The sequence below is a fragment of the Panulirus ornatus genome, chromosome 57, assembly GCF_036320965.1.
Source record: "Panulirus ornatus isolate Po-2019 chromosome 57, ASM3632096v1, whole genome shotgun sequence".
NCBI classification, from domain to species: Eukaryota; Metazoa; Arthropoda; class Malacostraca; order Decapoda; family Palinuridae; genus Panulirus; species Panulirus ornatus.
The window spans coordinates 29,392,541-29,445,616 of record NC_092280.1 but is presented as its reverse complement, the minus strand read 5'-3'; the positions used below and the strand labels follow the sequence as shown (position 1 = coordinate 29,445,616).

The following is a 53,076-nucleotide window of genomic DNA, read 5'->3' as shown; positions in this document are numbered from 1 at the left end:
GACGTTGGTGATGGGTAGCGTCTCCACAGGAACATCAAAATCAGACTTGACGACGGTGGAAGTAGTTCAGTAGTTTCGTGAAGGATGGGCGGTGCTGGTGTATCTATAAGGGCTTCCCTCGAGTGCCTTCCTTATATATATATATATATATATATATATATATATATATATATATATATATATATATATATATATATATATACACACACACACACTAGCCTGAGCCAGGTAGCCATTTTATCGACCAACCACCCTTCGGCTGCATAAACAGCTAGTTTGACTGTGGACCGTCTGACGTAACCAGGATTCGAACCTATGCGCTCGACGGTGGGCGGCCCTTGAATGCGTCATGGTCAGGGACGATAACCGTTACATCACAGTCGTTGTGGGTTGTGTACTGGGAAAGTTATGTTCCAAGTTGGGGGACTTGGCTGACTACAGTGGTGCTCCGCAGAGGAAGAGGATATGCTGAACATGCAGGAAACTCGATATCTTGATGGACAATGGAGATAATAGATGGTAAGGTGATGGCTGTCGTGGATCAGGGTCGACAGTGTTGGAATCCCCCTTGAAAAAGCACTTGTCATGCAGGGAGGTGTGTGTGTGTGTGTGTGTGTGTGTGTGTGTAATCAGATTTCACCCAAGAGATTAATAAAAAGAATATACTAAGAAGAATGAACATGTATATATTAAATGAAAAAAAGACGATTAAGTGAACTTCTAAGAGACTGTTTGAAAAAGAGAAAAATATCCCAAGCAACAGAAGGATTCACTGAATATATCGGAAGCAACAGCAGGACTGGCTGAAGACGCCTGTTATATATATGGCGGACGCGGAGTGGATCGACATGCGTTCCTTAGCATGCAAGGAACGGAGCCCAGTAAGGTGTTATGTCATCATGGGAGATGTATTGATTATATAGATGGGTTGGGTCGGGGGATGGCAGAGTTGGCCGGCCAGGTAACCAACTCTTCCAGACATGGAGACCTGAGAGTGAAGACCAGGGACTCTTGTTTACATATATGCTGGCCAGCAGGTAGGAACCAGGACGGAGGCTCGTCTGCATCATCATTATGGTGGTGGAGGGATGTTGGGGTACAGACGGTGGTGATGGGGGTTCAGATGGTGGTGATGGGGGTACAGATGGTGGTGATGGGGGTACAGATGGTGGTGATGGGGGTACAGATGGTGGTGATGGAGGTACAGATGGTGGTGATGGAGGGGGGGGGGGGGTAAAGATAGTAACAGTACTGGTAGGTTACAGACAGACAGACAGACGGCGATGTGTTATGGCGTGCGGGATGAGAGGAAGTGTTCTGAAGTGAGCACAAGATGTGTGATGAGGAAGCATGGGGTCCGGAGGGGACCGAGGTGTGGTGTCAGGAGAGAGAGAGAGAGAGAGAGAGAGAGAGAGAGAGAGAGAGAGAGAGAGAGAGAGAGAGAGAGAGTATGAAGGGAAGGCTACCAGAGAGAGAGGAATATCACGAACGAAAGGAAGTTGTCTGAGGAATATTGTCAGTCCGGAGACACACTTACCGAGTCATTGTGGGGTGGGAGGAGACAATGTTCCTTGGGTAGACCGCTGTGTCCTGTGCTCACCACACGACGTTCGTGGCCATCGTAGACATCTGGTGAGACTCCCGCTCAGTTCCTGCGATGACTTTCACGTAAATGAATATGCAAATTAAATCAGTTATATATATATATATATATATATATATATATATATATATATATATATATATATATATATATATATATCAATGACAAGAATGACATTAATTGAGTTGAGGTCCCGCCGTTTGTCGTGTCAAGAACGTGACGTCACCCATCTGAGGGCACTGATGCGTGACGTCATCAGCGTTCTGTACCTGGCCGGGACTATGTTCCATGCAATACAGTATTACCGTTACGAACATTCCACTCGACCACATCTTTACGACCCTTCCGTCTCTTTTTAAAAGCCACACCGTCATGCTCGAGGGCCGTACAGTTGTGCTCAACGACGGAAACGTCCAGCTTACGGGCCGTACCGGCGTGTAAAGGGATGGCACAGTCGTCGTTAAGGGTCATATCGTTGTCATTAAGGGTCATATCGTCGTGCTTAAGGGTCATATCGTCGTGCTTAAGGGTGGTACCGCCGGCGTGACGTAGGGATCTTTTATACCTTCGTTTGTCCTCTTGGTCAGAAACATTACTTTTCAACTGGCTAAACGTTACCAACTAGTTACATAATCGCATCGTCAATTTGAATAAATTCTTGATAATCATATTTGATATAATGAACTACGTAACTAGTTTAATTATCCTCTAAGTTCCTAAAGATATTTTCTAGCCCATTGTGTGTGATGCAAGAGGTCACAATGGCGCACGTAACCTAGTATATACTGATGACCACCAGGAAAATGAAACGCGATAAGTTCCCAAGTACACTTTCGTGTAATGATCACATCGTCAGGGGAGACACAAGAATGAGACTGAAGACGTAGAACAATCAGTTGATATACAAGGAAGAGACGTAGCTAAGACGCCATTGGTAAACAAGCGTTACCGGTAACGCTTGTTATGTAATTCAATAACTACTTTGTACTATATACATAAAGTGTTATCTAAGAGAGAGAGAGAGAGAGAGAGAGAGAGAGAGAGAGAGAGAGAGAGAGAGAGAGAGAGAGAGAGAGAGAGAATGAATAACAAAATATCATGAGGTAAGAACAGAATGCAGAAAAACATTACGAAAAACGTACTGAACACTGTAATCGGAGCCAAAAGATGATCAAGACAAGATCCACACATCGTAAACCTAAATCGTATCTCAGTTCGCTTTTTGCCATTTTGCATGGAACCCAATAATTAAATGTCGTATTTCCTTCTGTAGCACAGACGATAATCTTTCTTACCATTTTATTCTAGATATACCTTTTATTGTTTGGAACTTCATTTTTCACTTAATATCGAATGTGAAGATATATAAAAAAATATCCAAGATTAAACATAATCATTGCCTACGGGGGCTTTAATTAAACACATGATTTAGATATATGTCGATAATCTACATTATGGAAATTGGTAAGGCAGTAAAATTATGGAGATCAGGAAGTTACAATGACTAATGATGCATCAAATCAGAAAAATATGGTATTAAAACTGATCTCAAATAATTAGGAGTGCTCAATGACTGGGGTTTGAATTCTAATTCCAAGGGGACACTCGACCCCTCCGGCTGGGGTCTGTGTTCTGAACCCGAGCAGATGTTGTGGGGAAGGAGATGTAACATGACCCCAGTGACCAGCATGTCTGACCTCTCCTGCCGTCTCTTTGTCTCGCCTTCCCTCCCAGGACCTCTGCCCTTGCCTACTCATCCTCTCACGCCACCCATCGCCTCCTGAATTTTAACCGTACCTGAGTGTTAACTGGGAGTTGATTTTATACATGAAAGAACTGCATTAAATTACTTGCTTAGTATTTGCTTTCACGTCGATGTAAAAGAGACTTAACTTGAAGTTAATGAGGTAAATATAAGTTTACAAGAACAAAGTCCTGTTTCCGTGTGAATGTTTTCTGTTTCAGTTGAAGTCTCTGATCTACCCCCTTTGACCAAGCCTCACTAATTAGCTTATTTCACCAGTTATCTGAAAAGAAAATATGTGATTTCTGCAAGGCAAATGATATTCATAGTCTAATGCAAGTGAAATAACCAAATTAGGAACATTTACACTGCTCCTCTACACCCCCTAGACGTTGGAAATTCAAACGGAGAACATGCCAGGGAAGTGGTCGAGGTTATCAATGCAAACGAGTTCTTAAGACGTTGAAAAAATAGCTTCACAAAGGACGGTCCCTCCTCCCGGCTCCTCGGAAACCTAAGCTGGCGAAATACACGAAAATTTGTCATATGAGACTATTATTTGGATTCTTTTGAGTCTGTGATCAAGTTCCACAAGGGGAAGTGATTATGGGTACATGCCACTGATGTGGGAAAGCAAATCGTCTCACAAATGAATGAAAAACACCTTCACGAAAACATAATCAAGAAATAACACAAATGTCAAAATAACAAAGCTGGTCCACATAATTTACATGTATGATAAATAGAAGTCGTTATAAAAAATCAAATATTGCACAGATCATCTACATGTATGATAAATAAAAGTATTTATGAAAAATCAAATATTGGTTTATCAAATTTCCAGTCGTATCACACTTGAAACCTACCCGATGCCTCGTCTAGAAGCTTCTCCCGCCAACCATAACACCATTCATCACATAAGTTTATACAAAAATCTTATGAAATACATACCTAGATCTACTATACCTATTTACTAAACTCAAGAAAGCAATTAAAAGAAAGCATTAGGCCGAATTGGAAATTTATATTTAACCAGCAACCGACTTAATGTAAGAAAAGATTGCAATTCTAACCAAAATATGAGGACTTACTCCTTACAAGAATGATACACTCACGTACTCTAATGAAGATATGTCTGTTAAAAGTATAAGGCAATGGGTGTAAATCAAAGAGTATTTACTGTGCGTAATAAAGGTATGAATGACCAGGTCGTGAAATATACATTTGATACAGAATGTAGCAGTTGTCTCACTATACTAGATTACAGAGGCAATTAAGCATGATGGTGTTTCCTGAATCATTTGTGATGCATATCTTTATAAGCTCTCATTAACACGCCTCCTTTCCGTTAGCGGCTTCTCCCCCCCCCCCCCTTCACTACCTGTTGCTCTCACTTGCTATTATTGTCCCTCCCACACTTTTACTCTACTTATCCCTTACATTTCTGAGTCTCACACATACTTTCTGCCATTCATTATGCCTCTTCCTTTCACAGTCTCCCTCCTGCCGCCTTTCTCGTAACCGCCTCTGTTCCATTAGTTACAGCTTTCCATTACTCTAAAAGCCATACTTCCTTCTTCTCCCTATAGTTACTTGCTTCTTCCTTTCACTCACCTTTACTCCATCTGATCTTCTATACCTTCCTTTCGTATGTATAGTTTTCTTCATCTCATCCAGTGCCTTTTCCCAACCGCGGTTTCGTCGCACTTTGTTGATAGGTTTTAATTCAAACGGAATACAATTCCTCACATGACTATACCTAAGTTTTTTTTCTTCAGATGAACATGAGTTGGGATGGGAAGGTTCAAATTGCCTTACATTACCTGATTTTATCAAATCTGGTATAATTTGCAATTTAAGCTGCCGAAAATTGGATCTTCAAAAGATTCATTTGACTGGAGGACCTGGGATGAACCCTAGGATCTTTTATACTCTTCTTTTGTTTCGTTAACTTTCTTCTCTTCACCATCCATCCAGAATCTTCAGCTCCCAAAACCACTCCATACTTTCAAGAATTAAGGAAATATGATCCTAGGTATACCCGCGCCACATGTACTTGGGAGGGTCGGTGGATTTCGTGCGTGTCGTGGGTAGACGGTGTCAGTCAGCTGTTAGAAATAAACAAACGCGTCCTTGACTGTAGTAATAACAAGGACTGAATTGTGAAAGTAATGGAGGCTCAGAAATATGCTGGCAGTATACAGCTTCCTGATACAGATGTGGTGTTCAGGAATATCAGAAATGCGAAGCGCTTTGCCATCGATATTGGTAAATGATACTGAAATGTAGTGTGTTTGTACATTATACCATTGCTGACTATTTCTTGTATCGTTAGGGCATCGTGGCAGACGTATGAATGCCTACGTAGTATCGAATAATTGAATCTTTCAAAAACCTCGTCACTGTAGAAAGTTGATATATGGGTAAAAATTCACTGTAGTTGAAATTAGGAGTGCGGTGTTGATCTTAGAAAATAAATCTGACTTTTTAGGAATTTTAGCCCTCTAGAGGAATCATTTCTAATGGATCTTTATTGCTTCCAATATTTCCATCATAGAATTTAACACTGGATTGTAGTGCTAGAAAATTTATAGAAGGTGTGGGATAAATTATTTGACTTAAACACAAGAGATAAAAGTGAAATTCATCTCTACAACAAAACTAGCTTTGGAAATTACATTTGTTTTTTTTATTACAGTGATTGCATACTTGATGAAACTGACGAGACCTATTAATTTTCAACTCTTGATATTGAATTACTGCTTGTGGGAAGAGCTACAAAGAGCAAGGAAAGTGTGGGCTTAGTGAATATGCAAGAAGATGAAACTTGTAGAAATCAGAAGATTCAATGAAAAATCACCTAATTCCAGCTGGTGTATGAAATTTATGTACATTATCACTGTTAAACAGATGACATATGTTCACACACACATAAAAGAATCAATTCCACATAATGATCAGCAGGACACTACATTAATTCTGGTATATTTCTGCTGAAAATCCTGTTAGGGTAAGAAAGATGAGGTTTTCCTAGATCACATTCATCTCCCCAAGTGAACATTTTCCACAAGTGCTCACTCTATCATTAAGTTAAAAGTAATTTCCTGAAGATAGTGTCACTGTGCAGCTTGACTTTTACTAACAGTTGATCTTTTAAACCATAGCTTATGATTTTGTTTTCATGGTCCAGGTCTCTAAAACCAAGGAAACAAAGATGTATAACTTTTTTTGGAAAAACTGAGTTTGATTTTGAAATTTAAAGAAATTAAACAATGAGAGCTAAAGAAATGTTAGTTTTAGGATTGTGAAGCAATATGACAGGATATTTTGCCAACATATTGGTATTAATGGGTCATATATGCCAAGATTATTTACATATTGTTATTTCTTCTTACTTCTCTTACAGGTGGTTCTTTGACTAAGATTGCCTATTATTCTACAGTGTCTCATCGGAAGGTGTTGTACAATGCAGAAAAAGACAGGACAGCTTCAGTGAGTATGAATCAGTCTTGAATATAGTGTATGCATCATATCATATGAACCCTTTTGTGGCAGTAGTGTTAACAGACAGAATAAACAATAAGAAAATCATCTATAGAGACCAATTATAATTATATTACAGTACTTTGTTATTGTAAGGACCATTTGTACAGTAACATGAATACTCTTATATTTTGATATAATTGATGATACATGATTAACTTTTACATCACTCTCTGGCTACCAACATTCTGGATTTCTTATTTTGCATGATCAAGGTATGTAGGTTTACAGATAATTAGGGATGTATTGTATAACCATTGGATTATCCAGTATAATATATATTTTTCTAACCAGGGTATTTTAAGTTATGGTACAACAGCATTAAGTTATGGTACAACAGCATGAAGGTCCTTTATCACAGAGGCATACTTAAGTTATAAATTCTTTGATCTTCAGGTGGATGGCAGTGACTACCAGTATGAGAGCTCTGAGACAGAACGTTTGCACTTTGTTAAATTTGAAACCAAGTACATTGAACACTGGTTAGATTTTATACAAAAGCACTTGGTCTTCAGTAAGGAGTCAATGGCTGGAAAAAGTATAAAAGCTACTGGTGGTGGAGCCTATAAGTATGCTGAATTGATACAGCAGAAACTAGGACTTACGTGAGTGTTATTTTTGGTAAAGATGAGAAAGTTAAATTCTAGTCTTCGCTAAGTTTTGATATCATTCTAAAATGTTTTTACAGTGTTTTTATACCTTACAGAATGCATGAATTCTTATTATTACTCAAATACAAACTTCTCTGCAGGGTGGAAAAGGAAGATGAGATTGGTAGTCTGATTAAGGGGTGCAACTTTTTGCTTCAAAACATCCCAGATGAACAGTTCTCCTACAGTCGCCATGAGGATCCTGCATACCGCTTTATAAACACTGAGCCAAATATTTTCCCATATCTTTTGGTCAACATAGGGTCTGGTGTTAGCATTATGAAGGTAAGATAGAAATGCTGTTATAGCTTGTAGATTTCCTTTTAGTCCAGTACCTAAATTCAGGAGTTCATGATGGCATTACAGTCAGTAACTTTGAAGAGAGAGAATTACTTTGAATCAGGGAAGTTACTTTGGATAGAGGGATGGAAGTTTTTGCAAGTGCAAGATTTAAGAATAATTTTCAGGATAGGATAATAGAAGTTCGTAATGGCTATAAATATTCCCCAACAGTTGAAAGAAGTAATGAATTACTTTGAATATACTTCAAAAAGTACATAATCAGAAAAAATCAATGCAAGTAAATGGAATACAGATAGTCAGACATTTGATAACACTGTTTTATTATTAGTTATAGATGCTTAATTACCTTTTCTTCATATAGTAAGAAAGTTAGACAGTGCATTTTAAAGTGGACATGTTGAATAGTTTTAGTTTTATAAGTGGTCAATAATTATTTACTAAACATCATATTTGAGGAAATATTATTCTCACTCTTGCTTCAAATGTGCATGCACTTAGCTTACAGCATAACACTTTGGCATGGTTTTCATCAGTGAAGTTTAAAATGTTTTACTAGACTGACACTTCACATTTTTTAAGTCTTTTTGCCTATTGGAGAGTTAGTTGAATTTGAGCACTCATGGTTAAATAGAGATGGTTGAATCGGTTTTTTCCACTACAGGTTGAGGCAGATGACAAATATGAACGAATTGGTGGTACCAGTATGGGTGGTGGAACATTTTGGGGTCTTGGATCATTACTGACTAAAGCTACAGGATTTGATGAACTTCTACAACTGGCTAGTGCAGGGGATCATCGTAATGTTGACTTGCTTGTGAAAGATATATATGGTGGGTATCTTGAAGTATTCTCCTCTTAAGCAATATAATTAGGTTTCTGAAATACTTAATAATCTTTCCACCAGCAGAGCCTTTTTAGCTTTGGTTAGTTAATAGCTGTACAGTTGAGTTTACAGACAAACATATGAGTTAGATTATGATGTTTCTCCTGCTGTTCTGTTTACATTGTATGTAAATCAAAAGAATTTAAAATCCATTCTGATGAAAACAAAATTGTAGGTGAAACTAAATTCCTTACTAGATTAGGAAAATCATGACAATTACAAAAATAAATTTTTGAAATTGGCAAGTTGGATGAAAAAACATTTTTTGGAATCAACTGTTCAAAAGTAAAAGCAAGTACACCTGCAGTGCCATGTTTTTTAGTGATTGATACTTGGATCAGATATTCTATGTATCATCTTCCCAATTTCTTAAGAGCATGCTTTTAGAATTTAGATTTTTTTTTTCCATAAGAGGGTAAACACGAAAGTAAGGCTGGACTTGTTTGCTTGAAAATAAATTTATGGAGGAAAAAAATAAAACTTTCTGGCTCTTGAAGATCCATGCAAGTTGTCATATTCTACTAAAGGCTTTATTGACTTCAGTGTAACAAGGGAAACACCTTGAAAACATGGGGGCCTGTTTGCTAGCATAATTAGTTGAGTTAGTTGCTTTGATTTTTATTGATTATTAAAGTTGTTGCTTAGGTCCCCATGACCAAGGCATTTTTGGTTAATGAGTTTTGTGTCGGTGAACCTTTGTTAACCTTTTTGGATGTATAAAGATAGGGGATGAGGCTTTCTGTTATACTCTAGATGAACAAGGCATGTACAACTAGCGGTTAGTTGTGTGTAAATGTTTTCAATAATTTTTGAATTGTTGCATTATTTTTGATCTCGTATAGTAACTTTACATACTTATACTTTCATTTATAGATGTTTGTTTTATGATATCATATATAACAAATGGTAAATCTTATACAAACATTACATTACAGCAAGTTCATTGAGATTCATTCTTCCAGTAGTGGGTAAACATTTACGATAATCATAGATTTGTGAGACTGTTTTTGGTGAGATTTTTTTTTACATGCATTTATTCATAGGTAAGTGCTCTTTCTCAATACATACTCTAAATAAACAAAAAAGTTTCTTGAGGTGCATACTACTGCAAGTTAAAAAGTTTCTTGAGATGCATAGTATTGCCAGGGTGTAGATGTTTACAGTAACTGTATATTATTGTGATACATTGTTGGTTTCATTTTTTATATGACTTTGCTTGTAAATGATATTGCTCTATAATATCAAATACGCTGAGCAGTAGATATTATAACAGCAATGTGGATTTGTTTATTTCTTTAATAGATGGTAATACAAATTTTATTTTCACACTTTTTAATAATACAAAATATGTTCCTATGTGGTATTGCCAAATATTGGTCAAGAAAAGTTTTGATATAATTTGAAACCATGAAATGAGCCTGTTGAACAAAAATTTAATTTTTAGTGAATCTGTAGGGCATTTAACATGTATTATATCAAGTGTAGATATGATGATCACACTAGTCCATGATGAAAGTTTAAAGGTGAAATTGCACTTCAGTAGGATTTCACATAATTTTGTTTACATGTAATTTTTCTTTACATGTGGCATGACGTGTTTCATGGAGACAGTCCACCTCATCAGTTACCAATATTTCATTAAGTTATTAACATCAAAATGGTGTATGCAACACAGTTTTTGGATAACTCATAAATGAGTCAGGCAAACAGCAGCAGAAGTGAGGCCAGGCAAACAGCCATGCTCTGATGATCACATTACACAGGGCTTAGAGGAATTAGAGCCTCATGTAATCCTATGGTAGAATTGATCTGATAAACACATCTTTTGTATCATTCCATGATTTCCCCTTCTTAAAGCATAAAGAGCTAGATTCATAATTGCATTGGTCAAGGAATGTGACATATAAATGATAATTTTCTTCTTCCTCATAACTGTTATGCTTTTATGTTTTGCCATATCTCCCATTATTTTTTGTTCTTTTTTTGTCCAGTTGAACACTGGCCAAAGCTTTTTCTCATTTTTGTAAACAGTAGATGGGAATGTGTAAGGTATGGTCTGATGACTTGTAAATCATTGCTGTTAACCAACCGACTGTTCTCATTGTAACATTTTGTTTAGACTGCCTTTTCAGGGATAGGTAAAGACTAGAGTTAGCCACATTGGTTAATGGGGACGAAAAGATGCTCATGTTCTTCATATTTTGTTATTTGAAGACATTACAGATAAACATGAACAGAAAACGGAAAATTCAATGAAACCGTATTCCTTTTCTTTTATAGGGGGTGACTACAGTGCCTTGGGTTTAAGTGGAGACATAATAGCCTCAAGTTTTGGCAAGGCTATGCATCACGGACATATGAAAAGTGATGACAGTCCCGGTATGTTTACTGGCATGCAGTATTTTTGCAGCAGAATCAGTGCATGTTAACTCATTTGGCCTCTCATGCACTCCACTCACTAGCATCTTACATTATTTTCCTCTTCTTCACATTTTGATCTTCTATATTACCTGTCACTTTATTCTTATAGTTCTCTTTGATATCTTTTCATTTTTCATTGTCTTAGAATCTGAATGTGTAACACCATCCTTATACCTATCCTCCAGTGCATGCTCTGATACTACATTTAATCTCCTCCTTTCAGGAGGAAAGTGGTGAATTATGTTCAGATTAGCTTTGATTAAGTATTCAGATAGACCAGCATAGATCAGTATTTTTGAATGGTATGGTAATTGGTAATAGTTTCCTGCTAGCATTAGTTCGTATATGCACATCTTCAGCACCTGCTGATTCTCAGGAATTGATTTATGTATGGCTTTTTATCAAATCACAGTATGCAACTGAGTAGCAATATCAAAAATAGATTTAGTGGCATCATTTGGTAAGTATTGTGAAGTCTTACAATAGAGAAAATTTGATAACAACTGCACATAAGTCTGATTGATATGATAAATGTATGATCTAAACCATGAGACAACAGAAAAAAATCCCACACTGCTTGTTCAGGACCAGTCATTTCTTAAGTACATTGTGATTTATAAATCATGCATGACACCATTGCATATTGTAGAATGGTCTGAACTTTTCCTCAGAACAAATTGTGTCCAAAATTGTATACAGACACTGAACAGAGGTAGACACTTTGACACTGTAGTAAGAGATGATTAAAGGTAAAGTGGGAAGAGGATGAGAGGGCTTTGGTTGTTTTAACTTTATTCATATCTGATATTTTATTTGATGCTCTCTTCAGTTTGTAATAAGCATTAATATGAAGTTAAAGATACAGACCAAGATTGAGTTGAACTAACTTTTGCTTCTTTTTTCGATTAGTAATTCTTTGGATTAGTTTTGTAAACTTTTCTGTTATTATTTATTCTACAGAAACTAATTCAAACAAAATTGTTCCTGATCAAAAAATGCTTAAAGTTATTGATTATTCAGTGTGGTACATTATATATTATTTGTCAAAGGAAAACTGTAGAACTTTAAAAAAAACACAGGGTCTCTGATTTCAGTAAAACATTCATAGAATGACAGTGTTTAAAGAAAGAAATGATTACTGGCTAAATTTTTTTAAGATGGAACTGACAAATGAAAGAGAGGCACCTTATGGCATTGCTGCTGAGGTAAGTAAATAGCTCGATGGTTTCTCAGCTTTGGCTTATACAAGGTGTTTCACATATGGGTTGATCCATCATACAAGACAGATAACTGGTGGAAGATATACTCTAAGGTGCTCCAATTCACATACAGGCGACTGGGCTGAACACATACAGACTCTTGCATCACATGGAGTAGAAGTGGGTACTAAGATGGACTGGATTCTCATGGAAGCAGGGTCCTCCACCCTTAGGAAGCTGCATGTAGACCCCACTCGACAACACAAGGGAACCCTTATGGCATCCTATTACCACTCTGCACATGCTTAATAAACCTGAATAACTAAATTCTAAGCAAGAAAATCACCCAGAGATTGGTCTTGAAATACAGCATGGTTGTTGCTGTTGAGTCTTATCTAGACACTATATCTCCACAGTCATCAGTACTTAAACTTTATTCTTAAACTCTTTCCATCCACCTATTAGGCCTTTCATTGCACATTCAGATAAATATGTTAAGTAATTTTTTCTTATTTAAAAATGCTCATATTTCCATGTATAAAAACTCCATAGTTACTTTCGTAGTCATGCCTCTTAGAATATCATAAGAGCTTCAATTTTCTTATACCTCATTTCTTGTACTTTTTCTGATTTCACATCCCTCTTTCAACAGATCTATGGTAAATCCCATTACAGACTTGTGTTTCATTTATTTTTAGTGAAGCATATATTATCTTTATTGCATGCTACCTAGGCCTTGTATTTTGTTGTTCTTAAAGCTCAGTAGTGTGTCTGCCTGTTAGCGTTCATTCCTCCATTTCTTTAAATGTTCCTTTAGAAAGCTGTACTTTCTGTATGAATAATGGATAGTCTGTTCATATGTTGTTACCATTATTTTCCAGAAACCCTGCTGCTTTCCCTTCATTGGTTTTTAGTTATCTCTCACTGACACAGTTGCTGACATTTACCACACCCACTCTGTTTTCATAAAGTAGTGGACCAACATTATTTGAAAACAACAGGCTAAAGAAAACAAGCATTAGACAGAATTGTTGATTAATATTGGGGATGGGAAGATTGCATGTGTTTCCCACAATCTTGGGTTTAGTTTTGTTTTGAATCATAAGTTTTACATTCAGTTCACTCAAGCTGAGAAGTACCCTTAATGCCACAGAAAATGTAATTTGAATGATCAGGTGTTCTGTTGTAAAATCATTGATTCTCTTTTCCCAGTTTAGAATTAAGTTTTGTTTTCTGAGGAGGATCTTAGTACCTCAGTTTGAATTCTTTTGATTGATACATTTAAGATGATGTTGGTTTACTACTCTATGGCTGTAACTGCTATTTGTTTAGGGACAACATCTTACATTCATAAATCATTTTATATATGTACACCACCTTTCTAATTCCCTTTCATGTTGTTTTTACTCTTTTACCAACCCTTATTATAAAGATTATCATTTCCAGTACTCTTCAGGACTTGGTACCAGGACTGATGATTTGCTGTGCATTTTTTGTATTATTCTCAGTATGTTACCTTTCTTAACATGGTGGTAATTAACTGAAATATTGTCTCTGATAAGTTAGGAGCAATTCTTAACTGTTTTTCATATTAATTTTTCTTAATGAAAGCATTTTCATAATTGTATTCTGAATAAATTTACCGTTATTATAACTGATTTGTTCAGATTTTTTGACTCATGTTCAGTATTCAGATGTATTTTACAGTAAATTTAGAGATTGAAATACTTAGATTACTCCATGGCTACTGACATATTTATTTTGGCACTTTCAGTAGTTTAGTGGACTTAAATTTAAGTTGTTAAATAGCATTAATTCTTAATTAGTGTTGGTAGTGAACTGGAGTGTAATGAGATAATGATTTTTGCATATCTTTGGATACAGATGATAAGTGCATGAAATGTCACCTGGCAAGGCACTCAAGAGGTATGAGGGAAGAGTCAAGTCAGGGGACCACAGTTCATAGAACAAGGTGTGGCTAAACAGTTTATAGGATGTTTTGAGAAGGGGAGGTGATGAACTTTATTACCTTATTTTTATTGGAAACAAATGCTATGTTTTCCATGAGATGTATTGAAAGACAAGGATGTGATGCAGAGATTATTAAGCAAGAAACTAATTTATGAATGAGGTGTTAAACTGAATCCTTGTGTTTTATTTATTTTCAAAAAATGTGTTGGTAAATGAGGAGAGACCAGAAATGGAATGAATGAGAATCTCGTATGAAACTTATTTCACTCATTTTGTATGAATTTGACACTTCAATTTACACAACTTAGAATTAAGAGTAATAGTAATAGATGGTAGTAGAGTAGTATAGGAACCAAAAGGACTTGATGTAGGATGAATTGAAGTGAGGAAGAGATTTGAAAATTATTCTAAAATGGTATGGATGTGTAGAACGAACAACAGATTATGGGGTTATTGAAGACAGTTTATGATGGCATAGCTAAAGGCTGCCGGGGAAAGAGTAGACCAAGCAGATGAATGTATTCAGTCACTGAATTGTTAAGAGTTGAGGTGTGATTGCTGATGATTTATAAGAGAGACAGTTTGTAATTCAAGTAGAATTTAAAGCCTCAGAGTCAGCTTTGTGTGTGAAGACGATGCACATAAAGCACAAATTTGCCTGGTATAGTGGTGAATTGCAAATAAATTTAGCTGGAGTTCAGAGTTTGGATGTATATAGCTTTCATTATAGTTCTGGTTATCTATTACTTTATACCCATTTTCTGATGGACCATGTCTCAGTAAAAGGAGGAATGCTTGGTAGAACTGTTTGTGGAGTAGGAAAACTTTTTTTCTGTACTTGAGATCAAATAGCAGACATTTTCCTGTGACTGGACTACGAAGGAGATTGCACAGACATTCATCAAATGGGAATTCTGACTGTCTAAATGATGGAAAACTGATTTAAAGTATATCCTTATGGTTGAGACATTCATTTCTTTGGCTAAGTATTGGTTAGCCCCACTCATTCTGATGATAGCTCACCTTGTTACAGTTAACAGACATGTCTTTTCAGCTAGACCTTTCTGTTCTCATTTTTCATTTTTCCACTTTTAAGTTATGGTGATTTATGTTGTTATGGTAATCATATGCAGAAAGATCTTGTTTGATTCTTCTTTGTTTTAACACAGAACTTAATTGTCACAGGTAGTAGGCATTCACTGACTAGTGATGGCAATGCGGTAGGCAAACATCGCAGAGGTTTTCAAATTCCTCCTCTTGGTTCTGGTTGATGTCTTTTCTTTTTGCCTCACATATGCTTGGGTTATTGGCATTCATTCCACAGACACATATTCTGTCCTGCTTCCACATAACACTTGACAACACTTAGCTACATAATTCTTTATATTTAACCTGAAATTTTTCAGAAGTGAGCAATTCACACTATCCCTGCCTGATGACAGAATCTTGTCTGAAGTAAAGTAGGCTCAAAAGATGGGGCAACTTGAGTGTAGAAGTTTCTCTCCACACTGTATGAATAGGCAATTGTGTATTTGGTGGTCTTCTCCAGTCAAAGTAGCCAGCTGCTGAGATGGACATCCTTACTACCCTAGCAGTGACCATCACTCTTCATCATCTGTATTTAGTTGGCCAGCTAATCACAGGCTTGATAAATTTTTGATTATCCAGCAATTTCTTTGGTATTAAATGGACACTGCATCCTTAGCTTCTCCATTATCTTATTCCATTTGTTCTCTACCCTATCGCTAGAAACATTTCTTCACATCATTGTCGCTGTTCTCTTAGTTTCTTGTTTGTTTGTTTTTAATTAGTTATTCAGTTTCTTGTTTGTTTGTATTTAATTAGTTATTCATCTTTTTAAAGAACCATAAATGTTAGCATTATCAGATTTGTTAAAAAATTTTGAGGTTTAATCACAGCCCTTTCAGACCTTCATTTCATTCTGTGTCAGTAAATGTATGGCTGCAACCTTCTCCATACAGTTTAGCTTTCTCACTGCTGGCATATCTTTTTTATGTACAGCACAGGTAGATGAGGCCCTAATCAAGGCAAGCAAGTATGAATATGTACCTGTGTATATATGTATATGTCTGTGTATGTGTATGTATATGTTGATATGTATTTGTATATGTATATATATGTTTATGTATGGGCATTTATGTATGTATACATACATATGAGAGGATGGGCCGTTTCTTGTTTGTTTCTGTTGCTACCTCGCTGGCGCGGGAATCAGCAATCTAGTATGATGAAATAGACATTCATTCACATTCATTCTTTAGCTGTCATGTGTAATGCACCAAAACCACAACTCCCTATTCACATCCAGGCCCCACAGGCCTTTCCATAGTTTACCCCAGGCATTTCACATGCCCTACTTCAGTCCATTGACAGCACATCAACCCCACTGTACCACATCATTCCAGTTCACTCTATTCCTTGCATGCCTCTCACCCTCTTGCATGTTCAGGCCACGATCACTGGAAATCTTTTTCACTCCATCCTTCCACCTCCAATTTGGTCTCCCACTTATTCTCTCCTTGTTCCATCCACCTCTGACACATATATCCTCTTTGTCAACCTTTCCTTGCTCATTCTCTCCATATGTCCAGTCCATTTCAACATGCCCTCTTTTGCTCTCTCAACCACATTCTTTACTTAATAAAACCACCTCACACCACATATTGCCTCAAACATTTCATTTCCAACAGATCCATCGTCCTCCATACAATCCTGTCTATAGCCCACACCTCGCAACCTTATAATATTGTTGGGACTACTATTCCTTCAAGCTTACCCATTTTACTCCCTCAGAAACGTTTTCTCTTTCCACACATTCTTCATTGCTCTCAGAACCTTCACCCCCTCCCCCACCATGACTCACTTCCGCTTCCATGGTTCCTCCAATTCTTCTATATGGCTAATCCTGGAACTTGTCTAGATTTCTTCATGTATTGTTACAGTCTCAGATACTTTGTATTACCTTGTATAGATTTATTATTATTTGCAAAAATATTCAGCTAAGATTTGTACCCTTCTGGCAAGCCATCTTCAAAGACTTAGTAGAGCTGTGTTTTCTGTAGCACACCACAGTATAGAAAAGACACCTCTGACTTCTATCATCTGTTTGTTTTGTTTCTGTTTAGGGATCTTTTGATCTGCCAGAGAAGCCCCATTCTAATACCTGCCTGGATTTTTTTTTTTTAGCCAAGCTTTTGTAGTTGACTGTCACATGCTCCCTTCTGCTGGCATGAATACCACAAAGTATAACTGATAGGAACTCAGAAGATTCACATTATAAGACCTTTTCATCTGAACTCATATTACCTCTCCATAACCTTCCTGACTTTCTTTTCAAATATTTTAGTTCATGTGTGTAAATTTGTGATGTGTGTATATTTTTGTCAAGGAAGTGAGTTTTCATGTGTATATGTGTGCGTTTCACATTTGCCAAAGCAATGGATGTTCTGATCATAAAAGTTAACCAGGCTCATATGCTGAGTTTTTGGTTGTTTGATGAAAATATGACCATTTTGTCAATTATTTTGATCTCCTGTTTATGGGGTATCTGTGCTGTCTAACTCTTGGATGGATCATAGGCACATGTTCATATGATTCATATATTTTTCAAGTACAGAAAGAAGTCCCTTGTATTCAAAACAGATTTCCTTCTTATTTGTGATACTTATCTGTTAGAGCAGGTAACTTTACTGCCTGATGATATGATTCAGCATTTAACTTTGTATGACATAGAATGCTGATCTTTTCTTCAACTTATAGTCCATTTGTCTGAATACAGTAAGCTGGATTAATTTGTTTGAAAATTGCTTTTGTCATTTAAAGCTTGATAGGCGTATAGGAGCACTCTGATATGATAAGAATTCAACAACAGGCTGCTGTGTTACCATATCATGATGTCTTTACAGCATTCTTTTGCCTTATTTTTCCTGCAGATGTTGGAAATGTATTGAAAAAAATACTAACTCCTGCATGAGAGCATGTGCCTAATACTGTTTTTTATTTCAACTTATGAACAATGATGCCATTTTATATATCCAGTGATACAATGTGGTTAACAGATATCATGCATTATATATAATTTGTTTGCATAATATGATCAGAAAAGTTTTGAAATTATGCCAAATCCTTTTCAGTGTTTCCTCTTCATGTCAGTTTATCGTTTGCTCTCCAAACCTGGTAATATTTTGATTGGATTTCCTATGTAATAATGATGCATATAGTCTGTTAACTGACACTGTACAGAGGGCTTGAACAACTTTTCCAAGCTTTCTAATCACATCACTAACTGAGTTGAGTTTTACAAGTTTTGGTTATTGCCTGTTTGACTGACAAAGAAGAATGAAAAGCGAATATTCTAGGGATGATTATTGTGAAAAATAACCAAAATAGTCTGATATTGTGAAATTATTTTAACTACAAAATTATAATTTAGATGATTTTGATTAAGGCAGCAGGTTGTAAAGAACACCTCTACTTCCCCCAAGGCAATAAAGCTTCACATTTTGTCTTCTGTGCTGTCTGTCCCGTTAGCATGAGATATCATATTGGACGTACATTCCCTGAGAATCTTCCTTCTAGGATCTTTTCCATCCTTATGTAAGGTGGGTTGGCAGCTGCCATATGCTTACCCTTTGCAAATGATAAAGTGGTACCTGCTGCAGTTGCTCTTCTAACAGACCTACCATTGGCCAGTCAGCAACCACCACCAGGCTGATGTCTCTGACCTTGCCTTTTACTGACAAGGTCACACATATTTCTTTGGTCATGAGTGACTGGACGTGTTGTCTGACTTCTTCTGTACAGCCAACTTTTCATGGATCAGTATCTGATTTTTTCATTTCAGTTATATTTCAAAATTTTCCTTTTTGTACTTATATATACATATCTCCTGTTGTAAGATTTATTCAGAGTCTAGCTGTTTCGGATGTTTTTTTCCTGTATTACCATCTCATGCTTTGACTGCAAGTCTATATATGCAGCAGGTGGTCTGAGTTGTCCTGAACACCTGTAGGAGCAGGAATACACTAGAGTTGACAGGCAGGAATATGTTAGAGCCTGCAGTGGGGCCACGTTTTTATGTGAATTTTTCAAATTTAAAAAGGATTTGGAAGAAGATATTGAATTTGGATGTCTTTTCTAAACACCATCTTAGAGAATGTCCACCCTACCTAGCAATTAAACATTTGTCCTCTTAGCTGAGACCCCAGATTACCTATTGGTGCTTCTAATAGTTCCAAGTTTTGAGATTTTTTTGATGCACATACTTAGCAGTCCATATTCAAGATGACCACATCTTAGAACTTTTGCCGTACAGTTAGTCATTGGTCATTCAGCCTGTTCTTAAAGATTCTAACTAGTACTCTTCAACATCCCATTTATGGAAGTTTTCACTGTCTATGGTTTCCAGACTTGGCAGTTCAGTGAGGTCCTTCACCTTGCATAGTCCTACAGTTTCAATTGATTTCAGCTTCAAGGTGGAATGAAACAGATGGGAGCTTCAGGTCCCTGACCCTTTAGTTCCAGCAAGATTCTTATGAGGTCAGGAATTCACTGAGACACTAAGTTAGGCATTTTTATCCTCCCAGAGCCAGGTTTCAGTCATGAACTTAGTTCAGTTGCTTTAGGGATTTTTATAGACCACTCCTATTTAAAGGACCTCCACCTCAATTCAGGATTCAGCATTTATAGTTTTCCCAAGTATTCTTAAGGCAAAGGCTTAGAGCTATCTTACATACAACTTTATCTGAGTGCATTCCAGTTTGGCATGAAATACATTTGTCTTCTTAAAGAATCATGTCTTGAAAGTGACTCTGGCATTCTGTTCATTAGCCCTTGCCACCATAGAACAAGACCAGTGATACAATTTCGTCTTGATTGCCCTTCAAGAAACCCTATATCGAATTTTTTTCTCTAACAAGTTTAATATGAAATTCACTTTTTGGGCCCCATACTGAAAAAACTGCTTGCATTTTTCCCCCATAACCCAAAAAGGTGCTTTATGTCCTAGACCTTTTACAAACCAGTATTCTTTACTGGGCGGTTATCTCCTCAGTGTCATACATGAACTCTCATCTTACAACCTTGGTCTCTGGAGGAGAGTTAGTGAATTTCCTGAGATACCTAAATGCTTGGGCATTGTTTTATGATCTTTTGTTGATTTAGATTAACTATTGCTCCACTTCAGATTAAGAATGAAATTATTAGAATTGATAGTTGTAGTTTTAAAATGATAGAGAAAATTAGCCAGGTCCCCTCACAATTGTGAAATGCAGTCATGAATCATCCCACTTTTTTGTGGATTACAAAAATAATTGTTTGGCTCAGCTGGGATGTTGAAATGGATCTTACACTACCTTTCGTTTAGTACCTTTCATGAGAGGAAATCTGTAAGGTGTTTGACAATATTCTTTTATCTTTGTCCGTACGTTGTGGATTTATCCTGTGGTGCTGAGGATTCTTCCCTTTGGAAAATTGATTCCCAGTTTTCTTCAGATTCATCAGTAAAGTTTTTGCCATTAAATCAATGTTATTTGATTTTTTTTAAGCCCTCCACCTTCATATGGGTATGTGAGAAGACAGACTGCATAGGAGAGAAATTTAGGGACTTGAAAGTTGAAAATCCTTTAATCTTTGAGGTAGTGTCCTGCAAGCAATTTTTTTCCTGATTTTATTACCTTACTCAACCTTTCCCTCCTTTTTTAAAAACTTTCTTTCATGAAACAGAATCAGTAGGTAGAAACAGTCATAAGAAACGTTAGGAAAGAGCCTTTGGAAACACTGTGCTAGAGTTACCCTTTGCCAGTGGCCTGTTAAGGGTGTGGCACTGAAGGCTAAGAAGCAGCACTGCAGTACACCATTTGTGGAAACTCTTTTGCCATGGCGACCCCTTTGAGGAAGTTTCCAAAAGGGATGGGCATCAGAGGTATCATTAGATAGATAGAATGTGTTTCCTTACCTGAGTTCACCAGTTATGGAGACTTGTGGCCACCCCTTGAGGGAGTTCCTGAAAGGAACAGGCATCAGAGATATCAGTAGATAGACCAAATGTTTTCTTTTACCATCTGTGGCCACCTTAGGTTGGTACCTGCAGTGTGCAAAATGTGTGATCTTGGAATGGTTAATACGAAGCAGTGTAGCGAGATATCAACCTGGTGGTGGTTGCTAATTGACTAAGAACAGGCCTTTTTGATGAACATTGTTACAGATACTATTGAGTTGTTCACAGAGGGTGAGCAAAGGGGTTTACCTCTTCTGTAAATATGAGGCTGGTCAGGGTAATAACTGCAATATTCCCAATGAATGTATCTTATGCTTGTGGGACACTGCATTGGAAAGAGGAGGGTTTTCAACACTCCGACTCTAAATTTCTGGGTACATCAGAGTATTATACACAAATTGCAAGATTCAAAAGCTGGCAATGCCGTATATTGTATTTTTTAGCCACATGTAAATCTTCAGAACTGTGGTCCATATTGTGAATTTTGGGAAAAGTAGTAACCCAGTGACACTGTAGGAAACAATACTTTGAGTTATGATTTGCTGCTAGGGTAAAAGATTATATCTCTAGATTTAATATCATCAGATGATTTACTTCTGTAGCTGTAACTTCATCAGATGATTTATATTTGTATCTGTAACATCATTGATGATTTATTTCTGTAGCTATAACATCGTAAGATGGTTTATACCCTTGGCTGTATCATCATCAGATGATTTATATCTGTAGCTGTAAAATCATAAGTTAGTTTGTACCTGCAGCTGTAACATCATTAGATTATTTATATCTGTAGATGTAATATTATCAGATGATTTATATCAGTAGCTGTAACATAATCAGATAGTTTATGTCTGTAGCTGTAATATCATCAGATGATATGTATCTTTTGGTGTAACATCATCATATGAATTATATCTGTAGATGTAACATCCTTAGATGATTTATAGTGCAGCTGTAGCATCATCATATGATTTTTATCTTTAGATATGACATCATTGGACGATTTATGTCTGCTGGTGTAACATCATTGTATGGTTTATATTTGTGGCTTCCAGCTTGAACATTTTTCCAAACAGTAAAGTGACTTATGTATCATTGTGTGCAGTTATGATATACTGTATTCTGTGATTTATTGTAGATACTGGGAAAGTATACGTTCATTTGATACTTGATTCAATAAATTTTTCAGGTTATATCACATTAATGGTGATCTCTGAAAATGCTTAAAATGTAATGGTAAGAATTATTATAGAAATTTAAAGAACTAACATTACATACAAGATGATAAATAAATAGTTTTTGTTAAACTGCTCATATAGTCATCTGATTGCCTGCATTCAGTTGATAGAAACCAAAGGAGATATCTTTATAAAGAAATGACTGTTCATTAACTTAATTTTACCTTATAATCCCTTTTATGGGGCTCCTGCTACTTTGAGACTATCCTTTAATCAGGAGCATGGGAATGCTGGACTCCTTTGAAGCAAGTCCCTTGATGTAACTACTCCTTTTAATCCATTGACAAGGAATCAGCTCCACTGATGGTGAATTTTCATTTGTGGTATAACCACATGCAGTTGAAGTCTGGTAACATTAGCCTTTTTGATATTATTATTATTGAGAAGCGCTTGGAAAGAGAGGTCCATGTCAATGAGGAAAAAGGTGAGTATGAATGACGGTATTGTATTCCTGACAGTGTTGTTTGAATATGAGGCATAAGCCAAAGATGAAAAATATGGTAAAGGTTGGATGTGTTGGAGAATGTTTGTGGTGTGAAGGGAGTTGATTGAGGAGAGATGTTAGAGTGAAAGGGAGGTCTGATAGTAAGGAGACTATGATTTAGGAAGTACAAGAGGGTTTAGATTTATAGAGAATACAGGTGAGGAGAGACTGATTAAGAAGCTAAATACATCAAAAGTTGAAGGGACAAGAAGAAGGGGTAGACCAAAGTAGAGATAGAAGGATGGAGTGAAAGATGCTTTGAGGGGTCAGAGCCTGAATATGCAAGTAGGTGTGAGGTGTGCATGAGATGGAATGAACTGGAGCAATGTGGTATTCATGGAGTGACACATTATCACAAGGCTGAGTGAAGACAGTCTGGGAAAGCACAGAGATGTGTGTGAGGCTTCACTGTGGATAAGGGGGCTGTCATATTGGTGCATTAATAGATAACTGCTAGAGAGTGCTTGTGAGTTAATAGGGCCCTTGCACATTTGTCCTTGGTGATACCTCACTGATGCAGGAAACAGCAAACAAGTATTAATACATATATATGTATGTAAGCTGATGTGCTGTCCATGGATTGAACCAGAGCATGTGAAGTGTCTGGGTATGAACCATGGAAAGTCTTGTGGGGCCTGGATTTGGAGAGAGAGCTGTGATTTTGGTGCATTGCACATGACAGCTGGAGACTGAGTGTGAACGAATGTGGTCTTTTTTGTCTTTTCCTAGTGCTTCCTCATGGGGGGGATGCTATTTCATGTGTGGCAGGGTGGCAACGGGATTGGATGAAGGCAGCAAGTATGAATATGTACATGTGTACATATATATATATATTTTTTTTTTTTTTTTTTTTTTATACTTTGTCGCTGTCTCCCGCGTTTGCGAGGTAGCGCAAGGAAACAGACGAAAGAAATGGCCCAACCCCCCCCCCCATACACATGTACATACACACGTCCACACACGCAAATATACATACCTACACAGCTTTCCATGGTTTACCCCAGACGCTTCACATGCCTTGCTTCAATCCACTGACAGCACGTCAACCCCTGTATACCACATGACTCCAATTCACTCTATTTCTTGCCCTCCTTTCACCCTCCTGCATGTTCAGGCCCCGATCACACAAAATCTTTTTCACTCCATCTTTCCACCTCCAATTTGGTCTCCCTCTTCTCCTCGTTCCCTCCACCTCCGACACATATATCCTCTTGGTCAATCTCTCCTCACTCATTCTCTCCATGTGCCCAAACCATTTCAAAACACCCTCTTCTGCTCTCTCAACCACGCTCATTTTATTTCCACACATCTCTCTTACCCTTACGTTACTTACTCGATCAAACCACCTCACACCACACATTGTCCTCAAACATCTCATTTCCAGCACATCCATCCTCCTGCGCACATCTCTATCCATAGCCCACGCCTCGCAACCATACAACATTGTTGGAACCACTATTCCCTCAAACATACCCATTTTTGCTTTCCGAGATAATGTTCTCGACTTCCACACATTTTTCAAGGCTCCCAAAATTTTCGCCCCCTCCCCCACCCTATGATCCACTTCCGCTTCCATGGTTCCATCCGCTGACAGATCCACTCCCAGATATCTAAAACACTTCACTTCCTCCAGTTTTTCTCCATTCAAACTCACCTCCCAATTGACTTGACCCTCACCCCTACTGTACCTAATATATATATATATATATATATATATATATATATATACACACACACACATGGTTGTTTAATTTGTTTATGGATGGGGTTGTTAGGGAGGTGAATGCAAGAGTTTTGGAGAGAGGGGCAAGTATGCAGTCTGTTGTGGATAAGAGAGCTTAGGAAGCAAGTCAGTTGTTCGCTGATGATACAGCGCTGGTGGCTGATTCGGGTGAGAAACTGCAGAAGCTGGTGACTGAGTTTGGTAAAGTGTGTGAAAGGAGAAAGCTGAGCGTAAATGTGATTTAAGAGCAAGGTTATTAGGTACAGAAGGGTTGAGGGACAAGTCAATTGAGAGGTAAGTTTAAATGGAGAAAAACTGGAGGAAGTGAAGTGTTTTAGATATCTGGGAGTGGATTTAGCAGCGGATGGAACCATGGAAGCGGAAGTGAGTCATGGGGTGGGGGAGGGGGCAAATGTTCTGGGAGCATTGAAGAATGTGTGGAAGGCAAAAACATTATCTCAGAAAGCAAAAATGGATATGTTTTAAGGAAAAGTGGTTCCAACAATGTTATATGGTTGCGAGGTGTGGGCTATAGATAGAGTTGTGTGGAGGAGGGTGGATGTGCTGGAAATGAGATGTTTGAGGACGATATGTGGTGTGAGGTGGTTTGATCGAGTAAGGAATGAAAGAGTGTTTTGAAATGGTTTGGTCACATGGAGAGAATGAGTGAGGAAAGATTGACAAAGAGGATATATGTGTCAGAGGTGGAGGGAATGAGGAGAAGTGGGAGACCAAATTGGAGGTGGAAAGATGGAGTGAAAAAGATTTTGAGCAATTGGGGCCTGAGCATGCAGGAGGGTGAAAGGCGTGCAAGGAATAGAGTGAATTGGAACAATGAAGTATACCAGGGTCGACGTTCTGTCAGTGGATTGAACCAGGGCATGTGAAGCGTCTGGAGTAAACATGGAAAGTTTTGTAGGGCCTGGATGTTGAAAGGGAGCTGTGGTGTCGGTGCATTATACATGACAGCTAGAGACTGAGTATGAACGAATGTGGCCTTTGTTGTCTTTTCCTAGCACTACCTCGCGCACATGTGGGGGGGTTGGTATTTCATGTGTGGTGGGGTGGCGACGGGAATGAATAAGGGCAGACTATGAATTATGTACATGTGTATATATGTATATGTCTGTGTGTATATATATATATATATATATATATATATATATGTATATGTTGAGATGTATAGGTATGTACATGTGCGTGTGTGGACGTGCATGTATATACATGTGTATGTGGGTGGGTTGGGCCATTCTTTCGTCTGTTTCCTTGCGCTACCTCGCTAATGCGGGAGACAGCGACAAAGTATAATAAAAAATAAAATAATATATATGAATTATGTACATGTGTATATATGTATATGTCTGTGTGTGTATATATATGTGTACATTGAGATGTATAGGTATGTATATTTGCGTGTGTGGACGTGTATGTATATACATGTGTATGGGGGTGGGTTGGGCCATTTCTTTCGTCTGTTTCCTTGCGCTACCTCGCAAACGTGGGAGACCGACAAAGTAAAATAAAAAATAATAAAAGTAATATATATATATATATATATATATATATATATATATATATATATATATATATATATATATATATATATATATGTATATATATATATATGAAATGTCTGTGTATGTATATGTATGAATACATTGAAATGTATAGGTATGTATATGTGCATATGTGGGCATTTATGTATATACATGTGTACGTGGGTGGTTGGACCATTCTTTCATGTTTCCTTGCTTTGCCTCACTGTCGCGGGAGACAGCGATTAAGTATGATAAAAAAGATATGTATGTAAGTGAAGATGTTGCTGGACTCCACCTACTCGAGTTTACACCATGAGTGAAAAGTCACCTGCATCACTGGGAGTACATTCTTGTCAAGTCATAGGACTCCTCTCTCCAAAAGAGTTTGCTTTTCCATGCTGCTGGAAGCAGAACAGTTTGGGTTGCAGGAGCCTTTAGAAAGGGGTCCTTGGTAGCACCAGGATTTGTTCACAGAATTTGTTCATGGGGTGATAAATAGTAGTGATAAGTGTAATGGGGGATGGGGTGAAAGAATACTTCCCACGCATTCCTCGCGTGTCGTAGAAGGCAACTAGAGGGGACGGGAGCGGGGCGCCAGAAATCCTCCCCTCCTTGCATTTTTTAACTTTCTAAAATGGGAAACAGAAGAAGGAGTCACGCAGGGAGTGCTCATCCTCCTCGAAGGCTCAGACTGGGGTGTCTAAATGTGTGTGGATGTAACCAAGATGTGAAAAAAGGAGAGATAGGTAGTATGTTTGAGGAAAGGAACCTGGATGTTTTGGCTCTGAGTGAAACGAAGCTCAAGGGTAAAGGGGAAGAGTGGTTTGGGAATGTCTTGGGAGTAAAGGCAGGGGTTAGTGAGAGGACAAGAGCAAGGGAAGGAGTAGCAGTACTCCTGAAACAGGAGTTGTGGGAGTATGTGATAGAATGTAAGAAAGTAAATTCTCGATTAATATGGGTAAAACTGAAAGTTGATGGAGAGAGATGGGTGATTATTGGTGCATATGCACCTGGGCATGAGAAGAAAGATCATGAGAGGCAAGTGTTTTGGGAGCAGCTAAATGAGTGTGTTAGTGGTTTTGATGCACGAGACCGGGTTATAGTGATGGGTGATTTGAATGCAAAGGTGAGTAATGTGGCAGTTGAGGGAATAATTGGTATACATGGGGTGTTCAGTGTTGTAAATGGAAATGGTGAAGAGCTTGTAGATTTATGTGCTGAAAAAGGACTGGTGATTGGGAATACCTGGTTTAAAAAGCGAGATATACATAAGTATACGTATGTAAGTGGGAGAGATGGCTAGAGAGCGTTATTGGATTATGTGTTAATTGACAGGCGCGCGAAAGAGAGACTTTTGGATGTTAATGTGCTGAGAGGTGCAACTGGAGGGATGTCTGATCATTATCTTGTGGAGGCTAAGGTGAAGATTTGTATGGGTTTTCAGAAAAGAAGAGTGAATGTTGGGGTGAAGAGGGTGGTGAGAGTAAGTGAGCTTGGGAAGGAGACTTGTGAGAGGAAGTACCAGGAGAGACTGAGTACAGAATGGAAAAAGGTGAGAACAATGGAAGTAAGGGGAGTGGGGGAGGAATGGGATGTATTTAGGGAATCAGTGGTGGATTGCGCAAAAGATGCTTGTGGCATGAGAAGAGAGGGAGGTGGGTTGATTAGAAAGGGTAGTGAGTGGTGGGATGAAGAAGTAAGATTATTAGTGAAAGAGAAGAGAGAGGCATTTGGATGATTTTTGCAGGGAAAAAATGCAATTGAGTGGGAGATGTATAAAAGAAAGAGACAGGAGGTCAAGAGAAAGGTGCAAGAGGTGAAAAAGAGGGCATATGAGAGTTGGGGTGAGAGAGTATCATTAAATTTTAGGGAGAATAAAAAGATGTTCTGGAATGAGGTAAATAAAGTGCGTAAGACAAGGGAGCAAATGGGAACTTCAGTGAAGGGCACAAATGGGGAGGTGATAACAAGTAGTGGTGATGTGAGAAGGAGATGGAGTGAGTATTTTGAAGGTTTGTTGAATGTGTTTGATGATAGAGTGGCAGATATAGGGTGTTTTGGTCGAGGTGATGTGCAAAATGAGAGGGTTAGGGAAAATGATTTGGTAAACAGAGAAGAGGTAGTAAAAGCTTTGAGGAAGATGAAAGCCGGCAAGGCAGCAGGTTTGGATGGTATTGCAGTGGAATTTATTAAAAAAGGGGGTGACTGTATTATTGACTGGTTGGTAAGGTTATTTAATGTATGTATGACTCATGGTGAGGTGCCTGAGGATTGGCGGAATGTGTTCATAGTGCCATTGTACAAAGGCAAAGGGGATAAGAGTGAGTGCTCAAATTACAGAGGTATAAGTTTGTTGAGTATTCCTGGTAAATTATATGGGAGGGTGTTGATTGAGAGGGTGAAGGCATGTACAGAGCATCAGATTGGGGAAGAGCAGTGTGGTTTCAGAAGTGGTAGAGGATGTGTGGATCAGGTGTTTGCTTTGAAGAATGTATGTGAGAAATACTTAGAAAAGCAAATGGATTTGTATGTAGCATTTATGGATCTGGAGAAGGCATATGATAGAGTTGATAGAGATGCTCTGTGGAAGGTATTAAGAATATATGGTGTGGGAGGCAAGTTGTTAGAAGCAGTGAAAAGTTTTTATCGAGGATGTAAGGCATGTGTACGTGTAGGAAGAGAGGAAAGTGATTGGTTCTCAGTGAATGTAGGTTTGTGGCAGGGGTGTGTGATGTCTCCATGGTTGTTTAATTTGTTTATGGATGGGGTTGTTAGGGAGGTAAATGCAAGAGTTTTGGAAAGAGGGGCAAGTATGAAGTCTGTTGGGGATGAGAGAGCTTGGGAAGTGAGTCAGTTGTTGTTCGATGATGATACAGGGCTGGTGGCTGATTCATGTGAGAAACTGCAGAAGCTGGTGACTGAGTTTGGTAAAGTGTGTGAAAGAAGAAAGTTAAGAGTAAATGTGAATAAGAGCAAGGTAATTAGGTACAGTAGGGTTGAGGGTCAAGTCAATTGGGAGGTGAGTTTGAATGGAGAAAAACTGGAGGAAGTGAAGTGTTTTAGATATCTGGGAGTGGATCTGGCAGCGGATGGAACCATGGAAGCGGAAGTGGATCATAGGGTGGGGGAGGGGGCGAAAATTCTGGGAGCCTTGAAGAATGTGTGGAAGGCAAAAACATTATCTCAGAAAGCAAAAATGGATATGTTTTAAGGAAAAGTGGTTCCAACAATGTTATATGGTTGCGAGGTGTGGGCTATAGATAGAGTTGTGTGGAGGAGGGTGGATGTGCTGGAAATGAGATGTTTGAGGACGATATGTGGTGTGAGGTGGTTTGATCGAGTAAGGAATGAAAGAGTGTTTTGAAATGGTTTGGTCACATGGAGAGAATGAGTGAGGAAAGATTGACAAAGAGGATATATGTGTCAGAGGTGGAGGGAATGAGGAGAAGTGGGAGACCAAATTGGAGGTGGAAAGATGGAGTGAAAAAGATTTTGAGCAATTGGGGCCTGAGCATGCAGGAGGGTGAAAGGCGTGCAAGGAATAGAGTGAATTGGAACAATGAAGTATACCAGGGTCGACGTTCTGTCAGTGGATTGAACCAGGGCATGTGAAGCGTCTGGAGTAAACATGGAAAGTTTTGTAGGGCCTGGATGTTGAAAGGGAGCTGTGGTGTCGGTGCATTATACATGACAGCTAGAGACTGAGTATGAACGAATGTGGCCTTTGTTGTCTTTTCCTAGCACTACCTCGCGCACATGTGGGGGGGTTGGTATTTCATGTGTGGTGGGGTGGCGACGGGAATGAATAAGGGCAGACTATGAATTATGTACATGTGTATATATGTATATGTCTGTGTGTATATATATATAATATATATATATATATATATGTATATGTTGAGATGTATAGGTATGTACATGTGCGTGTGTGGACGTGCATGTATATACATGTGTATGTGGGTGGGTTGGGCCATTCTTTCGTCTGTTTCCTTGCGCTACCTCGCTAATGCGGGAGACAGCGACAAAGTATAATAAAAAATAAAATAATATATATGAATTATGTACATGTGTATATATGTATATGTCTGTGTGTGTATATATATGTGTACATTGAGATGTATAGGTATGTATATTTGCGTGTGTGGACGTGTATGTATATACATGTGTATGGGGGTGGGTTGGGCCATTTCTTTCGTCTGTTTCCTTGCGCTACCTCGCAAACGTGGGAGACCGACAAAGTAAAATAAAAAATAATAAAAGTAATATATATATATATATATATATATATATATATATATATATATATATATTATATATATATATATATATATATATATATATATATATGAAATGTCTGTGTATGTATATGTATGAATACATTGAAATGTATAGGTATGTATATGTGCATATGTGGGCATTTATGTATATACATGTGTACGTGGGTGGTTGGACCATTCTTTCATGTTTCCTTGCTTTGCCTCACTGACACGGGAGACAGCGATTAAGTATGATAAAAAAGATATGTATGTAAGTGAAGATGTTGCTGGACTCCACCTACTCGAGTTTACACCATGAGTGAAAAGTCACCTGCATCACTGGGAGTACATTCTTGTCAAGTCATAGGACTCCTCTCTCCAAAAGAGTTTGCTTTTCCATGCTGCTGGAAGCAGAACAGTTTGGGTTGCAGGAGCCTTTAGAAAGGGGTCCTTGGTAGCACCAGGATTTGTTCACAGAATTTGTTCATGGGGTGATAAATAGTAGTGATAAGTGTAATGGGGGATGGGGTGAAAGAATACTTCCCACGCATTCCTCGCGTGTCGTAGAAGGCAACTAGAGGGGACGGGAGCGGGGCGCCAGAAATCCTCCCCTCCTTGCATTTTTTAACTTTCTAAAATGGGAAACAGAAGAAGGAGTCACGCAGGGAGTGCTCATCCTCCTCGAAGGCTCAGACTGGGGTGTCTAAATGTGTGTGGATATAACCAAGATGTGAAAAAAGGAGAGATAGGTAGTATGTTTGAGGAAAGGAACCTGGATGTTTTGGCTCTGAGTGAAACGAAGCTCAAGGGTAAAGGGGAAGAGTGGTTTGGGAATGTCTTGGGAGTAAAGTCAGGGGTTAGTGAGAGGACAAGAGCAAGGGAAGGAGTAGCAGTACTCCTGAAACAGGAGTTGTGGGAGTATGTGATAGAATGTAAGAAAGTAAATTCTCGATTAATATGGGTAAAACTGAAAGTTGATGGAGAGAGATGGGTGATTATTGGTGCATATGCACCTGGGCATGAGAAGAAAGATCATGAGAGGCAAGTGTTTTGGGAGCAGCTAAATGAGTGTGTTAGTGGTTTTGATGCACGAGACCGGGTTATAGTGATGGGTGATTTGAATGCAAAGGTGAGTAATGTGGCAGTTGAGGGAATAATTGGTATACATGGGGTGTTCAGTGTTGTAAATGGAAATGGTGAAGAGCTTGTAGATTTATGTGCTGAAAAAGGACTGGTGATTGGGAATACCTGGTTTAAAAAGCGAGATATACATAAGTATACGTATGTAAGTGGGAGAGATGGCTAGAGAGCGTTATTGGATTATGTGTTAATTGACAGGCGCGCGAAAGAGAGACTTTTGGATGTTAATGTGCTGAGAGGTGCAACTGGAGGGATGTCTGATCATTATCTTGTGGAGGCTAAGGTGAAGATTTGTATGGGTTTTCAGAAAAGAAGAGTGAATGTTGGGGTGAAGAGGGTGGTGAGAGTAAGTGAGCTTGGGAAGGAGACTTGTGAGAGGAAGTACCAGGAGAGACTGAGTACAGAATGGAAAAAGGTGAGAACAATGGAAGTAAGGGGAGTGGGGGAGGAATGGGATGTATTTAGGGAATCAGTGGTGGATTGCGCAAAAGATGCTTGTGGCATGAGAAGAGAGGGAGGTGGGTTGATTAGAAAGGGTAGTGAGTGGTGGGATGAAGAAGTAAGATTATTAGTGAAAGAGAAGAGAGAGGCATTTGGATGATTTTTGCAGGGAAAAAATGCAATTGAGTGGGAGATGTATAAAAGAAAGAGACAGGAGGTCAAGAGAAAGGTGCAAGAGGTGAAAAAGAGGGCATATGAGAGTTGGGGTGAGAGAGTATCATTAAATTTTAGGGAGAATAAAAAGATGTTCTGGAATGAGGTAAATAAAGTGCGTAAGACAAGGGAGCAAATGGGAACTTCAGTGAAGGGCACAAATGGGGAGGTGATAACAAGTAGTGGTGATGTGAGAAGGAGATGGAGTGAGTATTTTGAAGGTTTGTTGAATGTGTTTGATGATAGAGTGGCAGATATAGGGTGTTTTGGTCGAGGTGGTGTGCAAAATGAGAGGGTTAGGGAAAATGATTTGGTAAACAGAGAAGAGGTAGTAAAAGCTTTGAGGAAGATGAAAGCCGGCAAGGCAGCAGGTTTGGATGGTATTGCAGTGGAATTTATTAAAAAAGGGGGTGACTGTATTATTGACTGGTTGGTAAGGTTATTTAATGTATGTATGACTCATGGTGAGGTGCCTGAGGATTGGCGGAATGTGTTCATAGTGCCATTGTACAAAGGCAAAGGGGATAAGAGTGAGTGCTCAAATTACAGAGGTATAAGTTTGTTGAGTATTCCTGGTAAATTATATGGGAGGGTATTGATTGAGAGGGTGAAGGCATGTACAGAGCATCAGATTGGGGAAGAGCAGTGTGGTTTCAGAAGTGGTAGAGGATGTGTGGATCAGGTGTTTGCTTTGAAGAATGTATGTGAGAAATACTTAGAAAAGCAAATGGATTTGTATGTAGCATTTATGGATCTGGAGAAGGCATATGATAGAGTTGATAGAGATGCTCTGTGGAAGGTATTAAGAATATATGGTGTGGGAGGCAAGTTGTTAGAAGCAGTGAAAAGTTTTTATCGAGGATGTAAGGCATGTGTACGTGTAGGAAGAGAGGAAAGTGATTGGTTCTCAGTGAATGTAGGTTTGTGGCAGGGGTGTGTGATGTCTCCATGGTTGTTTAATTTGTTTATGGATGGGGTTGTTAGGGAGGTAAATGCAAGAGTTTTGGAAAGAGGGGCAAGTATGAAGTCTGTTGGGGATGAGAGAGCTTGGGAAGTGAGTCAGTTGTTGTTCGATGATGATACAGGGCTGGTGGCTGATTCATGTGAGAAACTGCAGAAGCTGGTGACTGAGTTTGGTAAAGTGTGTGAAAGAAGAAAGTTAAGAGTAAATGTGAATAAGAGCAAGGTAATTAGGTACAGTAGGGTTGAGGGTCAAGTCAATTGGGAGGTGAGTTTGAATGGAGAAAAACTGGAGGAAGTGAAGTGTTTTAGATATCTGGGAGTGGATCTGGCAGCGGATGGAACCATGGAAGCGGAAGTGGATCATAGGGTGGGGGAGGGGGCGAAAATTCTGGGAGCCTTGAAGAATGTGTGGAAGTCGAGAACATTATCTCGGAAAGCAAAAATGGGTATGTTTGAAGGAATAGTGGTTCCAACAATGTTGTATGGTTGCGAGGCGTGGACTATGGATAGAGTTGTGCGCAGGAGGATGGATGTGCTGGAAATGAGATGTTTGAGGACAATGTGTGGTGTGAGGTGGTTTTATCGAGTAAGTAACGTAAGGGTAAGAGAGATGTGTGGAAATAAAAAGAGCGTGGTTGAGAGAGCAGAGGAGGGTGTTTTGAAATGGTTTGGTCACATGGAGAGAATGAGTGAGGAAAGATTGACCAAGAGGATATATGTGTCGGAGGTGGAGGGAACGAGGAGAAGAGGGAGACCAAATTGGAGGTGGAAAGATGGAGTGAAAAAGATTTTGTGTGATCGGGGCCTGAACATGCAGGAGGGTGAAAGGAGGGCAAGGAATAGAGTGAGTTGGAGCGATGTGGTATACCGGGGTTGACGTGCTGTCAGTGGATTGAATCAGGGCATGTGAAGCGTCTGGGGTAAACCATGGAAAGCTGTGTAGGTATGTATATTTGCGTGTGTGGACGTATGTATATACATGTGTATGGGGGTGGGTTGGGCCATTTCTTTCATCTGTTTCCTTGCGCTACCTCGCAAATGCGGGAGACAGCGACAAAGCAAAAAAAAATATATATATATATATATATATATATATATATATATATATATATATATATATATATATATATATATATATATTTGAATAAGAGCAAGGTTACTAGGTTTAGTAGAGTTGAGGGACAAGTTAATTGGGATGTAAGTTTGAATGGAAAAAAATTGGTGGAATTGAAATGTTTTAGGTATCTGGGAGTGGATTTAGCAGCAAATAGAACCATGGAAGCAGAAGCGAGTCACAGGGAGGGGGTGAAGGTTCTGGGTGCAATGAAGAATGTGTGGAAGGAGAGAACATTATCTCGGAGAGCAAAAATTAGTATGTTTGAAGGATTAGTAGTTCCAACAATGTTATATGGTTGCGAGGCATGGGTTATAGATAGAGTTGTATGGAGGAGGGTGGATGTGTTAGAAATTAGATGTTTTAGGACAAAATGTGGTGTGAGGTGGTTTGATCGCTTAAATAAGGAAAGGGTAAGAGAGATGTGTGGAAATAAGAGGAGTGAGGTTGAGAGAGCAGAAGAGGGTGTGTTGAAATGGTTTAGACATATGGAGAGAATTAGTGAGGAAAGATTGACAGAGAGGATATATGTGTCAGAGGTGGAGGGAACAAAGAGAAGCAGGAGACCAAATCAGAGGTGGAAGGATGGAGTGAAAATGATGATTTTAAGCAACTGGGGCCTGAACATACAGGAGGGTGAGAGGCATGCAAGGAATAGAGTGAATTGGGATGATGTGATATACTGGGGTCAACGTGCTATCAAGGGACTGAACCAGGGCATGTGAAACGTCTAGGGTAAACCATGGAAAGGTCTGTGGGGCCTGGATATGGATAGGGAGCTGTGGTTTCGATGCATTACACGTGACAGCTAGAGACTGAGTGTGAAGGAATGTGGCCTTTTTTTTTTTTTTTTTTTGTCTTTTTTCCTGGTGCTACCTCGCTGAAGCAGAGGGTAGCAATGCTGTTTCCTGTGGGGTGGGGTAGCACCAGGAATGGGTGAAGGCAAGCAAGTATTGAATTTAAGTTTAGTATACAGCATCTGGTAATGTCATGGTGCCCAGAATTAGCAGTGGCTTGTCTAATTAATTAAGATATATGTGGTAGCTGCAGGTAGTATACTTTAGAATTTTGTTGTTTGTATCTTTAGTATGAAAGTATTGGCTTTACCTTTGTTATGCATATTTTTCATAATTCAGGAGCATGTAGATAATGATTTATCTTATAATAAGAGCTTCATCATGTTGTGCTGAATACTCACAGTTGTCTTTTATCATTAATGCTTTATTATGAAATATTGTACACTTACAATTCATTGTTGTATGACATCATTTTTAATTTGATATGGTGTGTAATATGTAATCATTTAGAAGATACTTGTGATTGAAAAGTTATAACCTCTCTATACCATATCTTTATCTTCTGTACCATAACTTCATTATGTTACTGATAAATGTAAGAGAATCTAATATCGAATTTAATGAAAGACATGCTCTTTTTGAAGAACTACTAATGAAAGCATGCATCAAGTGTATGTTCCTTCAAGTATCATATCAGTGTATCATTGAATGTTAACAAATTTTCATCTTTTAATTTCTTAAGTGGCAAGCCCATTCATTGAAAACTAATGACTTCATGAACAATCCACAGGTTTTTCAGAAGCCGACATCGCAAGAAGCCTTTTATTTACTGTCAGCAATGATATTGGGCAGATTGCATCTTTATATGCAATGTTGCATGGGTTAAAGAAGGTGAAGTATCCAGTTTATTCTTTTGTACAATGTAACAAAAAGTGATTGAGGAGAGAGTGATTATTCAGGAGTGGTAGAGGAATCTTATCCTTGAAAAAAAAGGAATACTAAGCTTGCTTCTAATGCACATTGCAGAAGGTTACATTGGGGTGGGAGCCCAAAAAGACAAACATATTAAAAAAGGTATGCAGTACTCTATGCATATATGTGCAAAACCTTTCTGCCTCAGGAGTCCTCTCTATGGGGCTTCCACAGTGTTCAAGAATCCTGCCACAACCAGTGTGGGACCACAAGTCTTAGTGTGTGATAGTGTGTGTGTGTGTGTGTGTGTGCATGTGTTTGAAAGTTCCATCATGGACATAATAGACATTTTAAAATGTTGAAATGGTGTTTTGGGATTTGGAGCTGGGTAGTGTTCAGAATGCAGAGAAGAAAGTGTAACTCTTATCTGGAGAGTAAGGCATGTGTCATAGGTAGAGAGGAGAATGAGGTTCTAGGTGAAGGTTTGTTTGCAGCAGGGGTGTTTGATGTTATCATGGCTGTTTAGTCTGTTTATGGATGGGGTGATAAGGAAAGTGAAGTTGAGGGATTTTTAGGATATGGATAGGTCTGCAGTTTAGCAGGGGCTGGGTTGCTTGGGAGGTGAGTCAGTTATTGTTTGCTAATGACTTTACTGGTGGCATATTCAAGTGAGGAAATGCAAAAATTATTTCAGAGTTTTGAATATTGTGTGAAATGAGAATGATGAGAGTAAATGTGCATAAAAACAAAGTTATTAGATTTAGCACTGGAGAGATACAGGTTAGTTGGGGGGTTGAGTTTGAATGGAGAAAACTTGGAGGAAGTCAAATGTTCCGGAGTAGACATGACGATAAATGGAGCTGAAGAGTCATAGGAGGGGTAGGGGTTGCTAAGTTCTTGCGAGCATTAAGGAATGTGTGGTAGGAGAGGTCATATGTGGGAGGGCAAAGATTGGCATGTTTGACGGTAAAATAGTCTTGCCAGTGTTGTATGAGTGCAAGGCATGGGTTCCAGATTGAGAATGTATTGAAAAGGGTGAATGTGTTATAAATGAAATGTTTAAAGACAGTATGTGGTGTGAAGAGGGTTGATTGAGTAAAGAATGGTAAGGTAATAGAGAGGTGAAAGTATGGTTGAGGAGGCTAAAGAGGGTGTGCTGAAAAGGTTTGGATATGTGGAGAAAAGTTTAGTTGTTATAAAGGGTTTTCAGATCTGTTAAGGCTTGGTAAACTAAGCCTTATTTTTCAAGTTCACATAACTTGGGATTTTTAGTGTTGGTAAGCTACATATTGGTTTTTGTACAAAATTACTCAGTTTTTATTTGCTCTTATATTTTCAGATAGCAGTGTGATAAACTTTCTTGGAAGTTCCCCAAAGAAGATTAGGATTTGAAGACAAGATATCAGTTCATAGATACATAATTAATTCTCTTTTATTCATTTGTACTAAGTCATGTCTAAGTTTTACTTTTGAATGATCACATATAAGCTATACTTTGTAGTTAACAATGCAATTTTCAATAGGTGTATTTTGGTGGATACTTCCTACGGAACCACCCTGTTAGTATGCACACCATTAGCTTTGCTATCAACTACTGGAGTCGTGGAGCAGTGCGGGCACTCTTCTTACGACATGAAGGATACTTAGGGGCCATAGGAGCCTTTTTGTGTGGAGCAGAAGAGTGTGGTATGGAACTTTTATATTCTGTACTTAAAATACAGCATATAGGTGTTAACTATCATTGAAAGACCCAAAGGTATCTACTTTATGGCATTATAGCATCAAATAGTTTTAAAATGATATGAATATTAACATCGGATAGTGTAAGTGAATTTTATTGACCACTGTATTTGCATGCAGACCCAGATAAATACTCTTGGGGAGAGAACTATGCTGGATCCTCTGGTCTCCAGTCTCCTTTGCCTCATCCTCCAGTGGGTGGATGGCCTGGTGGAACAATTGACCAGCTAGAGATTGATCGCTGTGATCAGCAGCTGACATTTTTTCCTCTACTGACCCATCCTGAGGAGTATGTACCTGATGCTGTAGACCTCACCAAGGATAAAGAAGCCAGGTAAATTGCTATATGCTTTTATTTTTATTTTTTTCAGGAATGAAGACTTGTATTTCATCATAATAGTTATTTTTTTTATTATTACACATGATTGCTGTTTCCCGTATCAGTGAGGTAGCACCAGGAAATAAACGAAGAATGGCCCATCCACTCATATACACATATGTATATACATAAATGCCCCTATACACGCACACACACGCATATTCATACTTATTATTTTTTTTATTTTTTATTATACTTTGTCGCTTCTCCCGCGTCAGTGAGGTAGCGCAGGAAACAGATAAAAGAATGGCCCAACCCACCCACATACACATGTTTATACATACATGTCCACATACGCACATATACATACATATACATATATATATTAACAAATACACATATACATACACATAGACAGACTTGTGCTTATATATACACATGTACATATTTATACTTGCTTGTCTTCGTCCATTCCCGTCACTACTCTCCTCCACAGGAAACAGCATCACAACCCCCTGCTTCAGTGAGATAGTGGCAGGAAGACAGACAAAAATGACCACATTCATTCACACTGTCTCTATCTGTCATGTGTAATGCACCAAAACCACAGCTCCCTATCCAGTTCCACATGATGATAAATAGTGCTCGTGTAATGGTGAAATATATCACTGAATTCTTTGTAATATCTTAATTGCATGTACAATGATTACCAGTGAATTAAGTTCATTGGAGAATTTAGTATTAGCATACTCATAGCCATTGAAAATGATTTAATCTATAAGAAAGTTTTATAGTACAGAGATTAAAAGTACATATATGAAATTGAGTTAAATCTGAGCTCTAAGACTGGTGTAAGATTGAGTATGTTCAATGAATATTTGTAAGGTATTTTAGAATAAGAAGTTTGGTTTACCTTTCAAGAGTGGAAAAAGTAATATAGGGAATTCAATGCATTGATTAAGTTTCAAAGCTGTAAGACTTCTTATGTGCTTTTGAAAATATGTAATTATGCAGCTAATGCTTATATTATACTGCTTAAAGAATATACCATCTTGTTCTTGTAGAGACTATTGGCTATCCTGCTTTGAAGGCTCGCTAGGAAGTTTTGTGAATCGTGCAATCTCCTCTCAGCCAAACAGTCCAGATAGTAGAGAAAGAGCAAACAAATTTCGCGATAAATATCTGCAGCGACTCCGCAACCTAAAAAATCATCCATTGTAAGTGCACAGAGTGGTTATACTATGAATCCCAGTTACTATACTGTATAATTATGCAACTTAAGGCATCTTACAGTAGGAGATACAATGCTTTTATGATCGTTTTTCTTTGTCACTTTGTACTTAACTATATTCTTTCTGTGCCCACTCATACTTTTCAAATATTGGCTGATTGGTATGCTTTCTCTGTGTTATATATAGTGAATCTGTACTTTCCTTAGATGTTTGATGTCACCTCTAAGTTCAGTCTGTTTGATTGCAGTCCAGTTCTTGCTTTCTGTATCTCTGTAGGAAACCAACATCCAATGAGGTATATTACCAGTACTACCCTCCTAGATATCAGGAGGGTTATTGACATCTGCGTAGGGAGCCAGCACTTTAGTGGTTGCCAAATTGCACTCCTCTAACCCAGGTAGCTGTTTTTTCTTTTTGCCTCACTAACTTGTGGACTACTGGCATTCTGTCCACAAACATACAATCTTTCCTTGTCATGTGTAGCACTTGACAACACTTAACTCACGCAGCTCATTCTTCGTAACTCTAGATTCTCCTGTGATGAGCACTATGCACTAGCCCTGCCTTTTGGCAAAATGGTAGGAGCACTAAATATAAGTAGTCATGGAGAACATTTGATAGGAGCCTCTGCAAACACTGCACTAGACCTGCCCTCTGCCAGTGGCCAGTTAAGGGTGAGGCAATAAAGGCTAAGAAGCACCGCTGGAGTTCTTTAGTTAGGGGGACTCTGTTGCTGAGGCCACCCCTTCGAGGAAGTTCCAATTGGAAAAGGCGTCAGAGATTTAGATAGATAGATGGAACTCCTCTTTGTCAACTTCACAGAAGCTCTGATGATACTCGTCTGGTCAGGTTTGAGATTTGCCATCCCAGTATGTTTTCCTAAAGAAGTTAAGTAGTTCAACTCAGTTTGTTCTTTTTTACATCTCCATTTGGTGCTTAGGTTCATATTTGCTTGCTTTAATGCCACCCCAATAACCACATTCTCGGTCATGCACTGCATGATTACTTTTTCAACTATGAAGAGGTCCTTGGACATTTGTGGTAATTGAAAGGGAGATACAAAAGAAAGATTTATGAATAAACAGAAGCATGCTGAACAGAGTGAGTGAAGAAGAGAATTATGGAGTACTATACTGAAGGAACTGCCTTCTAGGAGAAATCTGCAGTTGTGTTAAAGTCATTATGTATCAAGAAGGTTCAGCATGAGCCAACACATTGTAAAAGTAGGAGAAAGTTTATAAGCCATAGATGGTTGGACAGATTGAAATTATATATTTCTTACTTGTAAAAAAAAGTTTGTTTTCTTCAGCACTGTGTGATCGTTCAGCCTTTTATATTTGAATAATTTTTTTCTGATTTTAGTACTCTTTTTCACACACTATTTCTGACATGTTACGTAAGTGTTGGCTAATTTTGCTGTCCTTTGTTATTCATTGTTGGGACATAGATAGTTCTCCCTGCACTTTCATGTCTTCTTTCCTTTCTCTTCAGGCAGAAGCCAATTTATCCCCTAAGAGAGAACTAAACTGTCATGCAACACTTTTGTATCATCTCACTAAAAGCTGTCTGCTTAGCATTTAGGGCATCATCAGCCTGCACCCAGTAAGCAGTTAATTCACTTTTGTATCTAGGGAATGATATGAAATTGCTGTTGAGCTAATTTTAAGATAGATTTGATGATAGATTTTTAGTGAAGCATCTACATGGAATGTCACTGATTATGCTAGAATTTGCTTCTAATGTTTTTTTAAATGAATGTATTCATTTGATATTTACGGCTACAAGAGTTATAGTGTTAACAATGAAAGTTAGAGCATAGATTACTCCTCTGTTACAGTGCTTATGGTAATCTGACCGTTCGAAGTCTTTTGGACATGAGAGAGCACTGTCTGAACGAATTTGACTTTCCTGATCCTTATCTGCAGCAGAAAAAGGTACTGTTACATATGTGACTTTTTTTATATCTCATCAATTCATTGTTGACCAATGCCTAAGTGAGTTTACTGTATGCCTGCTTGGACCAGTTGCATATGTTAAGACCTAAAGGAAATACATGATGTCTAGAAATTAAAGTTTCATTTAAAATTGCACTAAATAAACAAAGATTATATATGTACTTTGCATTGTTCCATGGCATTCAATGTCCATGCTGAACACAGGAAACTCCCATTAACATTTTGTACATATGTCTTTGTGCCTAAAAACCCGTAATTGCTTAGGTGATTGACCAAAGATTGTTTAGATTGAGTCAGTGAGATAAACAAAATATTTTTGGAACAGCCCATTCTTTCCATAAGAGAATAATTGTAGCTATCAGAGACAGAAATACATAGGTGTTTGTCAGAAGTGAGTTGTTTTCTTTTCCATTGCAGTTTTCTCAGTGTTTTTTGATCTTTCATCTTTACTAACTTGTTGTTTTCTGCTTTCCTAGAAGTGCTTAGTGCATGAGCTTGAAATGGAGTGATGAGCTCACTGTACTAGTCTTTAAAAGTTTAGTCCTGTAGGTAAATCAGTTAATCAGGATTGTTAATGTTGCATTACTACAAGACAGTGGTGTTTCATAAATCAGAATTTACATTGCCAAGGCAATATAGATTATTAAGCATTTTTCATTTTTCTAAAAAAATTTATTGATTGATTGGTTAATATGAAGTTGATGTAGTAGTTTGTTATTATTAGTATAAAGTTGTTATTATAAAATGTATTATTTTTCCAGTTAGAAAATGAAAATGCTCTGAAACTACTTAAGGACCACTTGAAGTTCTTGGATGAGTTAGAATACAACAAACGTCAAGAATCTTTAGTACAAGGAGTTCTCGCAGGCAATGTGTTTGACTGGGGAGCCAAAGAAGTGGTACAACTTATGGAGAAAGGGCTTGGGTTCAGGGAGGCTGCAGATAAACTCCAAGGTTGGTTTCTTTTTTGTGTTGTTTATGAATTTTTTTTTATTTCAGTCAAGCAAAATCTTGTATGCTATCATCTTCATAGAATAGCTTAGCTTATGCAGAATCTCCTCCATGCTCTACAATTATCAGCATCTTTGAAACATTCTTCTAGTAGTACCCTTCTCTGATGAATATACTCCTACTTGCTCTACTACTGCATTATCCATGGTCCTCGTCTACACTGATTCCCATTCTTCATTCTCAGGTTTATGATTTTAATGACTCTTCAGTTCCATTACTTCACTTATCCATATTATCTTGGTACCCTGTTACTCCATTTGTACATTAACCACCCTCTTTACAGTACTACATCTTGTAAATTCCTAATCCCTCACTATCCATTCTTGAAATATTATTGTAACCTCTCAGAAAAAAAATCTAATGGATGGATCCATATCTCAGTTAACATATGATGACATAGGTTTTATCACTCCTAACAACTCTTGCCACATATGTTAGAAGTTTGAAAATCTCATGTAAACATGCCAAACCTTGAATTAAAGTTTTCTCAAAATTGAATTACCTTTTCTATTATGAAAATATAGACAGTAAGTTGTCTCACCTTTTTCCCACGTGGAAGCACTGTTACTTTGCATTGTTCCATGGAAGCATTACCACAAGTAAAATAGAGTTGTCAGTTGGATAGATAACTTCCTTGTGATAGTATGAGTAATGTTTTGTGTTCCATTGATGATTCTTTTTCTTCATTCTCATCAGAACTGTTGTTTTACCTTGCGAGGCATATAACATTGTTTGAAAAATTATATTTCAGCCATTGTTAGCATTATTTTTTTTTATTTATATTACCTTCCTGCATTTTAAGTTTTCTTATATATCTTTGTCAGTTATGATAATGCAACCCATGTTCCTTTTGTATTAAAGTACCTAATATATTATTGTGCTGAAGCATAGAGTGTATGATTTGATAAGTGTGTTCATTTCATTGTCATATTTAATGATACTCTCAGATCTCTGACACAACATGCAGATTCATAGAGAAGATTCTGCTTTCTTTGTATTAATTTTGTGAGTTTCCATAATGAATGCTTGTTACCTCCTCTTATATGATAAATCTGTACAAGCTATTGTGCATCTTTGTATTCCACTTATTTTTTAACATAATTATTGTACTCCAGTATATTGATGGTATCATCCTGCTTGAAGTGAGCTTTGGTAAAGCATGTTATTTTTAGAGGAGTTGGATGCAAGTGGTCATGGAACAGAGTTTACAAGACACCTCTTGTATCACTAATATATGGGACATGTTTCAGCTCGCCCATGGCTACATGATGATCTTGATGCCTGGATTCAGAGGCAGCAACAGTCTCCCTATAAGTGTGCAGTTATATTTCTGGACAATTCTGGCTGTGACCTTGTCCTTGGGATTATCCCCTTTGCTCGAGAGCTGCTTGTCAGAGGGACCAGAGTAAGTTTATTGTTGCCTGTTTCTATTTCTTCTTCTTTATTTATATCCATATGGGTATTCTGAGGATACAGCAGCTCACATATCTTGCTCAGGCTGCAAATTAGGGAGCAAAACATGCCTAGCTGATGATGGTCAAGTGACCATGTTATCACTTCAAGTGACTGAATAAGTCAGTGTCTCATTAGATATAGTGTAAAATAAAGGCTTTTATGCTTTTGAAACTCAGTACTAAATGGTAGCTCCTACTCACACTACTTTACCTCAACACAGTCAGATTAGTATTTTTCATTCCAAGATCTCACATGAGAAACAGCCTTTTGCAATGGTGATAGGAGATATTAGATCATATGGAGATGACTGCTTAAACAGTTTTTGGTCATATGAGAGCTTTGAGGTTTGTATGTTCTTTGCTTCGGCTGAAAATTAAGATCACCCTGTTTGTGAGTTCACTCTGGGTTAGTAATACCTACCCCTATCATGTCTGATTTATACTCAAAATTTCCAATGACTGACTGACTGGGATTACCTCTTGCCATTTTATTAAAAGCATTCATAGAAAGGGCTTCAAAAATGAATATGAATAGGATAAATGATATTATCTTATATAAAAAACAGAAGTCTTCCAATTGCTATATGGATACAAGAGGAAGGTGAAGTAGATATAGATTTTTTTTTTTTCTTCCTTGGTTGCCATTTTCTACTTAGTAAGGAAGCACCAGGAACAGACCTACCTCTTGACCTCCTATTGGTTTCTCTTGTACATATCCCATTTACTTACACTCCTTCCCTACAGGTGTTGTCCACACCCAGCTTTTTTCCTCCTCCTTCACTAGCAACTTAACTTCCTTATCATACCTCTCACTACCCTTTTACATTCCTCGAATGCCCAGTCATCCCTCCTTCTGTATGCCACTTACTTTACCTGCTTGTGTGAGCACTGCTTTCGTATGTAAATTTCATTTCTCATCCACTCCCATAGTTTTACCTTCTGGGACCTCATGCCGTACTTCACCCAGTCTCTTTGTTTGACTCTGCATACAAGAATCTTTTCAAAGCTCACTCATTTCACCACCTTCATCTCACCTGTCATTTGCTGACACCACTACAAACTTTCACACTAGCCTCCACTGAAATGTAATCATACATCCCAACAGCTGCCCCACAGTGCATTTGCACCCAAAAGTCTCTCTCATTTGTGTGTCTATAAATCCAATAATGCCAGTTCACCCCTAATACTGTTATACTAAAACTAGTTTGAAAAATATTGTACTGATCCTTACATGGCTGGTGAGTGGCAATTTCTCTCTTCAGAAAGGTGCTGGATGTGCTGCATCATCACTCATCATTTAGGAATTAAGAAACAAAATGTTTTTCCTTATCATATGGGTATAGTCACAAGGGAAAGGTGGAGACCAAGAAGGAGGTAGAAATGAGTGAAAAAGGCTTTGAATTACCTTGATCTAAACTCCAAGGGTGTAAGATATGTGCAAGGGACAGAGTGAACTGGAATGATATGGTTTATGGGGGGGTTGACCTGGCAGTGGGCTGAACCTGGGCATGAAAGTAGTCAGGGGAACCACAAAACAATTGTGGGGCTTGGCATTGGATACTGAGCTCTGGTTTTGGTGCATAATACAGGACAGCTGGAGAGTGGATTTGAGCAAGTGGAATAGTCATTCTTCAGTTCCTGGTGTTTCCTCATGAAGATAGAAAATAGCATGTTACTCATTAGTAGATCTCTTCCTATGCCCGTATGATGATTATGAAGCTGCTAGCCATGACAGTGAATAGAAGTGTGATAGTGTTTTTGCTTTATGAAAAGTGCCATGTATGTTGAAGTAAATCATCATGAAGTTCAGGTGCTGCTGTCTGTTGTTGGGTGTTGGGTGTGGGAAACTTTATGTTTACATTGTTTTTGATGAGCTGTCAATGGTTAGGCAACCATTTGAGCTGTCCAGTGTAGTATCTTAGCAAGAAATAGAAGCTGTTGCTTGATTTCACAATCATATTGTCGTGAATAGGAAATCATTCCTGTTCCCCCTCCTTGATTGATTTACAATTTTTTACATGAGAAACTTTATTAGAATTCTTGAATGTAAATATATGGTGATTAAGTGATATAAATAGAGTTAAGGGATACATTGGGAATATAGTATTTATAGTGGGTGAAAGCTTGTAAAGACAACTCAAAGATTGCCTTAACAAAGTAGAACTTGCAAAATATTGGAAGACATTGGTTTAAGCATCACATTTAGGTGAGACTGTGACACATTAGGATGTGATTGATATTTTCTGTGACTGACAGGGAACTACAGAAACCTTTGCCTTAAAGCCTGCTTTCTGAGAGGTAACATAAACCCAAATCATAGAGTGATTGCTTACTCCTCAGCCACTGTCTACTAAGACTGACTGGCATGAGCCAAGCTGACTTGAAAGCACCAGTTATAGGCTAAGCTAACTACCATTTAACTACCCCCTCTGTAGGCAATAACACATGCAAATGAAATCAAGAAATGAGCTGTTCCCTTAGTTTGATTTGCCTATCAAGACACATATCACATCTGATAGTGGTTGACATTCTGTTAGTGGACTGAACCAGGGAATGTGAAGCATCCAGGGAAAACCATGGAAAGGTCTCTGGGACCTGGCTATGGAAATGGAGCTATGGTTTCAGTGCATTGCATATGACATGCTTTGTCATGTGGGAGCAGACTAAAGTGGAGTCCTTTTGGCCTTTTGGGTCCTCCTTGATGCTCTCCTATGTTTGCTAGCAGACAGTTTGCCTTTTTCCAGATTCTAGCAATAAATTAGGTACAATATCAAGGGTAAGAAAGATGTGTGGTAATAAAAAGAGTATGGTTGAGAGAGCAGAAGAGGGTGTTTTGAAATGGTTTGGTCACATGGAGAGAATAAGTGAGGAAAAATTGACAAAGAGGATATACGTGTTAGAGGTGGAGGGAACAAGGAGAAGTGGGAGACCAAATTGGAGGCGGTAAGATGGAGTGAAAAAGATTTTGAGCAATCGGGGCCTGAACATGCAGGAAGGGGAAAGGCGTGCAAGAAATAGAGTGAATTGGAATGATGTGGTATACTGGAGTTGACGTGCTGTCAATGGATTGAACCAGGGCATGTGAGGCATCTGGGGTAAACCATGGAAAGTTTTGTTGGGCCTTGATGTGGAAAGGAGCTGTGTTTTCGGTGCATTATACATGACAGCTAGAGACTGAGTGTGAATGAATGTGGCCTTTGTCTTTTCCTAGCACTACCTCGTGCGCATGGGGGGGAGGGCGTTGTCATTTCATGTGTGGTAGGGTGGTGACAGGAATGAATAAAGGCAGCAAGTATGAATTATGTACATGTGTATATATGTATATGTCTGTGTATGTATGTATAAGTATATGTTGAAATGTATAGGTATGTATATGTGCGTGTGTGGACATGTGTTTATATGCATGTGTATGTGGGTGGGTTGGGCCATTCTTTTGTCTGTTTCCTAGCGCTACCTTGCTAACGCGGGAGACAGCGACAAAGTATAATAGATAAGATATGAATAAATCAATCTCTAGATGTTGTAACTTACCTCCTGCTAGATAGTAATCATACTGAAACCTTCTTTCACTAGTCCCATCCTCATCACCTGATGCTTACTTGGATTGAATTGCATCATCCATTTATCAAACCAGCTTTGAAGTTTGTTTGTTGTGCTAAACAACAATACAAATAAGTAGCTGCCTCATTTCACACACTTACTGATCATGTAATTAAAACATGTATTTCTGTCATTTGTTAAGTGCAGAAAATCAGTTTTTTGGTGTAGAGACAGCTTTCTGCACTTGATGAAGATGTGAACTATAGAGACACTTAGTAGCCAACACACATCCTCTCCTGATGCTACTTACATTTTGAATAGACAATTCTAACCAAGGAGCCAAATGATTTCTTTTTGAAGACAATAAATTACCATGTAGATGGATTGAGTAGACTACCAGTTAGGAAAGCTGATGTGTTACATAATTAATATACTGTAGTCTGTTCAGCTGAGTATGATATGCAGGTTCTCAGTAGCCATTGGTAAAAAATATGAGTGATCAGTATCGAGTGGATAGCTTCCCATTCTGTAAGGTATATGCTGTTTTTCATGAGTCGCATTTTCAAGCATACATCTTATCAGTATGTAAAAGGTTTAAGCAGAGAGAATTCTGTGTACTACAAAACACTTTGTTGGTTTCCTTATGAATACAAGTAGCACATGAGTAGACTCATTAATAGATTAACACATTATGATTCTTGGTGTCTTCAGGTTGTGCTCTGTGCCAACAGCAAACCAGCCCTTAATGATGTAACAGCTGAGGAACTCAGAATGCTGATGAAGCAAGTGGCTGCTGTATGCCCTATCATTAGTAAGCACCTTGAAACTGGCATTCTTTCTATACGAGAATCGGGTCAAGCATCCCCTTGTCTTGACCTTAGGTAAGTTCCAGGGGAATATTGTTAAACTCTAAAGGTGATATTGATTGAGAGAGCAGAAGAAACACTTGGGTATGAATATTAAATCTTCAGTTAAGATTTTTAAACAACCAGATGATGCCAGACAAGTGCTTGGTAAAGTTTTACAGAATCCTTGTATAATCCTTCCCAGAAAGCCATTTTATAAATGGTCCATGATGTTCAGGGGAGATGGGGACACATGTCAATTAAAAAAGGAGCAATTACTAATTTCTAATTGAAGGTGGTATGAGGAAGTGAAAATTTTGTGTACAAGAAAATTGACAAAAATTAGGTAGTTAAGCAAATTCTGTGTTTTGTAAAGGAGGCTAGGAATAAGGTGGGCAGTTGTAAGAGAGTAATTTTTAGTAAAGAATGAGCATGGTATGAATTAAGATGTTTTCTATTAGAGCTCTTTTTTTCCAGATTTTTTATGAGTCACTCTGTAGAGTAACAGAATGTTGTGTATCAGTTTAATAGTTAAATTAACATGCTCTCTTAAATGCTCTTCTATTTATCATGTGAAATTTTTCAGTCGTCTTCCACTACCACTCGTAGATGAATTAGTGCAGTTGGATTGTGACCTTGTGGTGGTAGAGGGAATGGGACGAGCTGTCCACACAAACTTGTGCACCCCACTCACATGTGATTCACTTAAGCTTGCTGTCATTAAAAACAGGTGGTTGGCTCACAGGTAGGTTCCACTGATTCAAAAGGTTATATTTTTGTAATGCTGAAATCATGTATCTGTAATATTGTACTCATTTTTGCAGCTCATAAACTGATTGTCCATAGTAGTAGTTTAGTTTGTTAATTCAAATTTGATACAGATACTTTTACTGGAATATCTTTTATGGCATTACCATTATGGAGAATGCCCAAGAGGAAATCCTTAAATAGTATTTTATCAATAACATATTACTCTTTAGTGTTACTATAATCACCATACTTTGAATTCTAACCTTGAGTCTTGATTATCTTATCCTTAGTATCCAGTGTCACCTTATTGTTTAGACTACTATAGCTGTATGAATTCTTTGATGTTTGACCCATATATCATTACTCCATCTAGGCATATTTCAGTCTCACATTTTTTAATGCCAAAGTCAATTAGTAGCAGAGGCCCCCACAGATGTATATGTCACTATAAGAATAATAGAGAGGAACCAGATAATGGAATGGTGTTTGAAAGTTGGTTGGAGACAGATAGAAAGTCTGAGGGTGAAGAATTGAAGACAGAAAAGTGAATATGGAACTTTTAAGTGTTTATGGCTGTGAGTAAAGGATAAAAATGAAAAATGTGAGATGTAGTGGTTAAAAATCTGAAGAAAAGAAGCATTTTTGAAGACAAAAGGTGCGGAGGTGTGACAATTCCACATGCATGAGATTACACTGCAAGTGAAAAGTGACCTTTATCAAGGCTGTATCATTAGGCATACAGTCTCATCAAAGAACTTATAACTTCAAAGCAGTTCATTTCCCTGCTACTGAAAGTATTGTAGCCTTGGAGGTGCAGAAGCCTCTGGAAAGAGGTCCATGGAACTCTAGCACTTTCTTTGAAAGAGGTCCACGTATAATCACAAGTAAATAGATTAATAGCTAAATAGATAGGTGCAAAGAAGAGGTATTTGTGAAAGCTAGTGTGTGTGTAAGCTAAAGTTGGTAAATTGCTCCTGAAAAGATCATTGTTGTTTTACTAGACTCAACCTGCTTGAGGTTACACCATAGGTTAACTTTAGTGAGACTGTATCATTGTCATTTAACAGGAGAGAGAACACTCTTATTAAAGAACTTTTCACTTCAAAGGAATCCATCATTTTGTTGCAGCTGGAAGTAGTGTAGCTTTGAAGCTGCTGGAGCCCCTTCAGAGAAAGGGGTCCTGCTGATAATAATAAAAGATCATGGTAATTGGATGAATGGACAGGCTTCAAATTTATCTCATAAGTGGAACTTACAGAATGGAAAAATAGAAGGAAGAGATCAGAGAATGCTAAAAGGTAGGCAGATTGTTGCATCAAGAATAAAGAGAAAAATTGAGCCACTAGATATATTAAGGCTTGTTGAATGAATGGTGCAATCTTTACTCTTATATGCGAATAGTTGCTAATACTGTTCAGGCTGATTTTACTGTTTTTTCTAAGTGGTAGATGTTGTTAAAAAGAAATTGTTAAAAAGAGAATGAGAAAATAATAGGTAGATTTCATTTTATAAAGGGATCAGTTAACAAAGGAAATAAGTGGAGTGCTTGGGCTGCATGTATGTGATAAGAAATTAGGTTTAGAGGATGAAAAGAAAAATACATTTTTTGAGCAAGATTTGTGGAAAAAGATATAGGGAAGGCTGATGATAAGGTGGAAGTTCAAAGAAAGGGAGTAGGTGTATGAGTGGGTAGGCTGTCTGGTGGGAGTGTGTGGAAATGTATGGCGATAAAGGTGTGTGGAGAGGGTTTTGTATGAATAAAATGAGTAAGTACTTAAAGATTTACATTAAGGTAAGATGATTGGTATAAATGTAGTTGAAATGTATGGAAAAGATAGAGTATCAATGTGTGTAGATTTGAAGTTCCAAGTTACAGTTTTCTTTAGATAAAGAAGTTCTTTGATAAAAAAAAATGCTTTTTATCATTTTTCCAGACTCGGCGGTGATATGTTTTCTGTCATGTGTAAGTATGAAACTGGAATTAGAAAAATTGATGGTGTCTCCAAGAGAGCTGCAAATGCTTTACCCACAGCAGCGTCCTAAAAACATGAATTCACATTTGGTGTGAGATTATAGGAATATTTGAAAATATAAGGTTGTCACATACTGTGTGATGACAAATGTGAGTTCATATAATGTATTTATGCTTATTGCATATTGTTTTGCCATGATGGAAACATAAGAAGCATTTGGGATGATAGTAACATTAGCATAAATTTGTTCATACTAAATGTGTTCTGATGGAAACAGTGGAAAACTTTCAGTATGAAAATATGTATCGTGTAATATATTGTGAGATGTATAAATTTTTTTATTAATGTGATAGTGTTTGAAAGACAAAAGACAGTAAAAATTTGATGTAGACTTAAGAAACATTACAATATACACAAAATAAAGCTTTATTTCATAAACTGAAGCTATGGGTCATTACATGGTAATTTTAAGGAAATTTTCCATTGTACAGTTATCATGTAATTCATATTGGATGAATTTTCATATAGGTATTGTTCATTTTTAATACTGAAGTGCTCATTATGTTTAGTGTGATTAAAATGCCATCCAAGAAATGTACTGTGTGCATTAAGCATATTCTAAGAAAAATATGAAATTGACACCAGTACCTTGAAGAAATATACTGTTACCTTTACCACTTTTTTTCTCTCATAATTGATTCCCAGACTCTTTGTGAACAGATATTTTTTTCCTGTGGAGGCCAAATAGTTTTTTGTTTTTTTTTGCATTTGAAAAAACTAATTAGAAACAAGCTTTATGATTCACCATAATATGATGTCTAAACTTACACTTGTCAACACTTATGAGAAGCATGCTTTCCAGGTCACCATGATAGGATGCCTAAACTATCCTAGTCAAATGCCCTTCATCTTCAAACAGCTGCACACCGCTTTGATTTTAAAACTAGTTGGTTGGTTCACTATGCTACTTATGTGAGGTCAGGCTTATCCACAGGGAAAATGTGGACTCTCACACTAGGTTCATCCTGTAAAAAGCCAACATGCATCTGCAAAGCTTTGTTCATGAAGTAAAGAGCAATAGTGTTGTCTTTGGTTGTTGTAGGTGTTAGCATGAGAAATAAATTATAATTTACTTGACAAGATTGATGTAAATTGAGTTAGTTGTGCATGCTAGGAACAGGTCAGATGTTTTGGTCTCACCAAAATTTGGGTATCATAATAGACAGTTGGTTTAAAATGGATATGTGCGACAAAAACTGATTAGGTTGAGGGATATTTCATATAATGCTGGAGAAATTATATGGGACTGAATGCAATGAAAGTGTCAAGAGGGGATGCAAATGGAGATATCAGTCTCACTTGACATCATTTTAGTTTGCAAAGTGGAAAATCATATTTCACTTAACTCGTGAACACAGGCTGAAAATGTGTTTAAGTGATGAGAGGCTGTATCATAAACCTTCCCAGAAATTCTGGAATGGATGTCATGAGGATAGATAAATGGATAGGTCAAACATTATGAACAGATAAATTGCTTTTGTACTTCATAAAGGTTTTCTAATTGTTAATACCTTTTAGGATTGTTTGAATAAGTTATTAAATAAAAAAATATGGAGAAAATAGGTGTTACAGATTAAACATAGGAACATTAGTTAGCAATTCCAAGGTACAGTGGTCACTAGCTAGGATTCCATTTTTAATCTATAATGTCCATTTTCTCTTCAGTATGGAGGTTGCATCTTGGGCATGAGGTTTTGTAATAAGGTAATTTTTTCTGCAAAATAATGGAGATGGTGGTGTTCATATGTGCTTATTCTTTTGATATATATTATGCATTCTTGTTGAAAGGACATCAAGACTGTTAAATACTGGCATTGGGTCATGTTCATTTGTTCAGTGAATTAATTATAAAGCTACATTTTAATGCATGTTCACTGAAGTGCAGGTTAGCTCAGATTGAAAAAGTATTTTGTTGCATAATATTCCAATTTGTTCATTTATCTTAATCTGATGTCTTTTTGGCTTTGTTGTATGTTTTCAAGACATATGCACATTTTCACCAAAAATATTACTATAAGTAACATTAATGATGTAAACCTAATT

The 53,076-nt window shown here is 37.8% G+C and overlaps 1 protein-coding gene across 3 annotated transcripts; it reads left to right on the top strand.

The window, feature by feature from the left end:
• Window positions 1-401: 401 nt before the first annotated feature.
• Window positions 402-51,647, top strand: LOC139766376 (4'-phosphopantetheine phosphatase). Of its 3 annotated transcripts, none has more exons than XM_071694921.1 (17): window positions 402-519; window positions 6,754-6,839; window positions 7,287-7,495; window positions 7,642-7,825; window positions 8,505-8,673; window positions 11,007-11,105; window positions 14,231-14,272; window positions 36,033-36,133; window positions 37,678-37,840; window positions 38,015-38,228; window positions 39,278-39,430; window positions 41,283-41,379; window positions 42,162-42,354; window positions 43,662-43,816; window positions 48,117-48,286; window positions 48,837-48,995; window positions 50,935-51,647. In XM_071694921.1, the coding sequence occupies exons 1-17, from the start codon at window positions 504-506 to the stop codon at window positions 51,041-51,043; spliced, it is 2,319 nt and encodes a 772-aa protein (XP_071551022.1). In that variant the 5' UTR covers window positions 402-503; the 3' UTR covers window positions 51,044-51,647. The 3 variants fall into 3 exon arrangements, with proteins under 3 accessions (XP_071551022.1, XP_071551020.1, XP_071551021.1); XM_071694919.1 differs by lacking the exon at window positions 402-519 and adding an exon at window positions 5,448-5,615; XM_071694920.1 differs by lacking the exons at window positions 402-519; window positions 14,231-14,272 and adding an exon at window positions 5,448-5,615.
• The last annotated feature ends 1,429 nt before the right edge of the window (window positions 51,648-53,076 follow it).

Excerpts from the sequence above, each read along its gene's own strand:
- LOC139766376 (XM_071694919.1), top strand. The coding sequence starts at position 5,519 with ATGGAGGCTCAGAAATATGCTGGCAGTATACAGCTTCCTGATACAGAT. Across the intron at positions 5,616-6,753 it reads GCGCTTTGCCATCGATATTG|GTGGTTCTTTGACTAAGATT; the intron begins GTAAATGATACT and ends CTTCTCTTACAG. Across the intron at positions 7,496-7,641 it reads CAGCAGAAACTAGGACTTAC|GGTGGAAAAGGAAGATGAGA; the intron begins GTGAGTGTTATT and ends ACTTCTCTGCAG.